General features: G+C 49.4%; 4 protein-coding genes across 4 annotated transcripts; 1 reads left to right on the forward strand and 3 right to left on the reverse strand.

The window, feature by feature from the left end:
* Window positions 1-13,265: 13,265 nt before the first annotated feature.
* On the forward strand, window positions 13,266-14,228 carry LOC149914520 (olfactory receptor 14J1-like). Its single transcript, XM_090126632.1, has one exon. It carries the CDS (start codon window positions 13,266-13,268, stop codon window positions 14,226-14,228), a length of 963 nt encoding a protein of 320 aa, XP_089982758.1.
* A 5,710-nt stretch (window positions 14,229-19,938) lies between these two features.
* LOC149914521 (olfactory receptor 14J1-like) lies at window positions 19,939-20,895 on the reverse strand. Its single transcript, XM_090126640.1, has one exon. The coding sequence runs from the start codon at window positions 20,893-20,895 to the stop codon at window positions 19,939-19,941; it is 957 nt and encodes a 318-aa protein (XP_089982766.1).
* A 28,573-nt stretch (window positions 20,896-49,468) lies between these two features.
* Window positions 49,469-50,401, reverse strand: LOC149914522 (olfactory receptor 14C36-like). Its single transcript, XM_090126656.1, has one exon. The coding sequence runs from the start codon at window positions 50,399-50,401 to the stop codon at window positions 49,469-49,471; it is 933 nt and encodes a 310-aa protein (XP_089982782.1).
* A 13,533-nt stretch (window positions 50,402-63,934) lies between these two features.
* Window positions 63,935-64,867, reverse strand: LOC149914523 (olfactory receptor 14J1-like). The gene has a single exon (XM_090126402.1). It carries the CDS (start codon window positions 64,865-64,867, stop codon window positions 63,935-63,937), a length of 933 nt encoding a protein of 310 aa, XP_089982528.1.
* Between the last annotated feature and the right edge of the window lie 6,150 nt (window positions 64,868-71,017).

The raw sequence follows: 71,017 nt of genomic DNA on the forward strand, positions 1-71,017 counted from the left end.
TTACCTTCTGTGGACTTGCTCCAGGCCTCAATGTCCTCCTTGCAGTGAGGAGCCTAAAAGTGAATGCAGCACTGAAGTTACAGCCTCACCAGTGCAGAGTACAGAGGAACAGTGACTTCCCTACTCCTGCTAGCAATGCTTTTTCTGATGCAAGCCAAGATACCATTGACCTTCTTGGCCACCTGGGCACACTGCTGGCTCATGTTCCTACGAGCATCGACCAGTACCCCCAGGTCCACTTACTCTATGCAGTCTTCCAGCCACTCTGCCCCACACCTGTAGGGTTGCCTGGGGTTGCTGTGGTCAAAGAACAGGACCTGGCATTTGGCCTTATTCTATTTCATCCCATTGGCTTCAGCCTGTCAGATCCCTCTGTAGGGCCATGCAATCCCCAGGCAGATCAACACTTCCTGCCACCTTGGTGTCATCTGCAAGTCATGCAAGCGGAAGTGTTAATGCTCCAATTCCAGGTACCTATCCCTATACATCACAGAAGTCATGGGATCTGACCTTTCTGGGTGGGGCGGGCTCTTACTGCCTGGCAGTGGGTGCTGGAGGGTGCTTTCCTAGCTGTTCCAAGCTTTCCAGCTTTGATTCGGTCTCAGGAACTCTCTCTCTCCTATCTTATTTATTAGTCTCAGCTTCAATTAGATTGTATTATATTGTTATCTTGCATTCCAATATCACAGTTAGTAAGGTAAATTTTCCTCCATAGATCATTGGCACTGCTTTTTTCCTTCCTTGAGCCCAGCTCCCATCTCCCTGTCCCTTTTCCCTTTCCCTTCCAATTTTGTGGGGCTGGGGGAGGACCAAGGGCCTACTACCCCCTGTCTCAGGCATAGATTGAGCTATTTAACTCTGTGAGAGTGAAATATTTTGGCTGTGTACACTCCCTCTTCCGGGCCTACCCACACTTTACTCTGGGTGTTTCTCTCACTTTACTTTGAGTTTACTCACCCTTTGCATGGGGCTTGCACACTCTGTACTCTGAGATTACTCTGTCTCTACTCCGGTTGGACTCACACCTTACTCTGGGTTTTACTCACACTTTACTGCACTGGGCTTACCTCAAATTTTACTCCAAGTTTACTCGCACTTTACTCTGGGCTTACTCACAGTTCTTTCTTGAGTGTGTTGGAGTCACACTTTACTCAAGTTTTACTCACACTTTTAGTCAACTTTCCTCACACTAAAGTGTTCCGAGTTTTCTCACACTCTCGGTGTACTCACATTTTTCTATCTGTTTTACTCACACTTTGCACCAAGCTTGCACATTCTTTACTCTGGGATTACTCTTACTCTTCTCCGGGTGGACTCACACCTTACCCAGGGTTGTATTCACACATTACTCCATGTTTATCATCACTTTACTTCAGGTCTTCTCACTCTTTACTTGAACTTACCTCACATTTTACTCCAAGTTTACTTGCACTTGACTCCAGGTTTACTCACACTTCCTTTTTTAGTGTGTTTGACTCACACTTTACTCAAAGTTTACTCCAACTAGTCTTCAACTTCATTCACTCTTTACTCTGGGTTACTCACACTGTCCTCCGGGTTTTACTGACACCCTACTCCGGGTGTGTACGCTCTCTCTTCTGGGCCTACCTACACTTTACTCTGGGTGTCACTCACACTTGACTCCGAGTATGCTCACACTTTTCTACCTGTTTTATTCACACTTTGCGCCAGACCTCCACACTCTTTACTCTGGGTTTACTCTGATTCTACTCCCAATGGACTCACACCTTCCTCTCTGTCTTACCCACACTTTACTCCACGTTTACTGACTCTTTAATCTGGGTTTTCGTACACTTTACTTGGGGTTACCTCACACTTCTTTGTTCAGAGTGTTTGACTCACACCTGACTCTGGTAGACTAGAATAAGAGTGAAGCCAGAGAAAAGAGTGTGCAAGCCTTGTGCAAAGTTTAAGTAAAACCATTAGAAAACGGTGAGTAAACCAGGAGTAAAGTGTGAGTAAACACAGAGTAAAGTGTGAGCGACTCCTGGAGAAAAATGTGGGTAGGCTCAGAAGAGAGAGTGTACACACCCAGAGTAGGGTGTCAGTAAAACCCAAAGTGTGAGTAAAGCCGGAGTAAAGAGTGAGTAAAGATGAAGAAAAGTTGGAGTAAACCTTGAGAAAAGTGTGAGTCAAAAACACACTAAAAAGGAACTGTGAGTAAACCCGGAGTAAAGTGTGAGAAAGCTTGGAGTAAAGTGTGAGCTTACCCCAAATCAAGTGTAAGAAAACCCTGAATAATGTGTTAGCAAACATGGGACAAAGTGTGAGTAAATGCCAGAGAAAGGTGTGAGTCCACCCGGAGTAGAATAACAGTAAAACCAGAATAAAGACTGTGCAAACCTGGTGCAAAGTGTGAGTACAACAGGTAGAAAACTGTGAGTAAGCCATAAGTCAAGTGTGAGAAATACCCAGAGTAAAGTGTGGATAGGCCCGGAAGAGAGAGCGTACACACCTGGAGTAGGGTGTCAGTGAAACCCACTGAAAAGTGTGAGTAAACCCAGAGTAAAGTGTGAGTAAAGTTGAAGAAAAGTTTGAGTAAACCTTGAGTAAAGTGTGAGTCAAACACTCAGCATAGAAGAGTGAGTAAACCCAGAGTAAAGTGTGAGTAAAGTTGGAGTAAAGTGTGAGGTAAGCCCAAGATCAGTGAGAGAAAACAAGGAGTAAAGTGTTAGTAAATGGGAAGTAAAATGTGAGTAAAACCCAGAGTAAGGTGTGAGTCCACCCAGAGAAGAGTAAGAGTAAACAGAGTGTGCAAACCTGGTGCAATGTGTGAGTAAATCCCAGAGTTAGAATGAGTTAAAGACACTCAAAAAAGAAGTGTGAGTAAACCTGGAGTAAAGTGCGAGTAAACCCGGAGTAAAGTGCAAGGTAGCCCCAAGTGAAGTGTGAGAAAATACTTAGTACAGTGTTAGTAAACATGGAGTAAACGGTGAGTAAAACCCAAAGTAAGGTTTGAGTACACCTGGAGTAATGTAAGAGCAAATGCAGAGTAAACAGTCTGCAAACCTTGTGCAAAGAGTGAGTGATTCCTTGAAAAATCTGTGAGTTAGCCAGGAGTGAAGTGTGAATAAACCACAAGAAATGTGTGAGACAAACACGGAGTGAAGTGTGAGTAGAACGGCTGGGGTGGGGCAGAATTCTGCGCCACGAGAATGACAACAGTGTGACACCAACCAGCCTCTGCACAGGGATACAAGGAAGCAGTGAGGCCCCATTACCATAACCATAGCAAATCTCCTCACAAACCATAGCCAAGGGAACAAAGACGTTATTGCTGTTGGAGCCCTCCATCCTCACCAGCACCCACTGCCTTCTCCTCTGCAGGATTTCCAATGCTGTTCCAGCCCAGCCCCTATTTCCCTGTGATCTGCAGACGCCCACCTCTCCTCCCTACCCCGCTCTGGGTGGAGAGATCATTTCACTGCATTGCGATCATTTCACTGATGTATCTCAAGCCTCTCGGAACTTCCTTTGAAACACAAAGCCATGCTGAGTGGTCCCTCAGCATGGCCCCACATCATCACCCTTCCAGTGACATTTCTTCTTCCCCATGCCCAGTCTTGAGCTTTCAAGCTGCACTTTGAGGGAGTTTCCCCCCCCCACCCCCCTTCCACATTTCTACTACCAAGGTCAACTCCATCATGTTGGAAATCACTTCCTCATGGATATGCCACAAATCAGCTTTCTTGTGGCCTGTCAGCCATTGAGAAGAAGGAACCTCACCATCATCTTCCAAGGCACGTGCCAGCTTCTCAAGTAGACACGACCAAGTCACGTCCCTCCTGCTATTGAGGTGTGTACACACGCAGAAGAGCCATCACAATCTCTTACACAAACCTCCTTCGTCCTCTATAGGCGCTACCAGGTGCTTCGGCAAAGAGGATCCCACAGTCAGCAGGCACTGACAGATGTGATCCTGGAAGCACAGACCCCAGCCAGGCACCAAGGGATGGCCCGTCAGCTATTGCAGGCTGCAGTCACTGCACAGTTGGATTAACAGCCGAATGCTTCATGCTGGATTATGGGGTGCTGAGAACAGCTGACCCCAGCAACTCCAGAAATGTCTCACAGGAAGAAAGACAGACAAAGTCATTGCATTCCCTTTGCTCTGATAAGACTCACAGAGAGCCTGGTTCCTCTTGTACAGTGTGTCTGGGTTACACTGCATAGGTACAAGCCGGATAGAAATGGATAGGTGTAATGAAGTTTCAGTGAAAAAGTTTGGAATACATAAAACACAGAATAAAACATTCAATAAATAACACTTAAGAAATGAATGCTCAAACCAAAAGAGAACAGCGTGATTATGTTAAAATCTGAATTACAAGTCACGTATAGAAGAAGGTGGGCAGTTCATTGCTTTCAAAACACATTTGTCCATTAGTTTCCACAGAGCATCCTTGAGCTCCGTGTTCCTCATGCTGTAGATGAGGGGGTTCAAAACTGGAGGCAACACCGAGTACAGAAATGACACCAACAGATCCAGAGGGGAGGAAGAAATGGAATGGGGTTTCAGGTAGGCAGCCATGGCAGTGCTGAGAAACAGGGAGACCACAGCCAGGTGAGGGAGGCACGTGGAGAAGGCTTTATGCCGTCCATGCTCAGAGGGCATCCTCAGCACGGCCCTGAAGATCTGCACATAGGAGAACAGAATGAAAGCAAAACAGCCAAAACAAAGAACACTACTAGCCACAAGAAACCTAATTTCCCTAACGAGACCCAGTTTTGAACAGGAGAGCTTGAGGATCTGAGGGATTTCACAGAAGAACTGATCCACAGCATTGCCATGACAAAGAGGCAGTGAAAATGTGTTGGCAGTGTGCAGCAGAGCATTGAGAACCCCAGTGCCCCAGGCAGCTGCTGCCATGGTGGCACAAGCTCTGCTGTCCATCAAGGTCCCGTAGTGCAGGGGCTTGCAGATGGCAACGTAGCGGTCATAGGACATGATGGTGAGAATGCAATACTCTGCTGAAAAGAAAAAGAAAAAGAAAAAGACCTGTGCAGCACATCCTGCATTTGAGATGTGCCTGGTGTCGCAGAGGGCATTGGCCATGGCTTTAGGGAGAGTGGTGGAGATGCAGCCCAGGTCGAGGAGGGCGAGGTTGAGGAGGAAGAAGTACATGGGGGTGTGCAGGCGGTGGTGGCAGGCTACGGCTGTGCTGATGAGGCCGTTGCCCAGGAGGGCAGCCAGGTAGATGCCCAGCAAGAGCCAGAAGTGCAGGAGCTGCAGCTGCCGCGTGTCTGCCAACGCCAGCAGGAGGAACTCGCTGATGGAGCTGCTGTTGGGCATCTGGTACTTCTGGGCACCAGGACCTATTCAAGGAGGAAAAAAGTCAAGGACAAGTCTTTCTATGTGGGCTGTGTTCATTCAGCTCCCTGATGTGATCTACATTTCGTGAGTTTGTGTTTGCCATGAGGGTCTCTGCACTTTTAATCTCAATGAAGCAGACTTGTCCCTGTACATAGGAACGTGGTGATCGTGTGTGGGAAGATTTTTGTTTCAGTATGTATCAGATAAAATCACTAATAATGCAAAAGTGCTGGTCTGCATCTGAACCTTAATGCCAAAAATATGTAGGTCAAAAATAGAAGTTCTAGGGATCGCTTTTTCCTACAAATTCTCATCCTGCTCACCATGCCCAAGGAGTGTTTGCTGAAGTCTGAACAGTTGTAAGACCTAAGAGGCAAAGGGATTCACTGCTGCTTAGCGCAGGGGAAGGGGAGCTGACTGGGTTTCTTTCCAATTGCTCTGAGCATGACTACTTAGCAGACGCAAGACGATTGCATTCCCATAAAGTTCTGAAGTCAGACCCAGCTCAGAAAACAGGAGTCCTCTGCCCATCACTGTGTATTCACCCTCTCTCAATGTACTTCAGCAGTGCCTCATCACCACACATCTTGCAAATGACCCCTAACACTGATTTCACCAACCCCACAGCATTTGCATATTGCATCTCTCTGCTTCTTCCCTGCACTTTGATCGCCTGACTAGGGGAAATATTTGCATCCTGAAGGTCAGCTCACAGCTCTGAAGGACAACTCAGGGAGATGTGTCCTACTGATGGCATCTCATTAAGGGAAAGCCAGCTCCTTCCCAGCCTCACAGACTGCATTGCCCACAGCCCCAGGCAGTGGCTCTCAGCCCCTGTGCACTGCAGAGGGTGATGGACACGTGCCTGGGGAGATGCTGCTCTGCTCTGCTGGAGCTCTGCCTGCACAGGAGGTGGTTCACGCATCGGACCCCATAGCCATGTGGGCAGAGACTTTTCTAGGTGGGAGCTTGCCCAGAAGAAGGTCCCTGCACTGAAGGGGGTAATTCCCTGATCATATCTCTGTGGTCTGCAGATTTTCATCCTGAGGGCTGTTTTCCTGCCATTTCCCTGACTGAGCATACAGACACCAGCCCAAATCTCTGCATTCCTATTTGCTGTCCAGAACCCACTCCGTCTTCAGATTCATTTTTTCAAGTGAAAAAGGGAACCTAAGAGAGCTCCCATGGCTTTACTGAAAGAATATATACGTTAAAGGAAAGCAGAGAGGTAAAATGCACTTAAGGGTTCTCTCTTGATGTGCCCTCAGGGCGGAGCTCTGATGCTGCAGCAGGGAAGCCCTCAGCTGGAACAGCTCTTGTTCCATGATAAAGAAACACAGAGTGTATGCAGCCTGATCTGCACTGGGATGTGCCAGATTTGGTGATACCTGTTGGAAAAGTGTTTGCATTACCTATAGTGAGAGACTTACCTTGTCAGTGGCTGAAAGCAATGCTCCTGCAGTGAGGTCGCAGCCTGCTCACACCCCACACATCCTGTAATCCCTCTCTCCTTTCTCTTCCATCTTCATGTCACCTGCAGAAAGTGCCCCTAGTACTGATGCACAGTACACGGGAGCTGCTCTTAGTCAGAGCTGTGTCTCTGCAGCACTGCCCACTTGTAGGAGCTCCCTGTGTCCCAGGGGCCCAGCCCAGCTCAGCAGCAGAGGATTTCATTTCTATCCTCCCAATCATCTCCCATGCGATGTCCCTGGGTCTCCGTGGCCAACAGCTCCTGAAAGAAAACAGTGTCATGATTGTACTCTGAAATATGCTGAATTAACCACCAAATGTCCAGTGGACAGTGACTAATTCCAGACATATGGTTAGTCCTACCAGAAAGTGTTGCTGTACAAAAAAGAGCACACAGGCAAGGACAGGGAGGGGTAGACTTGCCCTGGGCAGGGCAGTGATCCTGCTGAGGCGGTGCTGGCATCTCATCCCTGGATGGAAACCCTATGGCAGAAATGGGTTTGGGATTCCTCTGGTTCAGTTCAGATGTGCACAAGGAGTTGCCTGCATGTGAGCTCCTGCTCTGAGTCCTTGGTCCTCCAGAGGAGAGTCAGTTGCTCACACACAGAGCCTGGGTGATGACCAAGGTGCCTGGGGTGCTCCTGGATGTGTTCTAGTGCTTGTGAAGTGCTTGGGAAATCCCTGAGACAGACACCTCCTTCCTGAGCATCAGCTGAGGGCAAGAGAGGGGTTAGAGCTATTCTTGGCCATCCCAAATGACAACAGACCACTGCATTTAGGGCACTGGAGTATGTCTTTTTTACTCATCTCCAAGGAGCATGTAGAGTTATTCAGCTGACTGTATAGATGAGCTCTCAAAAGAAGAGGCACATCTTCCTCTGTTCTCCATCTGCTGCCTATTCTGGAGCTCAAGGCACTACAGAGCTGACACACATCTGTGTTCTTCACCTGAAGAAGCCTCAGTTTTCTATGTGCTCTCATGTGAATGACATCAGAAGCAGCCTAGTGTCATACCAGTTCCCTGGGCTGTCCAGCACACTCACATGCAGCTGCAAATGCAGCACAGGGCCTTCAGGAAAGCCATGCCCAGGAGTGTCCACGCTGCTTGGACAAATTGGCGCCCCACAGTGGGTCCCATGATTATGTGCCACCTTCATAGATACCATGGATGCACTGAATCCTATAATGCCTCCTGAACAGGACGATTTCTTATGTGGTTTTACACGAATGAGAACACCAATATGTGCTGGGCTAGAAAGCTTTGTACACTTGCAGGTCTGAGTTCTTGCTTGGATCACAGGGACGTGGTTTAATGGCTTCCACAACTGGACTGTAGCACAAGTCTTTATGATAGATGGATGAGGAGACAAGGAAGGGCAACTGCTCTCTGTGGGAGTGCACTGAGCTCTTCCTGGGGATGGCAGAGCAGCCAGGTCAGAGTGAATGGCAATGGCAAACAGAGGAGACCAGCAGTGTCTGCTCCTGGCTTCCTGATCAGGAAGAGCAAGTGGAAGGTGCCCTCTGCAGACAGATGGGAGCCTGATGTTGTCAGGCCCTTGTCCCCTTTGGGGGCCTTTTTCACTCCAGTATCTGCTGCAGGGACGGCACAGCAGGGCATACAAGATCCAGGATATCCTTGGACAGCGCAGCTGACAGTTTCTTCGCCAAACCTCAGAGGAACCAAAGAGGAGAGGTGCTCTGCTGCATCTCATACTCACCGGCAAGGAAGGGCTGCTGGAGAAGTTGAAGGTCAAAGTGAACCTGGTCTGCAGTGGCCATGGGATGGTGGAGCTGAGGAGTCTGAAGGGAGGGCAAAAGTCAGCCTCACACCTTTGGGCTTCAGGAGAGCACACCTTGGCTTCTTCAAGTGTCTGTGGTGTACGGTACAGAAAGAAAGCAGGTATAGGAATTGGAAACAAGAAGTGGTCAGCTGGGAGCAATGCAGAGTGTTTGTCCTAGTGCACCTGCTGAGATTAGTTTAGAAAGTCTAAAGCTCACACAGAATTGAATCTGCCCAGACATATCAAAGACAGAAGGGCTTTCAGAAATTTATACACAGCAAAAGGAAAGCTAGGGTGAATGTGAGCTCACAGTGAAATGGGGCATGCTACCTGGCATGAAGGGCGTGAAGCGTCCTGTGCTGCATGTGACCTTCTAAAACAAGGTCTGAGAACGTGAGAAGATCTCAGTACCACAGTGTGACCCAGATAGTGGGAACACTGAGAGCTGCCATGGACAATTCTCGGCAGGGAAATTCTGGGGAGCGCCAGGCTCTGTTCAAAACACAGATGGATTTTCTTTTATTTTTGAAGCTGTAAGTCTGAAAGATGTTCATGTCAATAAAACTGAAGCAATTGAACTGAATTGAATGGATTGAAGACCAAGACAGAAATCAGTGAAAATGAGTTAACACACCTCTCAAGTTCTGAAATACTCATGAGATCTGTTTTTTTTTAAGTTGAAAATTCAAGACTTTCAGGGGATTTTGTGTCCTTTCTATCTTATTCCAAAAAGAACAACATTTTGCAGAACTGTGTTAGCAGGAAACACAAGCCTTCAGGTACAGGGACACAGACTATGTTTCATTGTTCATCATGAAGGAATTCTGTTTGTTGGAAAAAAGAGAAATCTTTCATTGCCCATGTGCAGCTGGTTCTCTGAGGAATTGGTGCCAGTGCCAATGCCCTGTGACCGATGCCCAGCATCCACCACTGCTCTACCCTGCTGTGTATTTGATGTCCCTCATCCTCCAGGTGTCTCCAGCTCTCCGAAATCAATGACCATGGTTCAGGGCAAGTTTTCTGCAGGCCATCTGGACACATGCTCTTCCCACTGCTCTACAAATTTTTCCTTCCCTTGCTCTTTGTTCACTCAGATACCTCCCAGTTATCTGGCTGATCTGTGAACTTCAGGGAGATTATAGGAACTTGCTCCACCTCTGCAAAGTCTGATGGACTCTTTGATCAACTCCTTAACTGTCTATCTATGTCTTCCTATCTCTGCCTAACATATTTCTTGTACAGATATTCCCAGTAAAAGACAAACCTCATTAGGTGTGGTTTGGACAAGGCATGCAGTTCATTACATTGTTCTACTGTTCATTCAATTGCATGATGTTTACAGCTGATGGCAAAAAAAAAAAAAAAAAAAAAAAAAAAAATCTTTCATTTCCCCTGTGCAGCTGGTTCACTGAGGAAAGCCAGTGGGAGTTGGTGCAAATGAGGTTTAACACCGAGTGGAGGAATGCAGAGAAGTGTGATGTGAGAAAAACTGATGCAAGTCCCATGGGGCCAATGGGAGTAGAAATGGGGTGGAGTAGCTGGGGAGGACATTTGTCCACACAGTGATGGGGCAAAGCTCATTAGGGGACATCCTGGGTCAATATAATTTACAAAGTGCTGCTGCAACTTCTTGTTTAAACCCAACTATAAATAAATAAATAAATAGTCTTCATAAATGCCCATCATTGTCTTCCTCTTTAAGCACTTTCGAGATACCTCTCCAATTTGCAGTACAAGTTCTGAACAGCTGAAGAAGATGACAGGAAGGCACAAGGCACAGGAGGGCTCTTCAGGTTGTAATGGGCCCCACGGGACTTTTGCTGCTGAGTCCATCAACCTCCAGTGCTGAGAGAAGATTGCAAGAAGTGCTCAAGAAGCCAAAATCAGAAGGAACAGTGAAGTTTCCTGGAGTATTAATGGGCCCCACTGAGGGCCATGGACAAGCAAGCTTCCCCAGGGACTTGTTAGAGCAGATAATTGGAAGCCATGATTGCAGGCAGACCAAGGCACTGGGATGGTGGCTGTGATGCTGAGCAAAGCCTCCTTTGTCTTCTGAAGCAGAAAGGCCAGGGCCTGATCCCCAGAGCCTTGGCAGGGAGATCGTGTCCCTCCCTCCTGCTGGCTCAGGGCCCTTCCTGGGGCAGTGGGATGGAGGTTTGTCTGATGTCAAATGGAAGACCAGGGCACAGCAGCTGCCAGACTCTGCATGGGGTGCAAGGATGCCATGAGGCCCAAGTCCCATGTGGGCAGTGTGTCTCATGCCAGGATATAGGATGTGAGAGGGGCCCAGTCTGGACAAATTATTCAACTGCAATGGAACCTCGAACTTGAGATCTCTCAGGCCCAAGGTGGAGGCACCATTTCCTCACTGGTAGCATTTGGTTCTGGGGATGCCGTGTTTGATGCTCACCCACATGCAGAGCTCCTGTCTGACTGCAACACCACTGTGCTCATATCAGCTGTGACGACACAGTGGAGCTGAAATCACTGAGCTTGTCTCCCCTTTACAGCACAGTGACTCTGACATCTATGCAATACTGACCACTGCCACAACCCAGTAATTCTGACATCACTGCTCTCCACACTACCGAGACAACACCGTGATTGTGCTGCCACTGAACTCCTACCCACTGTGACAGCACAGTGATCCAACATCACCGTGCTTGTACCCACTGTCACAGAATCCTAGGACAACCCACAATGGGAAGGACCCATAGTGATCATCAGGTCCAACGTTTGGCTCCACACACCCGTCCTAAAAGCAGAGCATATGACTGAGTGTGTTGTCTTGTTACGGAGTTATCTGGATCAATGTGTGTCCGTGACAGAGGGCTGAAGGCTTGGCAGTCCCACTGGCCAAAAAATAAAATAAAATAAAATAAAATAAAATAAAATAAAATAAAATAAAATAAAATAAAATAAAATAAAATAAAATATAAAAAAAAATATATAGTAATAAATAAAGAAATAAAATAATAATAAAAATAATAAAGAAGAGCATCAATGATTGAAGAAGGAAACTTATTTTTACTAAACATGATACTGGAATGTAAGATAACACAATGTTATAAAATAAAATTGGAATTTAGGGTAATAACTCAAATATAATGAGAGAGCAAGTGTCTGAAACCAAAAGCCTTACTTTGAACTGAAGGCGCACGGCTGGGGCGCGCAGCCACACACTGCCAGGCAGCGAGCAAGTGAGAGATCCCAGGTCTTCCTCCCACGGCTTATCTTCCCCTCTGAACTCAGAGTCCCCTGGGATATGCGGTTCTTCTTCTCTTCTGAGAACCAGGTATCCAGAAAGTTGTCCGTCCACAGAACTGGAGTATTAACTCTTTCATTCCCGGTGCTTTACATGATGTTATGATGTGGAATACTGATAACAAGAATCATAAAACCATGACACCAGATGGGGCATTGGCAGCTTCGCTCGGCACACACAATCTGTTAGGACAAACAATGCTTCTGAAATCAGCTTGGCTACTGGTGATTAATTCATCTGACTTCAAAGTACGTTTTGCAGAGATGACCCTGTTGTCTATCGGGAGCTGCCAGCCCTGCAGCCCCCAAGTCATCTCCAGGGAGAGCAGTGAGGAAGAGAAAATGACATCCTCTGCTGGGCTGGGCTGGGCTGGGCTCCTGGGACTCAGGGAGCTCCTACAAGTGGGCAGCGCTGCAGAGAGACAGCTGTGCCCAGGAGCAGCTCTTCTGCACAGCACAGCCTGCAGGTGACAGGAGGAGAGGAGAGAAAGGGCAGAGAGCTTATAGGATGTGTATGGTTTGAGCAGGTGTTGAGTTCACTGCAGGAGCACTGCTCACAGCCTTTGACAAGGTAAGTCTCACTGCAGGCTTTGACTCTGCCGCCTGCCAGGCTCAGCACTCAGCACTCAGCACTCAGCACTCAGCACTCAGCACTCAGCACTCAGCACTCAGCACTCAGCCTGCCCGGGGAGCTGCCCAGGGCGCTGCGGGGAGATGTGTGGGGGGAAGGAGTCCCACGGCAGGGCAGGGCAGAGGTCTTCAGCTGCTACAGCTGCTGCCTGGGGCAGGGGGATAACAGCTACACTCACCACTGGGTGTTTTTTTTCCAAGGGTGCTTTGCTCTCAAGGAGAGACAAGGCAGGGATTTTCCAACACCTGTTCTTAGGGAAGGAGAATGAGTTGGAGGCAGAATTCTGAAAGGAGATGTGAAATATGAACACATCTCTGAGAATCCTGAATTGTACCATTCACAATTTGCCCTTATATGAACATTCTCCTAAAGTGCTTTCAGCTGAAATTGCTATCGTTTTCTGCTGACATGAATAATGCTCTTATCCTGAAAACAGACAGCTTTCTCTAACAGAAATTTAAGTGCCGAAAAGAGGTAGGGATGGGCACTGTGAGTGCAGACAGCATAAAGATATGAGGGATAGAAATTGATTGTAAGAGGAAATTATCTAGGAGGCTGAGATATGATTAGGAAATGAGAGGAAAGTAAGAGCTCTTTCAGCTTCTACTTCTTAAGGTACACTAAAGCTCATGCAAGGAAATTGAAGTTATGGAGTTAAATGAACATTTTTCAAAGAGAAAGAAACATTTCTATAGTATAGCAGGAGGAGAGTGTCTGCAAGTTATCTTGACTTCTGTCATTATTTTCTGCACTCTGCACAGGACTCCATGCCCAGGAACTGCAGATGCCCAACAGCAGCTCCATCAGCGAGTTCCTCCTGCTGGCGTTGGCAGACACGCGGCAGCTGCAGCTCCTGCACTTCTGGCTCTTGCTGGGCATCTACCTGGCTGCCCTCCTGGGCAACGGCCTCATCAGCACAGCCGTAGCCTGCCACCACCGCCTGCACACCCCCATGTACTTCTTCCTCCTCAACCTCGCCCTCCTCGACCTGGGCTGCATCTCCACCACTCTGCCCAAAGCCATGGCCAATGCCCTCTGGGACACCAGGATCATCTCCTACGCAGGATGTGCTGCACAGGTCTTTTTCTTTTTGTTTTTGTTTTCCGCAGAGTATTGCATTCTCACCATCATGTCCTATGACCGCTACGTTGCCATCTGCAAGCCCCTGCACTACAGGACCTTGATGGACAGCAGAGCTTGTGCCACCATGGCAGCAGCTGCCTGGGGCACTGGGGTTCTCTATTCCCTGCTGCACACTGCCAATACATTTTCAATGCCACTCTGCCAAGGCAATGCCATCAATCAGTTCTTCTGTGAAATCCCCCAGATTCTCAAGCTCTCCTGCTCAGAATTAGACTACCTCAGGGAAATCGGTTTTATTATGTTTAGTGTTCTTGCCGTATTTGTGTGTTTTGTTTTCATTGTTATGTCCTATATTCAGATCATCAGGGCCGTGCTGACGATGACCTCTGAGCAGGGACGGCACAAAGCTTTCTCCACGTGCCTCCCTCACCTGGCCGTGGTCTCCCTCTTTGTCAGCACTGACTTTTTGGCCTACCTGAAGCCCCCCTCCATATCCTCCCCATCCCTGGACCTGGTGGTGTCATTTTTGTACTCGGTGGTGCCTCCCACACTGAACCCCCTCATCTACAGCATGAGGAACCAGGAGCTCAAGGATGCAGTGTGGAAAATGATATCATGGACAAATTTCAGCAGGGATTGTCTTCTCATCTGTCTCAACAAATGACTCACAGCCTTTTCCGCAAGATGCCTATGTTATCACAGAGTCATTGAATGGCCTGTATTGAAAAGGATCACAATGATCATCTGGTTTCAACCCCCCTGCCACAGGCAGGGTTGCCAACCAGCAGACCAGGCTGCTCAGAGTCACGTCCAGAGTGGCCTTGAATGCCTCCAAGATGGGGCATCCTCAACCTCCTTGGTCAACGTGTCCCAGTGCCTCACCACCCTCTGAGTGATAAACTTCCTTTTAATATCTAACTTAAGCCTCCCCAGACTCCGTTTAAAACCATTGCCCCTTGTCCTATCAGCATTCACCCTCGTACACAGTCGTTCTCCCTCCTGTTTATCCACTCCCTTCAAGTATTGGAAGGCCACAATAAGGTCTCCCTGCAGCCTTCTCTTCTCCAGGCTAAACAAGCCCAGTTCCCTCAACCTTTCATCATAGGAGAGGTTCTCCAGCCTTCTTAGCACCTTAGTGGCCCTCCTCAGGACCCGCCCCAAGAGCTCCACGTCCTTCCTGTACTGGGGGCCCCAGGCCTGGATGCAGCACTGCAGATGGGGCCTCACAAGAGCTGAGTAGAGGGGGACAATCACCTCCCTCTCCCTGCTGGCCACCCCTTTTTTAATGCAGCTCAGAACACAGTTGGACTTCTGGGCTGCAAGCGCACACTGCTGGCTCGTGTCCACCTTCTCATCCACCAGGACCCCCAAGTCCTTCTCCGCAGGGCTGCTCTCAAGTGTTTCTTTGCCCAGTCTGTATAAACACCTTGCATTGCTCCAGCCAAAGTGCAGCACCTTGCGCTTAGTCTTCTTGAACCTCTTTAGGTTCACATGGTCCCACTTCTCCAGCCTGTCCAGGTCCCTCTGCTTAGCTTCCCTTCCCTCCAATGGATCAACTGCACTGCTCAGCTTGGCGTCATTTTCAAACTTGCTGAGGGTGCACTCGATGCCATCATCTGTGTCACTGATGAAGATGCTGAAGAGCATCCATGTCAAGACTGACCCTTGAGGGACACCACCTTCTTTCTTCCTCATGTTGTCATAAACCAGTGTCCTTCACTCTGACAGTGTTTGTATCAGCTCATGGATTAAATGAATTAGACCTCCTTTAGTTCTTTGAGTCACAATTCAATGCCTTTTGCTCTCCGCCTCTGTAGCAGATAAATTTTTACTCATCTGAGGACTGACCTGGTGGGTCTTTTCACACTGTTCCTTTTTCATGTCCATAGTTGGGTGGGGACGTTTTTCCAATGTGATGGGTTTTACCACAGTGACTGTGACCCATACTTGAGACTTTTGGGCAGAGCTTGACACCAATGACCCATAGTGGTTCACGGATGTTTGTGTTTATTGAGAATAAATCAGAGTTTCTTGGCTTCCCAGTGGCCATTTCAGCGCTGAGTCACCCCCAGGACTCCACTGACTTGTCTGGGGGGCATTGAGTGCGCTGGGTTGGGCTGCAGCTACAGGGACAAAGACAACAGTTGGCAGTTACTTCCCGGAGACCCTCTTCCCAAGTTCCATCTGCAGCTTCCAGGGGCTCTGGTCTCCTGTAGGTCCTCTTGGAAAGCTGCCTGTCCCTGGGGCCTCCGGAGATGGCATGGGATGCTTGTGATCACATAGTGGAGCTTTGCTCCCCACTCATTTATCCTTCAATTAATCATAATCCTCACTCATTTATCCTTCAATTAATATGTGTTTCCTATTAATATTTATCGTTTCCTATCTACCTATGTAAAGCACTTATCCTTTTGGTTAGGCGAACCACGCTGGTGGGATATGGCTGAGGAGTATGCTCTGTTTTTAGGGAAGTTGTATTGTATTTTACTGTTGCTTGTTTCAAAGTAGGAAGCAACATCCTGTGCTTGTTGCAAACAGTTCTCTAAGAAAAGCAGGTGAAGGAATGGTGTAAAGGAACTGTAACATCCAGACTTCAGTGGAGAATTCTGCTGTCAGGAAAAGTGATGCAAGTGCCAGCTGGCATACAGCAGACACGTCAGGCCTGGGGAGGTGAGCAGTCAGGTTGTCCGTACTGTGTCAGACCTCAAGCAATTGCTTTTCCTGCCTATGCAGATCTCCTTAGGAGACTCTCTGGATCAACATCAATTGGAGAATCACAGAATCACAAAATGGCCTGGGTTTGAAGGGGCCTCAAGGATCGTGGATCTCCAACCCTCCTGCCACATGCAGGGCCACCAACCTCCACATTTAATACCATCCCAGGATGCCCAGGGCCCCATCCAACCTGGTCTTGAACACCTCCAAGGATGAATGGGGCATCCACAGCCTCTCTGGGCAGCTGCTCCAGCACCTCACCACTCTCTCTGTAAAGAACTTCCCCCTGACAGCCAACCTAAATCTTCCCTCCCTCAACTTCAAACCATTTTCCTTTGTCCTGCTGTTACCTACCCCTTCAAAGAGTTGATTCCCCTCCTGCTTGTAGGCTCCCTTTAGGTACTGAAAGGCTGCAATGAGGTCACCCTGCAGCCTTCTTTTCTCCAGGCTGAACAAGCCCAGCTCCCTCAGCCTGTCTTAGTAGAGGAGGTGTTCCAACACCCTGATCATTTCCATGGCTCTCCTCTGGATCCTCTCCAAAAGAATGATGCTCCAAAAGCAACAAGATGCACTACTTTAAAACACAAAACATTTTTATTGGGTGCCTTTTGAAGTCTTTTTTCTTTACTACATTATGAAACCTCTCCAACTATCTATATAAATCTTGACTTCAAACACATTATGGAACAGACATGGCTCATTGCAACTTGCTGTACTTCAGAGAGACCCGTGGTACATTTGATGTCAGGTCTAAGAACCTCAGGTATTGAGTGGATAATGTTGTAAGCACTTGAGAAAGTAAAGTTGGAAGAAAAAGAGGAGGGATCTTGGCGTAGTAATGGGGCCCACTGAGGGATATTACCAACACAGCCTCCCTTGGACTTGTTAGAGCAGGGAATTGTAGGCAATGATTATAGTTAGGTAAAGCATTGTGCTGAGAAATCTTCTGGTTTGTTTGATGAAGAAAGACAAGGCCTGACATCCAGACCCTGGAGGGGAGATCCATCGTATGTGAGGGAATGAGCTCAGGGCTCATCCTGGGGTTGGTGTGGTGGGGCAGATTGTACTCCATGTGAAGGACAGCAGTGTGGCACCTCCCAGCCTCTGCACAGGGATGCAAGGAGGCATTGAGGACCCATTACCATAACCATAATAAATCTCCTCACAAACCATGGCCAAGGGGACAAAGATTTCACTGCTTTTGGGGCCTTCCATCCTCACAAGCACCCATTGCCTTCTCTGCAGGATTTCCAATGCTGCTCCAGCCCAGCCCCTATTTCCCTGTGGTCTGCAGACACCCACCTCTCCTCTCTGCCCCGCTCTGACCCTGGCACTGCAGTCATGTCACTGATGTCTCTCAAGCCCCTCTGAAAGCCCCTTGAAACACAAAGCCATGGAGTGATTCCTCATCATGGCCCCACATCATAACCCTTCCAGTGACATTTCTTCCTCCTCATGCCCAGTCTCGAGCTTTCAAGCTGCACTGTGAGGGAGTTTTTTCCCCCCTTTGCTCATTTCCACTACCAAGGTCAACTCCATCATGTTGGAAATCACTTCCTCATGGAAACGCCACCCATCAGCTTTCTTGTGGCCTGTCAGCCATTGAGAAGAAGGAACCTCACCATCATCTTCCAAGGCACATGCCAGCTTCATGGACAGACACAACCAAGTCACATCCCTCCTGCTATGGAGTTGTGTCCTCACACAGAAGAGCCATCACAATCCCTTACACAAACCTCCTTCTTCCTCCATGGGCCCTGCCAGGTGCTCAGGCAGACAGGATCCCACAGGCAACACGGCAACCTGGCACTTTCTGTCGGCCTCTCAGGGACACTGCAGATGTGATCCTGTGTGCACAGATCCCAGCCAGAAGTCAAGGGCTGACCACCAGCTGCTTCAGGCAGAAGGCAGCACACCATTCCTTTCTGGGACACGCTCCTGGGGCTGGCCTGTCAACTGCACACACAGAAGTGACCTCACAGCCACCTTCACAGCCTCGTGCCACCTGCAGGCCCATGAGGGCCTGAGGTAGAGCTGAGCTCATGGCAGCATTCCTACCCACCTCCTCCTTATGGCCTCAAGCTGATCAGTCACACGTCACCTCCTGTACAGACATCGCCTCACATTCATCACTGCATTACATGGATTTGCTCTAAGGCTCCACCATTCCTGCTCTGCCCTGAAGAGCCAAGTACCCAAAGTTTAGGGTTAGGGGAGGGGTTGATGTTCAAGAGGGCAGAGCGCAGGAGCAGGGTCTGTGGGTGTTGGGTGTTCAGGATAGGGATTAAGGGTTAGACGTCACCTTTTGGGGCAGCAAGTAAGCAAAGGTTTGGTGAGAGGGCTTGGTGTTCTGCTTAGGTTTTCAGGACAGTGTTAGGGTACAGGTAAGCAATACGGATTAGCGTTCTGTTTTGGGCTGCAGTGAGGGTATTTAACAATTGTTAAATACAGTACTATAATGCTAGCAATTAAAGCTTGGTTTTAGCATGAGTGGGAGAGTAAGTGTGGGAATCTGTGCAGTCCATTCCTTGGGAATGTTCTTGGCAGCAACAATTATAGAAGCCCTGAGCCTACAGGCACTGCCATGAGGAGATCTCCATTAACAATGGACTTGCTGTGGTGGAAACTGTGTGACAGAAGTGCCCACTGCGTGTTCTTGCTTGTGTTTGCAGCCACAGAGCAGCACTGTCACCAAGCCACAGGAGCTGCAAGGCTAAGGGGCTATGGGGCTGAGTTTCAGCTCAACACACCGCCAACACATCACTGAATTCTGTCTCTTAGTGCAACCCTGAGCCTTTTCTTGAAAAGTTTCTGTCTCACCTCTGTTGGCTGTTCCATTCCTGAGATGGAAGTGGCACCTGACTCAGGAAGGAGAAGGACACAGAGCTCTGCAGGAGGACCTGCACCACCTGCCCAGCAGCTCTGAGCTACCCCACAGTTGCACTTCCTACCTACAAATTCATGCTCCAGAATGTCTCCTGAGAGTCCTGGGGAACCTTTCCTGGCTCTCATGTGTGCTTCAGCTACCATAGGCTTTCCTGGACGCAGTGCCCACCTCTGTGTGGCAAATGGAAAGAAGACTGAAGGGAGACTTCAGGGAAAAGTCTAAGCCTCTGAGATGAAAACCCATATCCAAGACATTTTCATACACAAGGTCTCACAGGGACTGAGGAAGAGGGGATCTGACAACCAACGTGCAAACCAGGTGCTGCTGCTGGCCTGTCAGAGGCACTGACAGATGTGAGCCTGAAAGCACAGACCCCAGCCAGGCGCCAAGGGATGGCCTGTCAGCTATTGCAGGCTGCAGTCACTGCACAGTTTGATTAACAGCTGTATGCTTCGTGCTGGATTATGGGGTGCTGAGAACAGCTGACCCCGAAAGCTCCATAAATGTCCCACAGTAAGGAAGACAGACAAAGTCATTGCATTCCCGTTGTTTGGATAAGCTTCACGGAGATCCTGTTTTATAATGTACTGTGTGACTGGGCAACACTGCAAAGGTACAAACTGAGTAGTAATTGATGTGGATAATGACATTTAAATGAAAAACATTAGAACACATAAAACACGGAATAAAACATTCAATAAATTACACTTAGAAAAGTAATACGTAAACCAAGTAAGACAGTTTGATTCTGTCAAAAACTGTATTACAACTCTTAGATAGAAAAAGGTGGGCAGTTCACTGCTTTCGAAACGCATTTGGTCATCAGTTTCCAAAGAGCATCTTTGAGCTCCTGGTTCCTCATGCTGTAGATGAGGGGGTTCACAGCTGGAGGCACCACTGAGTACAGAAATGACACCACCAGGTCCAGGGATGGGGAGGAAAGTGATGGGGGTTTCAGGTGGGTAAACATCACGGTGCTGAGAAATAGGGAGAGCACGGCCAGGTGAGGGAGGCACGTGGAGAAGGCTTTGTGCCGTCCCTGCTCAGAGGGCATCCTCAGCACGGCCCTGAAGATCTGCACATAGGACACAACAATGAATACAAAGCACCCAAAGAAGGCAAGAATACTAACAACAATAAGCCCAACTTCCCTGAGATAGGATTTTGAGCAGGAGAGCTTGAGAATCTGGGGGATTTCACAGAAGAACTGATCCACAGCATTCCCTTTGCAGAGAGGCAGGGAAAATGTATTGGCAGTGTGCAGCAGGGAATAGAGAACCCCAGTGCCCCAGGCAGCTGCTGCCTTGGTGGCACAAGCTCTGCTGTCCATCAAGGTCCCGTAGTGCAGGGGCTTGCAGATGGCAACGTAGCGGTCATAGGACATGATGGTGAGAATGCAATACTCTGCTGAGATGAAGAAGAGAAAGAAAAAGACCTGTGCAGCACATCCTGCGTAGGAGATGTGCCTGGTGTCCCAGAGGGCATTGGCCATGGCTTTGGGGAGAGTGGTGGAGATGCAGCCCAGGTCGAGGAGGGCGAGGTTGAGGAGGAAGAAGTACATGGGGGTGTGCAGGCGGTGGTGGCAGGCTACGGCTGTGCTGATGAGGCCGTTGCCCAGGAGGGCAGCCAGGTAGATGCCCAGCAAGAGCCAGAAGTGCAGGAGCTGCAGCTGCCGCGTGTCTGCCAACGCCAGCAGGAGGAACTCGCTGATGGAGCTGCTGTTGGGCATCTGCAGTTCCTGGGCAGGGAGTCCTGTTCAGAGAGCAGAAGATAATGATGAGTCAAGACCTTTTTCAGAAACACTCCTCCTGCTAAACTTCAAATTTTTTTGCTCCATAACTTGAATTTATTTTCATGAAGTTTAGCACTCCATAAGCAGAAGACCATTATGGAGCTTTTACATTTCTCTCATTTCCTAATCTTATCCCATCTCCCTGGGTACTTTCATCTGTTTCCCTGTCTCATATCTTTAACACAACTGCTCTAAAAGCACCCAGCACCAACTGCTGTGCCCTTAAAATTCTATTAGAGTAAGTTGACTGATTGCAGGGTAAGTACATGTATGTACTTCATGTCTGCAGAAAACGATGGTATAGTAATTTTGTTCTATTGCTCAAGAGAGGAGAGGCTGAAAGCACATTCTGTGTGACTGTTCATAGAACAATTGATTGAGAAAAGTGTGATTCAGGAGTCTCAGAGGTGTGTTCAAAGTTGACAGCCCCTTTTAAATTTCTGCCTTGAATCATTTTCTTTACACTGAGAAAAGGAAAATCCCTGCCTTGTCTCTCCTCTTGCACAGTGCCCTTCGAAACACTCTGGCATGCACTGTATCTATGATGCCCCTGCCTGAGGCAGCAGCTGTGGCAGCTGTCGTGCCGGGGGCCTCCTTCCCCCCACACATCTCCTGCAGCGCCCTGGGCAGCTCCCCAGGCAGGCTGAGTGCTGAGCCTGGCAGGCGGCAGAGTCCCTGCCCCGGCACACAGCCCCTGGGGCACAGCAGGGACCTGCTCTGCAGGACAGCCCTGGGCACCCGGCTGCAGCCCCGGCTGCACAGCCTGCAGCCGTCCTGGGACACGCAGCCCTCAGGGCTGTGCTCTGATGCAGCAGCAGGGAAGCCTTCAGCTGGAGCAGGTCTTTTTCCATGATCAAGAAACTGAGCGTGTGCAGCCTGTTTTGCAAAGGGATGTCCCTGATTTAGATATCCATATCCCTGCAGTAAAGCCCACTCTGCTGCCCACAGCCAGAGACTTACTGGGTCAAGGGCTGTGAGCAATGCCCTTCCAGTGAGCTCACATCCTGCTAGCATACCACTCTGCCTGTACGCTCTTTTCCTTCTTCTCTCTGTCACTTGCAGATCATGCCCCCAGCCCTGCAGTGTGTTGCACAGGAGCTGCTCCTGGGCACAGCTGTCTACCTGCTGTGCTGCCCACTTGTATGAGCTCTCTGTGTCCCAAGAGCCCAGAGCAGCTCAGCAGCAGAGAATGTCATTTCTATCCTCCCAAAGACCTCCCTTGAGATGTCCCTGGGTCTCCAGGGCCAACAGCTCCTGTAAGACAACTGCATCATGACTGTACTCTGAAATCTGCTGAATTAACCACCAAATGCCCACTGGACAGTGGCCAACTCCAGACATATGGTTAGTCCAACCCGAGAGTGTCTGCTGTAACAAAAAGGGCACACAGACCTGGACAGGGAGGGGTGGACTTCCCCTGGGCAGGGCAATGATCCAGCTGAAGCAGTGCAGGCATCTCATCCCTAGATGGAAACCCTATGACTGAAATGGGATTCAGCTCCCCACGGAACCCCAGGAGCTGAGATTCCTCTGGTTCATTTCAGATGTGCACAAGGAGTTGCCTGCATGTGAGCTCTTCTCCGAGTCCTTGGTCCTTCAGCAGCAGGGAGTCAGTTGCTCACACACAGACCCTGGGTGATGACCAAGGTGCCTGGGGTGCTCCTGGATGTGTGCTAGTGCTTGGGAAGTGTGTGGGAAATCCCTGAGACAGACACCTCCTTCCTGAGCATCAGCTGAGGGCAAGAGAGGGGATAGTGGTATTCTTGTTCATCCTAAATGGCAACAGACTCCTGCGTTTAGGGCACCCAAGTGTGCCTTTTCCACCCATCTCCATGGAACATGGAGAGTTATGCAGCTGACTAAATGGATCTTTCTCTGTTCTCTATCTACTGCATATTCTGAAGCTCAAGGCACCACAAAGCTAATACACGTCTTTATTCTTCAACTGATGAAACCTCAGTTTTCTATAGGCTCTCATGTGAATGGCATCAGAAGCAGCCTAGTGTCATGCCAGTTCCCTGGGCTGTCCAGCACACTCACATGCAGCTGCAAATTCAGCACTGGGCCTTCAGGAAAGCCATGTCCTTGCTTTGTCTGTGCTGCTTGGGCAACTTGGCGCCCCACAATGTGTTCAATGCCTTTGTGACACCTTTATAAATGCCACTGATTTATGAGGGCCAATGGCATCCTGGCCTGCATTAGAAATAGTGTGGCCAGCAGGAGCAGGGAGGGAATCATCCCACTGTACTCAGCACTGGTGAGGCCGCACCTTGACTATTGTGTCCAGTTTCGGGCCCCTGACTACAAGAAAGACATTGAGGCCCTGGAGCGTGTCCAGAGAAGGGCAATGAAACTGGTGAGGGGTCTGGAGCACAAGGGGGTCTTAAGAGGAGCGGCTGAGGGAGCTGGGATTGTTTAGAGCTGGTAGTAGCAATGGTAATGGGAGGATAGTTGGGCTAGATGATCTTACAGGTCATTTCCAACCTTGTGATTCTATGATTCTATGATTCTATGATTCTATGGATGCACTGAATCCAATAATGCCTCCTGAACAGGATGTATTTTTATGTGTTTTTACACTAATGAGAACACCAGCATATGCTGGGCTAGAAAGCTTTGTACACTTGCAGGTCTGAGCTCTTGTTTGGACCACAGGGATATGCTTATATGGCTTCCACAACTGGACGGTAGCACAAGTCTTTACAATGGATGAGCAAGAAGACAAGGCAGGGCCACTGCCCTCTGTGAGAATGCACTGAGCTCTTTCTGGGGATGGCAGAGCAGCCAGGTCAGAGTGAATGGCAATGGCAAACTGAGGAGACCAACACTGTCTGTTCCTGGCTTCCTGATCAGGAAGAGCAAGTGGAAGGTGCCCTCTGCAGACAGGTGGGAGCCTCATGTTGTCAGGCCCTTGTCCCCTTTGGGGGCCTTTTCTACTGCAGGGACAGCAGAGCAGGGCATACACCATCCAGAAGATCCCTGCAGAGCACAGATGGCAGCTTCTTGAACAAGCCATACAGGAATCAGAGATGAGGGGTGCTCTGCCAGATCTCATACTCACTGGCAAGGAAGGGCTGGTGGGGAAAGGAAATGTCAAAGGGAACTTGGTCTGCAGTGGCCATGGGATGTTGGAGCTGAGGAGTCTGAAGGGAGGGCAAAAGACACGTTCACACATCTGAGCTTCAGGAGAGCACACCTTGGCTTCTTCAAGTATCTGTGGGGTACAGAACAGCAGGGAAAGGCTCTGAGGGAATAGAGTAAAAAAATGTGGTAACTATCTGAGGATCTTGGCTTCCAGGCAGAATACGTCCATTCCAAGGAAGAGGAAGACAAACAAAAATGTCAGAATTCCTGCATGGTTGGGAATGGATTGATCTCACCCAAACACTGAAAGGAAGCAAATAGGTAGTGGAAACAAGAAGAGGTCACCTGGCAGCAATGCAGAGACTTTGTCCAGAGTACCTGTTGAGATGAATATAGGTAAGTCAGAGTTCAACTGCAATTGAATGTGCCCAGGCATATTGTAGAAATACAATGTAGTTTATGAAAGGAAGGCTAGAGAGAATGTGGGCCCAGTGTAGAATGGGGCAGGGAACCTGGTGAGACAGGACATGGAAAAGCCTCTGATACTCATTTTCTTCCTGACCTCACGGTTTATTAGTTGGTCTGGGCTTCTTGGAATCCTAGGTGCCAGAGACAGGTGGGAACTGTTAGTGTAAGGCAGATGTACTGTTGGTGAAGAAAGAGGTGGAATACCTAAGCAAACAGGATCCCCAGTTGGAAGAGGCCGACAGGAATGGTAGGATTTTGGAATGGTTTGGGTTGGAAGGACCTTAAAGACCATCCAGTTCCATCTGCCTTGCTGTGGGCAGGGCTGTCACACAGTAGATCAGGATGCCTGGAGCCCTTGACATCTCGAACATCTCCAGGGATGGGGCAGTCCCATCTTCTCTGGGCAGCCTGTTCCCTACCAGTTCCATGCCTCACATCATGATCTATGGAATGTTAGAAATTCCTTCCAAATGTCCAATGTAAATCTCTCTTTCAGTTTATTATCTTGTCATCCTAGCCCTACAATTCAGAAGTAATGTAAGAAGTCTGTCTCCACCTTTTTGTGTTTGAGCAAGACCATGGCTAAAAGATGGAAGGAAGGTATAATGCAGAGTAGTGCCTCCACATTTCAGATCCCCAACACAAGGAAGATGTCTGCAAGTGGGAGATGGTATAAATGTGTTCACACTTCTCAACTTCAAATATTCTCATGTGTCATTTCTCACTTTTTAAGCTGTAGACACTCATATTTGAGGGATATTGTGTCTTTTATTTTATTTATTTATTTAGATACTTTTCCTAAAAGGACAATGTTTTCCAGAACTGTGTTAGCAGGACACAGATGCCTTCAGGCACAGGGACACAGACAGTGGTGCCAGTGCCAATGCCCTATGACTAATGCCCAGCATCCACTGCTGCTCTACCCTGCTGCGTATTTGATGTCCCTCATCCTCCAGGTGTCTCCAGCTCTCCTAAATCAGTGACCATGGTTCAGGGCGTGTTTTCAGCCTTGAAAACCTCCCAGCTATCTGGCTGATCTGTGACCTTCACAGAGATTACTGGAACTTGCTCCATCTCTCCAAAATGTGATGGACTCTTTTCTCAGTTCCTTAGCTGTGACTGTATCTATCCCTTCCTATCCCCGTCTAACTCATTTCTTGTACAAATATTCCGAGTGAAAGACAAACATTATTAGGTGCATCTTGGACAAGGCATGCAGTTATCACTGTGTTTTACCATTCATTCAATTGCATCATGTTTACAAAAGTTTGTTGGCAAAAAAAAAAAAAAAAAAAAAGAGAGAGAGAGAGAAATCTTTCCTTGCCCATGTGCAGCTGGTTCTCTAAGGAAAGCCAGTGGGAGTTGGTGCAAAAGACGTTTAACTCTGAGTGGGTAACTGCAGAGGAGAAGTGTGATGTGATGTGATGAAAAGAGGTGCAAGTCCCATAGGGAAAAATGAGTAGAAGTGGGGTGGAAAAGTTGAGGAGGACATTTGTCCACACAGTGACAGAACAAAGTCCGTTAGGGGACATCTTGGATCAATATCAGTTGCCAAGTGCTGCTTTAAATTCTTGTTTAAACCCAACTGTAAATAAATAATCAATAAATGTCTGTTGGATTCATCATCCTTAAGCAGTCTCCAGATGCCTGTCCAGTTTGCTGCACAAGTTCTGAACACCTGAAGAAGATGACAGGAAGGCACAAGGCACAGGAGGGCTCTTCAGGTTGTAATGGGCCCCAGGGGGCATTTGCTGCTGAGTCCATCAACCTCCAGTGCTGAGAGAAGATTGCACGAAGTGCTCAAGAGTACAAAGTCAGAAGGAACAGTGAAGTTTCCTGGAGTAGTAATGGGCCCCACTGAGGGCCATGGACAAGCAAGCTTCCCCAGGGACTTGTTAGAGCAGATAATTGGAAGCCATGATTGCAGGCAGACCAAGGCACTGGGATGGTGGCTGTGATGCTGAGCAAAGCCTCCTTTGTCTTGTGAAGCAGAAAGGCCAAGGCCTGATCCCCAGAGCCTTGGCAGGGAGATCGTGTCCCTCCTGCTGGCTCAGGGCCCTTCCTGGGGCAGTGGGATGGAGGTTTGTCTGATGTCAAATGAAAGACCAGGGCACAGCAGCTGCCAGACTCTGCATGGGGTGCAAGGATGCCGTGAGGCCCAAGTCCCATGTGGGCAGTGTGTCTCATGCCAGGATGTGGGATGTGAGAGGGGCTCAGTCTGAACAAGCAGTCAATCCCAACAGAACTTTGAACTCCCAGGCCCAAGGTGGAGGCACCATTTCCTCACTGGTAGCATTTGGTTCTGGGGATGCCGTGTTTGATGCTCACCCACATGCAGAGCTCCTGTCTGACTGCAACACCACTGTGCTCATATCAGCTGTGACAACACAGTGGAGCTGAAATCACTGAGCTTGTCTCCCCTTTCCAGCACAGTGACTCTGACATCACTGTAATAATGATCACTGCCATAACTCAGTAATTCTGACATCACTGCTCTCCACACTTTTGAGAGAACATCGTGACTGTGTTACTGAACTCCTACCCACAGTGACACCATAGTCATTCCAACCCACCGTGCTTGTATCCAGCTTATCATGGAATCCTAGGACAACCCACAATGGGAAGGACCAATAGTGATCATCAGGTCCAACGTTTGGCTCCACACACCCGTCCTAAAAGCAGAGCATATGACTGAGTGTGTTGTCTTGTTACGGAGTTATCCGGATCAATGTGTGTCCGTGACAGAGGGCTGAAGGCTTGGCAGTCCCACTGGCCAAAAAATAAAATAAAATAAAAATGAATAAATAAATAAATAAATAAATTTATAATAATAAAAATAATAAAAAACAGCATCAATGATTGAAGAAGGAAACTTGTTTTTACTAAACATGATAGTGGAATGTAAGATAACACAATGTTATAAAATAAAATTGGAATTTAGGGTAATAACTCAAATATAATGAGAGAGCAAGTGTCTGAAACCAAAAGCCTTACTTTGAACTGAAGGCGCATGGCTGGGGCGCGCAGCCACACACTGCCAGGCAGCGAGCAAGTGAGAGATCCCAGGTCTTCCTCCCACGGCTTATCTTCCCCTCTGAACTCAGAGTCCCCTGGGATATGCGGTTCTTCTTCTCTTCTGAGAACCAGGTATCCAGAAAGTTGTCCGTCCACAGAACTGGAGTATTAACTCTTTCATTCCCGGTGCTTTACATGATGTTATGATGTGGAATACTGATAACAAGAATCATAAAACCATGACACCAGATGGGGCATTGGCAGCTTTGCTCGGCACACACAATCTGTTAGAACAAACAATGCTTCCGAAATCAGCTTGGCTACTGGTGATTAATTCATCTGACTTCAAAGTATGTTTTGCAGAGATGACCCTGTTGTCTATCGGGAGCTGCCAGCCCTGCAGCCCCGAGGGCATCTCCAGGGAGAGCAGTGAGGAAGAGAAAATGACATCCTCTGCTGGGCTGGGCTGGGCTCCTGGGACTCAGGGAGCTCCTACAAGTGGGCAGCGCTGCAGAGAGACAGCTGTGCCCAGGAGCAGCTCTTCTGCACAGCACAGCCTGCAGGTGACAGGAGGAGAGGAGAGAAAGGGCAGAGAGCTTATAGGATGTGTATGGTTTGAGCAGGTGTTGAGTTCACTGCAGGAGCACTGCTCACAGCCTTTGACAAGGTAAGTCTCACTGCAGGCTTTGACTCTGCCGCCTGCCAGGCTCAGCACTCAGCACTCAGCACTCAGCACTCAGCACTCAGCACTCAGCACTCAGCACTCAGCACTCAGCAATCCGCACTCAGCACTCAGCACTCAGTACTCAGCCTGCCCGGGGAGCTGCCCAGGGCGCTGCGGGGAGATGTGTGGGGGGAAGGAGTCCCACGGCAGGGCAGGGCAGAGGTCTTCTGCTGCTACAGCTGCTGCCTGGGGCAGGGGGATAACAGCTACACTGCACCACTGGGTGTTTTTTTTCCAAGGGTGCTTTGCAGGAGGAGAGACAAGGCAGGGATTTTCCAACACCTGTTCTTAGGGAAGGAGAATGAGTTGGAGGCAGAATTCTGAAAGGAGATGTGAAATATGAACAGATCTCTGAGAATCCTGAATTGTACCATTCACAATTTGCCCTTATATGAACATTCTCCTAAAGTGCTTTCAGCTGAAATTGCTATCGTTTTCTGCTGACATGAATAATGCTCTTATCCTGAAAACAGACAGCTTTCTCTAACAGAAATTTAAGGGCAGAAAAGAGGTAGGGATGGGCACTGTGAGTGCAGACAGCATAAAGATATGAGGGATGGAAATTGATTGTAAGAGGAAATTATCTAGGAAGCTGAGATATGATTAGGAAATGAGAGGAAAGTAAGAGCTCTTTCAGCTTCTACTTCTTAAGGTACACTAAAGCTCATGCAAGGAAATTGAAGTTATGGAGTTAAATGAACATTTTTCAAAGAGAAAGAAACATTTCTATAGTATAGCAGGAGGAGAGTGTCTGCAAGTTATCTTGACTTCTGTCATTATTTTCTGCACTCTGCACAGGACTCCCTGCCCAGGAACTGCAGATGCCCAACAGCAGCTCCATCAGCGAGTTCCTCCTGCTGGCGTTGGCAGACACGCGGCAGCTGCAGCTCCTGCACTTCTGGCTCTTGCTGGGCATCTACCTGGCTGCCCTCCTGGGCAACGGCCTCATCAGCACAGCCGTAGCCTGCCACCACCGCCTGCACACCCCCATGTACTTCTTCCTCCTCAACCTCGCCCTCCTCGACCTGGGCTGCATCTCCACCACTCTCCCCAAAACCATGGCCAATGCCCTCTGTGACACCAGGCACATCTCCTACGCTGGATGTGCTGCACAAGTCTTTTTCTTTTTGTTTTTGTTTTCCGCAGGGTATTGCATTCTCACCATCATGTCCTATGACCGCTACGTTGCCATCTGCAAGCCCCTGCACTACGGGACCTTGATGGACAGCAGAGCTTGTGCCACCATGGCAGCAGCTGCCTGGGGCACTGGTGTTCTCTATTCCCTGCTGCACACTGCCAATACATTTTCCCTGCCACTCTGCCAAGGCAATGCCATCAATCAGTTCTTCTGTGAAATCCCCCAGATTCTCAAGCTCTCCTGCTCAGAATTAGACTACCTCAGGGAAATTGGTTTTATTATGTTTAGTGTTCTTGCCGTATTTGTGTGTTTTGTTTTCATTGTTACGTCCTATGTGCAGATCATCAGGGCCGTGCTGAGGATGACCTCTGAGCAGGGACGGCACAAAGCTTTCTCCACGTGCCTCCCTCACATGGCCGTGGTCTCCCTCTTTGTCAGCACTGACTTTTTGGCCTACCTGAAGCCCCCCTCCATCTCCTCCCCATCCCTGGACCTGGTGGTGTCATTTTTGTACTCGGTGGTGCCTCCCACACTGAACCCCCTCATCTACAGCATGAGGAACCAGGAGCTCAAGGATGCAGTGTGGAAAATGATATCATGGACAAATTTCAGCAGGGATTGTCTTCTCATCTGTCTCAACAAATGACTCACAGCCTTTTCCGTAACATGCCTATGTTATCACAGAGTCATTGAATGGCCTGTATTGAAAAGGATCACAATGATCATCTGGTTTCAACCCCCCTGCCACAGGCAGGGTTGCCAACCAGCAGACCAGGCTGCTCAGAGTCACATCCAGAGTGGCCTTGAATGCCTCCAAGATGGGGCATCCTCAACCTCCTTGGGCAAGCTGTCCCAGTGCCTCACCACCCTCTGAGTGAAAAACTTCCTTTTAATATCTAACTTAAGCCTCCCCAGACTCCGTTTAAAACCATTGCCCCTTGTCCTATCAGCATTCACCCTCGTACACAGTCGTTCTCCCTCCTGTTTATCCGCTCCCTTCAAGTATTGGAAGGCCACAATAAGGTCTCCTTGCAGCCTTCTCTTCTCCAGGCTAAACAAGCCCAGTTCCCTCAACCTTTCATCATAGGAGAGGTTCTCCAGCCTTCTTAGCACCTTAGTGGCCCTCCTCAGGACCCGCCCCAAGAGCTCCATGTCCTTCCTGTACTGGGGGCCCCAGGCCTGGACGCAGCACTGCAGATGGGGCCTCACAAGAGCTGAGTAGAGGGGGACAATCACCTCCCGACAATCACCTCCCTCTCCCTGCTGGCCACCCCTTTTTTAATGCAGCTCAGAACACAGTTGGACTTCTGGGCTGCAAGCGCACACTGCTGGCTCGTGTCCACCTTCTCATCCACCAGGACCCCCAAGTCCTTCTCCGCAGGGCTGCTCTCAAGTGTTTCTTTGCCCAGTCTGTATAAACACCTTGCATTGCTCCAGCCAAAGTGCAGCACCTTGCACTTAGCCTTCTTGAACCTCTTTAGGTTCACATGGTCGCACTTCTCCAGCCTGTCCAGGTCCCTCTGGATAGCTTCCCTTCCCTCCAGTGGATCAACTGCACTGCTCAGCTTGGTGTCATTTTCAAACTTGCTGAGGGTGCACTCGATGCCATCATCTGTGTCACTGATGAAGATGCTGAAGAGCATCCATGTCAAGACTGACCCTTGAGGGACACCACCTTCTTTCTTCCTCACGTTATGTTTATGACATACCAGTGTCCTTCACCAGTGACACAAACCAGTGTCCTTCACTCTGACAGTGTTTGTATCAGCTCATGGATTAAATGAATTAGACCTCCTTTAGTTCTTTGAGTCACAATTCAATGCCTTTTGCTCTCCGCCTCTGTAGCAGATAAATTTTTACTCATCTGAGGACTGACCTGGTGGGTCTTTTCACACTGTTCCTTTTTCATGTCCATAGTTGGGTGGGGACGTTTTTCCAATGTGATGGGTTTCACCACAGTGACTGTGACCCATACTTGAGACTTTTGGGCAGAGCTTGACACCAATGACCCACAGTGGTTCACGGATGTTTGTGTTTATTGAGAATATATCAGAGTGTCTTGGCTTCCCAGTGGCCATTTCAGCGCTGAGTCACCCCCAGGGCTCCACTGACTTGTCTGGGGGGCATTGAGTGCGCTGGGTTGGGCTGCAGCTACAGGGACAAAGACTACAGTTGGCAGTTACTTCCCGGAGACCCTCTTCCCAAGTTCCATCTGCAGCTTCCAGGGGCTCTGGTCTCCTGTAGGTCCTCTTGGAAAGCTGCCTGTCCCTGGGGCCTCCGGAGATGGCATGGGATGCTTGTGATCACATAGTGGAGCTTTGCTCCCCACTCATTTATCCTTCAATTAATCATAATCCTCACTCATTTATCCTTCAATTAATATGTGTTTCCTATTAATATTTATCATTTCCTATCTACCTATGTAAAGTACTTCTCCTTTTGGTTAGGCGAACCACACATGTGGGATATGGCTGAGGAGTATGCTCTGTTTTTAGGGAAGTTGTATTGTATTTTACTGTTGCTTGTTTCAAAGTAGGAAGCAACATCCTGTGCTTGTTGCAAACAGTTCTCTAAGAAAAGCAGGTGAAGGAATGGTGTAAAGGAACTGTAACATCCAGACTTCAGTGGAGAATTCTGCTGTCGGGAAAAGTGATGCAAGTGCCAGGTGGCATACAGCAGACACATCAGGCCTGGGGAGGTGAGCAGTCAGGTTGTCCGTACTGAGTGAGACCTCAAGCAATTGCTTTTCCTGCCTATGCAGCTCTCCTTAGGAGACTCTCTGGATCAACATCAGTTAGTGAATGATGCTCCAAAAGCAACAAGATGCACTACTTTAAATCAGAAAAAAAAAAATTATTGGGTGCCCTTTGAAATCTTCTTCCTTTACTACATTATGAAACCTCTCCACCTAGCTGTATAAATCTTGACTTCAAACACATTATGGAACAGACATGGCTCATTGCAACTTGCTGTACTTCAGAGAGACCCGTGGTACATTTGATGTCAGGTCTAAGAACCTCAGGTATTGAGTGGATAATGTTGTAAGCACTTGAGAATGTAAAGTTGGAAGAAAAAGATGAGGGATCTTGGCGTAGTAATGGGGCCCACTGAGGGATATTACCAACACAGCCTCCCTTGGACTTGTTAGAGCAGGGAATTGGAGGCAATGATTATAGTTAGGTAAAGCATTGTGCTGAGAAATCTTCTGGTTTGTTTGATGAAGAAAGACAAGGCCTGACATCCAGACCCTGGAGGGGAGATCCATCGTATGTGAGGGAATGAGCTCAGGGCTCATCCTGGGGTTGGTGTGGTGGGGCAGATTGTACTCCATGTGAAGGACAGCAGTGTGACACCTCCCAGCCTCTGCACAGGGATGCAAGGAGGCATTGAGGCCCCATTACCATAACCATAATAAATCTCCTCACAAACCATGGCCAAGGGGACAAAGATTTCACTGCTTTTGGGCCTTCCATCCTCACCAGCACCCACTGCTTCTCTGCAGGATTTCCAATGCTGCTCCAGCCCAGCCCCTATTTCCCTGCGGTCTGCAGACACCCACCTCTCCTCTCTGCCCCGCTCTGACCCTGGCACTGCAGTCATGTCACTGATGTCTCTCAAGCCCCTCTGAAAGCCCCTTGAAACACAAAGCCATGGAGTGATCCCTCATCATGGCCCCACATCATAACCCTTCCAGTGACATTTCCTCCTCATGCCCAGTCTCGAGCTTTCAAGCTGCACTGTGAGGGAGTTTTTTCCCCCCTTTGCTCATTTCCACTACCAAGGTCAACTCCATCATGTTGGAAATCACTTCCTCATGGAAACGCCACCCATCAGCTTTCTTGTGGCCTGTCAGCCGTTGAGAAGAAGGAACCTCACCATCATCTTCCAAGGCACGTGCCAGCTTCATGGACAGACACAACCAAGTCACGTCCCTCCTGCTATGGAGTTGTGTCCTCACACAGAAGAGCCATCACAATCCCTTACACAAACCTCCTTCTTCCTCCATGGGCCCTGCCAGGTGCTCAGGCAGACAGGATCCCACTGGCAACACGGCAACCTGGCACTTTCTGTCGGCCTCTCAGGGACACTGCAGATGTGATCCTGTGTGCACAGATCCCAGCCAGAAGTCAAGGGCTGACCACCAGCTGCTTCAGGCAGAAGGCAGCACACCATTCCTTTCTGGGACACGCTCCTGGGGCTGGCCTGTCAACTGCACACACAGAAGTGACCTCACAGCCACCATGAGGTCCAGAGGTAGAGCTGAGCTCATGGCAGCATTCCTACCCACCTCCTCCTTATGGCCTCAAGCTGATCAGTCACACGTCACCTCCTGTACAGACATCGCCTCACATTCATCACTGCATTACATGGATTTGCTCTAAGACTCCACCAGTCCTGCTCTGCCCTGAAGGGCCAAGTACCCAAAGTTTAGGGTTAGGGGAGGGGTTGATGTTCAAGAGGGCAGAGCACAGGAGCAGGGTCTGTGGGTGTTGGGTGTTCAGGATAGGGATTAAGGGTTAGACGTCACCTTTTGGGGCAGCAAGTAAGCAAAGGTTTAGTGAAAGGGCTTGGTGTTTTGCTAAGGTTTTCAGGACAGTGTTAGGGTACAAATAAGCATTACGGATTAGCGTTCTGTTTTGGGCTGCAGTGAGGGTATTTAACAATTGTTAAATTCAATATTTTAATGCTAGCAATTAAAGCTTGGTTTTAGCATGAGTGGGAGAGTAAGTGTGGGAATCTGTGGCGTCCATTCCTTGGGAATGTTCTTGGCAGCAACTTTTAAAGAAGCCCTGAGCCTTCAGGCACTGCCATGAGGAGATCTCCATTAGCAATAGACTTGCTGTGGTGGAAACTGTGTGACAGAAGTGCTCACTGCGTGTCCTTGCTTGTGTTTGCAGCCACACAGCAGCACTGTCACCAAGCCACAGGAGCTGCAAGGCTAAGGGTCAATGGGGTTGAGTTTCAGCTCAACACACCGCCAACACATCACTGAATTCTGTCTCTTAGTGCAACACTGAGCCTTTTCTTGAAAAGTTTCTGTCTCACCTCTGTTGGCTGTTCCATTCCTGAGATGGAAGTGGCACCTGACTCAGGAAGGAGAAAGACACAGAGCTCTGCAGGAGGACCTGCACCACCTGCCCAGCAGCTCTGTGCTACCCCACAGTTGCACTTCCTACCTACAAATTCATGCTCCAGAATGTCTCCTGAGAGTCCTGGGCAACCCTTCTTGGGCTCTCATGTGTGCTTCAGCTACCCTAGGGCATCGTGGAGGCAGTGCCCACCTCTGTGTGGTAAATGGAAAGAAGACTGAAGGGAGACTTTAGGGAAAAGTCTAAGCCTCTGAGATGAAAACCCATATCCAAGATATTTTACTATGCATGGTCTCCAAGGAACTGATGAAGATGGGATCTGACAACCAGCGTGCAAACCAGGTGCTGCTGCTGGCCTGTCAGAGGCACTGACAGATGTGAGCCTGAAAGCACAGACCCCAGCCAGGCGCCAAGGGATGGCCCGTCAGCTATTGCAGGCTGCAGTCACCGCACAGTTTGATTAACAGCTGTATGCTTCGTGCTGGATTATGGGGTGCTGAGAACAGCTGACCCTGGCAGCTCTGTAAATGTTCCATAAGAAAGAAGACAGACAAAGTCATTGCATGCCTTTTGTTTTGATAAGATTCACAGAGATCCTGGTTCCTTCTGTACCCTGTGACTGGGCAACACTGCACAGGTACAAACAGAGTAGTAATTGATGTGGATAATGACATTTAAGTGAAAAACATTACAATAAATAAAACGCAGAATACAACATTGAATAAATTACACTTAGAAAACTAATATATAAACCAAGTAAGACAGTTTGATTCCGTTAAAATCTGTATTACAACTCTTAGATAGGAAAAGGTGGGCAGTTCACTGCTTTCGAAACGCATTTGGTCATCAGTTTCCGAAGAGCATGCTTGAGCTCCTGGTTCCTCATGCTGTAGATGAGGGGGTTCACTGCTGGAGGCACCACCGAGTTCAGAAATGACACCACCAGGTCCAGGGATGGGGAGGAGATGGAGGGGGGCTTCAGGTAGGCAACCATGCCAGTGCTGAGAAACAGGCAGACCACGGCCAGGTGAGGGAGGCACGTGGAGAAGGCTTTGTGCCATCCCTGCTCAGAGGGCATCCTCAGCACGGCCCTGAAGATCTGCACATAGGACAGCACAACGAAAACAAAACAAGCAAGAAAGATTAAGGCACTAAATATGATAAGCCCAACTTCTCTGAGGTAAGAACCAGAGCAGGAGAGCTTGAGGATCTGGGGGATTTCACAGAAGAACTGATTGATGGCATTGCCTTGGCAGAGAGGCAGGGAAAATGTATTGGCAGTGTGCAGCAGGGAATAGAGAACCCCAGTGCCCCAGGCAGCTGCTGCCATGCTGGCACAAGCTCTGCTGTCCATCAAGGTCCCGTAGTGCAGGGGCTTGCAGATGGCAACGTAGCGGTCATAGGACATGATGGTGAGAATGCAATACTCTGCGGAAAACAAAAAGAAAAAGAAAAAGACCTGTGCAGCACATCCTGAGTAGGAGATGTGCCTGGTGTCCCAGAGGGCATTGGCCATGGCTTTGGGCAGAGTGGTGGAGATGCAGCCCAGGTCGAGGAGGGCGAGGTTGAGGAGGAAGAAGTCCATGGGGGTGTGCAGGCGGTGGTGGCAGGCTACGGCTGTGCTGATGAGGCCGTTGCCCAGGAGGGCAGCCAGGTAGATGCCCAGCAAGAGCCAGAAGTGCAGGAGCTGCAGCTGCCGCGTGTCTGCCAACGCCAGCAGGAGGAACTCGCTGATGGAGCTGCTGTTGGGCATCTGCAGTTCCTGGGCATGGAGTCCTGTGCGGAGTGCAGAAAATAATGACAGAAGTCAAGATAACTTGCAGACACTCTCCTCCTCCTGCTATACTATAGAACTGTTTCTTTCTCTTTGAAAAATGTTCATTTAACTCCATAACTTCAATTTACTTGCATGAGCTTTAGTGTACCATAAGAAGTAGAAGCTGAAAGAGCACTTACTTTCCTCTCATTTCCTAATCATATCTCAGCTTCCTAGATAATTTCCTCTTACAATCAATTTCCATCCCTCATATCTTTAGCCAGAAGTGCAGGAGCTGCAGCTGCCGCGTGTCTGCCAACGCCAGCAGGAGGAACTCGCTGATGGAGCTGCTGTTGGGCATCTGCATTTCCTGGGCATGGAGACCTGTCTGAGGAGGGAAAAACAGTAAAATTTTACTTCAGACCTCTCCAAAAAAAGCCGTCTCCATGTCTTCTGATAACTTCCAGATTGCCTCCGTCCTTTCTACAAGATCTTTGAACTTGGAGAGCTGCAGGCTGTGGATGAGTCAGCTCTGTTCTACAGCAATAAAACAATTGAAAAATAGAGTAATCTCAGATTAAAAACCTGAGGTATCAAGGAGCTTTCCACAAATTTCTCAAAACTGGACAGCAGAGCTCTGTCAATATATTTTCTTCAGTTGCCCCAGCATTCATGAAAAGTGTTTTTAAGGTAGAAATCCTTGATCACTGTGAGACACTTCAGGTGTCAGTGTCACTTTTGATGTCAGAGAGGCAAAGAGCATACCCTGCACTTCCAAATGATTGGTCCACCTGATCTGCTCTGTGTTTGCACCACTGGAGGATGGTCACACTCTAGGAGTTAACCTGACAAGACTCTGGTTGCCAGTAAGAGCAAAGGTTAGTTGTGCAGAACTCCAAGTCTCTCGTCTTCCTTACTGTACCAGAGGAAGATCTCAGCTCTCCCTTTCTCTCCTGGGACACTGCCGTCCAGCAGCATTTCCATGGCCTTAGCACTGAGGCATCTTCTCCATGGTGCTGCTGGAGAACACAGAGCTGCCGTGGCAGAGCTGCAATATTTTGCAGGGCTGACTTCAGCCCAGGAGGAACCACAGGAGCAGAGTCAAAAGCCCAGAACGTGGGGTGTCCTAAGAGAGTCAGCTCATTCCTCGCCCTAAAGTCAGCATTTATCAGAGAGTTGAGCCCTTAATGCAACTCTTAATCAAGTTCTCATGCACTAGGAATGGATGCACAGGCTGATTGTGAAAACAGGCTGTAGGGAAGGTATGTGCACTGCAGGGATGGCAGTGAGGTGCCCATTTTCCTCTCCCAGCCCTTGCAGTCAGCACTCTTCTCTCCCTCCCTGTCCATGTCTCTGCTGCCTGCAGCTGTCCCTGCCTGCAGCTGCTTCTCTGTCCCCACGTACCCTACCTGGGGCTCACAGGTACATTACAGACGCTGTGTGCACAGCTCTGCCCTGCCAACCCCTCTTGGCCCACGGGAATCTCAGTGTTTGCAGGTGCCAAGGGTCAGGTCACACACATCCTGGTGACACTGGACACAGGGCAATGGTGATTTGTATGGATGCAGGGGCAATAAAGAAATTTGCTGCGAGGCCTGGTAACTCTCACTGTGATAGTATTGGAGTCTCAGTCTCTTCTCTGAAATCACAAACTCCATTCCCACAAAGCCAAGTGAAGAGAAAACAGAAAACAGGCTCAGGAAAGCCCACCCTGAAGCATAACAACTGCCTTATTCTCCCTCTTGCAAAGTGCCCTCAGAAGTGCCCTGGAGTTCTAAGCCCCTGCAACAGGGAGCAGCTGTGGCAGCAGAAGGCCCCTGCCCTGCCCTGCCCTGCTTCCCCCCACACGTCTCCCTGCAGCGTCCTGGGCAGCTCCCCGGGCAGGCTGAGTGCTGAGTGCTGAGTGCTGAGTGCTGAGTGCTGAGTGCTGAGTGCTGAGTGCTGAGCCTGGCAGGCAGCAGAGTCCCTGCCCTGGCACACAGCCCCTGGGGCACAGCAGGGACCTGCTCTGCAGGACAGCCCTGGGCACCCGGCTGCAGCCCCGGCTGCACAGCCTGCAGCCGTCCTGGGACACGCAGCCCTCAGGGCTGTGCTCTGATGCTGCAGCACGGAAGCCCTCAGTTGGAGCAGGTCTTTTTCCATGATAAAGAAACAGAGTTTGCAGCCTGATCTGCAATGGGATGTCACCAGCATAGTGATCCCCGCAGAAAAAGCCACAACATTGCCTGCAATGAGAAATTACCTTGTCAAGGGCTGTGAGAAATGCTCCTCCAGTGGACTCTCAGCCTGTTCAGATGCCATGCAGGCTGCAAGCTCTCCCCCTCCTTCTCTCTGTCACCTGCAGATCATGCTCCCAGTCCTGCTGTGTGCTGCACAGGAGCTGCTCCTGGGCACAGCTGTTTCACTGCAGCACTGACGACTTGTAGGAGCTCCCTCTGTCCCAGGAGCCCAGCACAGCTCAGCAGCAGATGATGCCATTTCTATCCAACCCACTGATCTCCCCTGAGATGTCCCTGGGTCTCCATGGCCAACAGCTCCTGAAAGACAACAGCACCATGACTGTACTTTGAAATCTTTGTACTGTACTTTAAATTAACCACCAAACGTCCAGTGGACAGTGACTAACTCCAGACATACTTAGTCCTACCAGAGTGTGATTGCTAAAACAAAAAGGGCACACAGAGCAGGACAGGGAGGGGTGGACTAAACCTGGGCAGGGCACTGATACAGCTGAGGCAGTGCAAGCACCTCATCCCTACATGGAAACCCAGCAATGGAAATGGGATTCTGCTCCCCACGGACCAACAGGAGCTGGGACTCCTCTGGTTGAGTTCAGGCATGCACAAGGAGTTGCCTGCATGTGAGCTCCTGCTCTGAGTCCTTGGTCCTTCAGCAGGGAGTCAGTTGCTCACACACAGACCCTGGGTGATGACCAAGGTGCCTGGGGTGCTCCTGTATGTGTGCTAGTGCTTGGGAAGTGTGTGGGAAATCCCTGAGACAGACACCTCCTTCCTGAGCATCAGCTGAGGGGCAGAGAGGGGATGGAGATATACTTGGCCATCTTGTACGACAACAGACCCCTTTGTTTAGGGCACCTCAGTGTGCCTTTTTTACTTGTCTCCGTGGAGCATGCAGTTATGCAGCTGGCGAAAGGGATGAGCTCTCAAAAGAAGAGGCAGATCATTTCTGTTCTCCATCTGCTGCCTGTTCTGGAGCTCAAGGCACTACAGAGCTGACACACATCTTTGTTCTTCATCTGATGAAGCCTCAGTTTTCTATGGGCTCTCATGTGACTGGCCTCAGAAGTCATGGCAGTGTCCTGGGCTGTCCTGCACACTCACATGCAGCTGCAAATGCAGCACAGAGCCCTTCGGAAAGCCATGCCCTCAGAGTGTGTGTGCTGCTTGGACAACTCCAACCCTCACAATGGGTCCGATGCCTGTGTGCCACCTTCTGAACACAAATACCATAGATGCGCTCCTCAGCCATGCTAAATCTACTGATGTTTCCCAATTGGCATGTGTTTTGCACTGTTGAAAACACCAAAATATGATGAGCTGGAAATTTTTGTGCAGTTTCAGGCTTGAGCTCTTGTTTGGACCACAGAGACACAATTATATGGCTTCCACAACTGGACTGCAGCACAAGGGGGATACAGAGTCTTTACAGTGGATGGGTGAGGAGACAAGGAAGGACGACTGCCCTCTGTGAGAGTGCACTGAGCTCTTCCTGGGGATGGCAGAGCAGGTCAGAGCAAATGGAAATGGCAAAGAGAGGAACCACAGAATCACAGAATTACCAAGGTCAGATAAGACCTTCAAGATCATCCAGTCCAACCATCATCTATCACCAACAGTTCTCACTAAACCGTGTCCCTCAACACAACATCCAAACGTTCCTTGAACACCTCCAGGGTTGGTGACTCCACCACCTCCCTGGGCAGCCCATTCCAGTGCCTGACCACTATTTCAGAATAGTACTATTTCCTAACGTCAGGCCTAAATCTCCCCTGGCACTGCTTGAAGCCATTCCCTCTAGTCCTATCACCAGTTACACGAGAGAAGAGGCCTTAGCCCAGCTCACTACAACTTCCCTTCAGGTAGTTATAGAGAGCAATAATGTCTCCCCTGAGCCTCCTCTTCTCCAGACTGAACAATCCCAGCTCCTTCAGCCTCTCCTCATCAGGCCTGTGCTCCAGACCCCTCACCAGCTTTGTCACCCTTCTTTGAACCTGCTCCAGAGCCTCAATGTCTTTCTTGCAGCGAGGGGCCCAAAACTGGACCCAGTACTCAAGGTGCAGCCTCACCAGAGCCCTCCATGAACCCATGCTGACTAACTATGGTTATCTATGGAGACTCGATCTTGCTGTGGTGAGCCTTAAACAATGGGTAAAATTAGATTAGAGCTTATTTTTCCTGTTGTGGTTTGCAAAAGGCTTTAGTGAGCCTTAGGCAGCGGGTAAAATTTAACCCCCTTCCATCAGTGTGTCGTCGTGAGAGCCCATCCTGCAACCCTAGAAAACCAGAATCCTGGAATACTAGAGAAACCTTAGAAAATTACAGTTCTAGAGACCTGAAAGCCTTGAACCTAGAATCCTGTAATCCTATAAATCCTAGAAACCTAGAATTCTATAAACTGAAGAAATCTAGAATCCTCGCATCATGGAATCTTAGAAACCTACCTAGCATTCAAAAAACCTAAATCCTGGAAACATAGAACCCTATAATTCTTTAATCCTGGAATCCTGGAATCCTACTTCATAGCAATCTAGAAATCTAAGAAAGCTATAATCCTACCATCCTGCAAACCTAAGAAAAGTAGAAATTTAGAATCCTACAGACAAGAATCCTACGTGCTTAAATTCCTACACTCCTACAACTCTAGAATTCCAGAAGCGCCGAATCCTAGAAACATAGAATCCTGTAAAAGTGGAAACCTAGAATCCTAGCCTGCTAGAATGTGAATGTCCTAGACTCTCAGAATCATCCAGGTTGGAGACGACCTCTGAGATCATCGAGCCCAACCCAGGACGTGCCGTGCCATGGAAGTCCCTCACCTGCTCCCCAGCAGCACAGGCTCAGGGCCCAGCAGGGTGACACAGCACAGATCTGGTGACAGGTCACAGCTATGGGTTTAGCGGTGGACTTGATGGTGCTGAGTTAACAGTTGGATGACCTGAGTGGTCATTTCTAACCTCAATGATGCCATGATGCCATGATGGGGAGATCACTGCAGGGGGAGATCACAGCCGGAGAACTCAGACCTCATACATTTTACTTGTTCAGTGTTGTGCTGTTACAAAAGCCTGAGTATTTCTTTGTAGATGTCCTCAAACCAGCCAAGGGGTTTTCCTGAGGAGAACCTTTCACGTGAAATTGCGATCAAGTGTCATCCACCTGCTTTGTGTTTATCACAAAAACAGCCCGTTCCTCACCTCGGTCAATATTCCTCAGTGATGGCAGCACGGGCAGTTCATTGGTTCTTTCCAAAAGAACTCCAGAGCAGGAATAATGCCACGCTGTATCTAAATATAGTGAATAAGGCAGCACTGCTAAACTCTGACAAAGATTGCGCAGAGCAGAATCTGCCCAAAGGAAGCTCTTCCAGCTGGCTGCTCTCTGGGCAATTTCCAAAGCAAACACTGAACTGCTGTTTTCAGAGAGGACACACAAACAGCTCTCTTATTTATGGGAAATGCCCCGTGAAGCTGTGACCAGCTGGCTGTTCTGTCAGATGGAGCACTTCACATTGGCTTATCATCTTTCCTTGAAGAATCCTTGAGTTGTTTGCAGTTCTAAGCCATTTATCAGTGCTCTATTATTTCCTTCCTTTCATCTGGATAAAACAAGCTTCACTTACAGCCCTGACAGGAGGCTGTATCATGATGACACAAAGCCCATAGGACACCTTTGTTCTGCTCAAGCTCAGGCACACAGCCCGGTGACTTCAGAACCTAATGCCAATTTTCACCCCCAGCCTTGGATTCCCTGCCTGTGTGTCCTCATGACAATCTGTCCTCATGGACAGAGGCAGCACTACTGCCATGTCAGACATGCGGCACAGATTTCAGGATGAAACGTGGGGACTTCTGAGGCTGGCTATTTAAGAGAGCAGAAAATACATGACACATCTCCTGACGTGACCTTAGGGGTCTCGGCCCTCCTAAATGATTCCATGATTCGATAATTCTATGGTACTGTGATTCTGTGGTTCTGTGCCTCCATGACTCATTGATTCTATGAGTCTGTGACTTCTGTGGTTCAGGTATTCCGTGATTCTCAGATTCCATGATTCTAAAAGTCATGGTCTTTAGGTTTGGTAAGGAGGAAACGTGTCTGCCATAGCCCAGGCCTGTTATTCACTCCTGACCTCCTGCATGACCACAAAGGCACTGAGTGGACACTGCCAGCCTCCCTGTGCTTATGTGTCCCCATCACCCACCTGTCCCCACAGACTTCCAGGTCCCTGTCACCAACCAGCTCCCATTTGGCTGCATGTACCCATATCTTCATGATTTCCCCATATTGTCATGATATTCTTATGTTCCCATGATGCCCCCATATCTCCATGATGCTCCCATATCTTTGTGTCCCCATATCCCTATGTCTCCTTGCTTTCCAAATATCTCCCTAATTTCCTCACTGCCCACATCCCAGTTGCCCTCTCACCTCCCCCAAATGCTATATCCCCAGTTCCCCAAACTATCAGCCCAACAACTTGCATCACAGGACTCAAGAGAAGTCAGGGATGAATCCTTGGATAAAGCCTTGATATGGGGATGGTGGTCCTGGGGACAGAAAGGCTGGGGTGTGCTAGGTGCTGGTATCTGGGAGCTTTGGGCTCAATGACATGGGGATCCCAGCACTCAATGTTCTTCCTCTGATCCCTGGTTGCCTCCTGTGCCCTGGGGCTGGGAAAGGGGATGGCTGCATGCCAGGTCAGTCTGTGCCAACGGAGCCTGCCAAACCCAGGGGCACTTGGGGGTTGTGGGAGGGACAGTGGGAGGATAAATGCAGCCCTTGCCTCCTGCAGCCTCACCCAGCTCCCAGAGCACAGAGGAAGATGAAGGCAGCTGCGCTCAGCCTCGTGATGCTCCTCGCTGCCCTGTGCTGCACAGTGGAAGCTCAGGTGAAGCATCCATGGGGGATGTGGGCTGGGGCTGGAGGGGATTGGCCATGGGGGTCCCTGATGCCAAGGTCTCTCTCACTCCCTCTCCTACTCCTCTCCCCACAGCCACTTGTGCAAGTACCGGAAGTTGTTTTGGTGAGTGCCCGGGCAGCCACACAGATTGTGTCCAAGGGTTGCCCTGCAGGGAGCTCCGCAGGGACAGGTGGAGTCTGCCCCTGCCTGGCAGAGGCCACCCCTCAACTTGGAACATCCAAATTCCTTCCATTTGCACTCTAGTCCCCTTTTCATTGGGTCCCCAAATGCCTTCTCTTTGGAGCTCCAAATGCCCTCTCTTTGGGTCCCCATATCCCATCCTTTTGGCACCAACAAATCTCCTTCCTTTGGCATCCCAATTCTCATCTGTTTAGGTCCCCAGTCCCCTCTCTTTCATTTTCCCCCATTCACCTCTCTTTGAGATCCTCGTTCCTCTTCATTTGGTACTCCCAAGTCTCATCTCTTTGTCATCCCTATTCCCCTTGCTTGAACCCCCCAAGCTCCTGTCCTGTCCCTATGTCCTACCCCAACCCTGTGTTTCTCCATGGGCAGAAGTGCACACAGAACTTGGCAGCCAGAAGCGTGGGGGCAGCCCTAGGGCCAAACTGGGGGCTTGGGTGGGGACACCCAATCTCACAGTTCCCTCATGGCTGCCCCTTGGCTCTTCTTCCCCAGGAACCACCACCTGTCCTCGTTGACATTCCTGGACCTGTAAGTTGAGAGGTGACCCTAGGATAAGAACGGGGGTGCGATGTGTTGCTGTCCTCTCTCTTTTCCTGGGTCTTGGAGACACCCCTGGGCCCCAAGGCCTCTGTTTGGCTCCCTCCCGCGGTGGGCAATCAATGGGCAGGGGAAGGAGGCAATGGAGGGCAGTTGGGGCTGAGCAGACTACAGGACCTTGCTTTGGACAAGGTGTTCTAGTGCCCACAATGGATCCCTGCGCCTTCAGGGCCTCTCAGTGTGTCCCTTTTTCCTTGGTGTTCCCAGTGTATTCCAGCGTTTCCCATTGTCCCTCAGTGTGTCCCTATACCTCCTTTCTCCCCAGGTCGTGCTCAGCAGAGCAGAGGAGAATCCCCCACGTGAGAAACGCGCGGTCCTGGATCTGCGTGTCTAGGTGAGCAGCACGGGGACACCTGCAACCCCACAGGGCACTTGGGGACCTTGGGTGTCCCGTAGCCCTAAGGACCAGGGATCAGGGGCTGGGGATGGATGGTATGGAGGGGACTGTCCCTGGCCTGCTCCAGGGGGACCTGGGCACTGTCACCTCCATACCTTCCCTTGCACTCTATGGGGCAGTGCAGAGGAGGGGATTTGGAAGGGGCAAGCTCAGGCTGCCCTATGGATAGCCAAGGGTCAGCGTGCAGGTGGGACAGGAGCTGTGGCTGCTGTCCCAAGGGGACCCACATCCTGCCCTGGGCCTGTTGGCTGCTGCCAGCCCTTCTTCTCCTGCCCTAAGACCTTGGGAACAAACCCTGCAGGGACAAGGATTCTCCTCACCTCTGATGGCCTTTGACATTCTCTGATGACCAGCGCTGACCTCTGATGACCAAGGTTGCCCTCTGATGACCAATGAAGACCCTGATGATTAATGACACCCTCTGATGATCAATAAATCCCTCAGCAAAGCTACACTCTGTGTCTGTGTCCTTGTTCTCATGCTCAGCAGGGACTGCTTGGACCTGGTCCTGCCCGGCAGTGGCCACCCTGAAGTGCTGGGAGGGGTCCCCAGCTCCATGCCATGCACACAGTGACCTACACCCCTGTGGGCTTCCCCACTCTCTCATCATCTGCTCCAAAGTCCTGAAGGTTGGAGCTCCTCATGCTGCCATGCAGCCTCAATACCCTGCCTCTGTTTTCTCCCAGATCCTCCTCCAAACTCTTCACCCTTTGCTCTACCTCTGTATGGCCACAGTGCGATCACATCACTCTCCTTTAGCCCCCTCGTTTATTGCAGCTACCTGTCCCTCCTCTGGGTCTGCTTTATTCATCTTCCTTCAGTCCCCCTATCCCCTACCCTGCCACATAAAACAAGGTCTGCATATCCCCACCCATGGACTCCTCAAATATCCTCATGATCAGTGAAGCCCTCTGATGACCAGTGACACCCGCTCTTGATTAATGAGGCCTTCTGATGGTTTATGAACACCTCTGACAATCAATGGAACACTCTGACAACCAACAAAGCCTTCAGATGACCACAGACACCTTCTGATGGCAAAATAAGCCCTCTGACGATCAGCAGATTGCTGCTTCACGCGCAGGGAAGGGAACAGTGGGAAAGAAAGATTCTGACATCATACTGGGAGATAGCATGGTTTGCTCATCATAGCGTAATGGTTTGCTTCTGATTTAATCAGAGAATCTGGAGAGGAGAGTGGGGCTGCATCTGACTTCCCTGAGAGACACGACTGTAGTTGAAGAGATGAGGCAGGTGATAATCTGCAGACAAAGCAGTACTGCCTGATGTTGGTCAGGGTGAGCCCCCTCGACCAGTTTGATGACCAGGGGTCTGGAGATCATAGAATCCTAGAATCACCAAGGTTGGAAAAGACCTTTGAGATCATCCAGTCCAACCATCCACCCATCACCAACAGTTCTCACTCATCCATGTCCCTCAACACCATGTTTTCACATTCCTTACACACCTCCAAGGTCGGTGACTCCACCATCTCCCTGGGCTGCCCATTCTAGGGCCTGACCAGCCTTTTGGTAATGTAGTATTTCCTAAAGTCCAGCCTGAATCTCCCTTGGAGCAACTTGAGGCCATTCCCTCTTGTCCTATTACTGTCACGTGAGAGAAGAGGCTGACCCCCAGCTCACTGCAACCTCCCTTCAGGTAGTTACAGTGAGCAATAAGGTCTTCTCTGAGCCTCCTCTTCTCCATACAAACAATCCCAGCTCCCTCAGCTGCTCCTCTTAACACTTGTGCTCCAGACCCCTTACCAGCCTTGTTACCTTCTGTGGACTTGCTCCAGGCCTCAATGTCCTCCTTGCAGTGAGGAGCCTAAAAGTGAATGCAGCACTGAAGTTACAGCCTCACCAGTGCAGAGTACAGAGGGACCATGACTTCCCTACTCCTGCTAGCAATGCTTTTTCTGATGCAAGCCAAGATGCCATTGACCTTCTTGGCCACCTGGGCACACTGCTGGCTCGTGTTCCTACGAGCATCGACCAGTACCCCCAGGTCCACTTACTCTATGCAGTCTTCCAGCCCCTTTGCCCCACACCTGTAGGGTTGCCTGGGGTTGCTGTGGTCAAAGCCCAGGACCTGGCATTTGGCCTTATTCTATTTCATCCCATTGGCTTCAGCCTGTCAGATCCCTCTGTAGGGCCATGCAACCCCCAGGCAGATCAACACTTCCTGCCACCTTGGTGTCATCTGCAAGTCATGGATGATGGCAAATGCCTTATGGGGGTGATTACAGCAGTGGGAACAAAATAACTGGCAGTGGAGGGGTAAACCTATTTGGACTGCTGAACTGTGCAAAGATATTGCTGCTCAAATAAAGAATATGGTTGCAAAGGTGCACCATGTGGATGCACATGTGCCCAAGAGTCGGGCACATGAACAGCAAAAAAACCATCTGGTAGACCGAGCTGCCAGAACTGAGGTGGCTCAGATAGACCTGGACTGGCAGAAAACAAGGGTGAATTATTTCTAGCTCGGTGGGCCCATGAGACCATGGGCCATTAAGGGAGAGAGATGCAACACATAAGTGGGCTAGAGACCGAGGGGTGGACTTAACTATGGATGCTATTGCACAGGTTATCCATGACTGTGATACATGTGCCACAATTAAACAAGCCAAGAGGATGAAACCTCTCTGGGGGGAAGGGCGATGGCAAAAGTATAAATATGGGGAGGCATGGCAGGTTGATTCTATCACCTTGCCACGATCACCAGTGGTAAGTGATATGTGCTCACCATGGTGGAGGCAACCACTGGGTGGCTTGAAACATATGCAGTACCCCATGCTACCGCCCAAAACACCTTATTGGTCTTGAGAAACAAGTCCTGTGGCAACAGTGCACCCCAGAAAGAATTGAGTCAGATAAAGGGACTCATTTCAAAAATTCTCTTGGAAATACTTGGGCCAAAGATCATGGCATTGAGTGGATTTATCATATTCCCTACCATGCACCAGCCTCTGGTTAAACTGAACAATACAATGGGTTGTTAAAAACTGTGCTGAAAGTAATGAGTGTCAGAACAATTAAGCAGTGGGAGAAGCATTTGGCAGAAGACACCTGGGTGGTCAATACCAGAGGATCTATCAATCGTGATGGTCCTACCCAATCCAGATTCCTACATGCTGTAGAGGGAGATAAAGTCCCTGTAGTACATGTAAAGAGCATGTTGGGAAAAGAGTTTGGGTCCTTCCAGCCTCTGGAAAGGGCAAACCTCTCCTCTGTGGAACTGATTTTGCACAGAGACCAGGGTCCACCTGGTGGGTGATGGAGAAAGATGGGGATGTTCAATGTGTACCAGAAGGGAATTTGATGTTGGGGAATGCAGTCAGTAATTCCATGTGTATATAAGTATATAGACATGTGTGTGTAATGCATTTTAATTATTCTTTTTGTATATATGTAGATATATTAAGCATGATGTAGTGATGTAGAGTAAGGGGTGGAATGTCATGATTTTATTACTCATGTTATCAGTATTCCACATCATAACATCATGTAAAGCACAGGTAATTAAAGAGTTAATGCTCCAGTTCCGTGGACTGACAACTTTCTGGATATCAAGTTCTCAGAAGAGAAGAAGAACTGCATTTCCCAGGGGACTGTGCATTCAGAGAGGAAGAGAAGTCATGGGAGGAAGTCACGGGATCTCTCCCTCTCCTTTCTGCCTGGCAGTGTTGTGGTGCTCCCCAGCCATGCGCCTTCAGTTCAAAATGGAATGTTCAATTTCAGAGACTCTCTTATTTTATTTGATTTATTCCCCTCAATTTCAATTAGATTGTATTATTTTGTGTTATCTTGCATTCTGATACCATATTGAGTAAAATTAAGTTTTCCTCCATAGATTGTTGCAGCTGTTCTGTTTTTGGAGCCCAGCTCCCATATCCCTACCCTTCTTCTTTTTCCTTCCCATTTTGGGTCCAGGGGACCTACGCACCTGATGCCCCCTCTCACGGGCACAAATTGATTGAAATAGCTCTGTGACACCCTGCAAGCAAAAAGGTCAGACGTTCATGCCTCTCAGGTTACCGTGGGACTGTGAAACTGTCCCCTCAGTCCCAATGGAGAATCCCATCAAAGCAATGGGTCTTTACAGAGAGCAGCCCTGTGAGTGAATTGCTGAGTCCAGCTTTGGGAGAGGCATCCATCCTTCTGCCCCTGCCTTGAGGATTGTCATAAGGGAACATGTCACACCCCACACACGAAGGCAGGGAGAGGTGCCCAGATTCACAGCTCCTGGTTAGATAACAGTGAAACACACTCAGTGTCCAGATACAGTCATCAGCTTTAATGCTAATATGTGCACTACAATTATCTGCAGGCACACCGCAGGCAAAGTGTTTTTTGTTGGTCTGCAGGACCAGAGGGCTGACACAAGTGCAAGGAGAAAGGAGAACAGCGTGCAAAGGTGGTGCAAAGAGAGCAGCACTGAAAAGAGCACGTCCTGCTGCTGCCCATGGCCGTGGCTCCAGGGAAGCAGCAGCACAACTCCAAGGCAGCAGAGAGGGAGCGCCCAGCGGGCGGTGAGGGGCAGCCCCACAGACACCAGGGCTGCTGCAACGTGTGGCATTGGGCTCTTGGTTCCTGCAGCCCTCCTGTGTGCAGGGCTGCTCTCTGAGATACAGATGATAATCTAAATTTTATTTTTATTATTATTTTTTTTAATCTACTCAAACAGCCAAGTGCTTGAAGAATAGTAAAGATTTCAGGAGTAAGAAAAAAAAAATGTACATGGGAAATACCAATTAATAATATTATTTAAGTGGAGTAAAAACTATTGCAAGAATTAACAAAATAAACAAGGAAAAAAAATTGAAATATTACATGATGCCATTCCCAGCTTTTCTTGAGTTTGTGGTAATCATGTGATGATGATGAAGATATAATTAATGCTGAAAAAACATACATAGAAATAGTTTCTTGAGCACATCCTTGAGCTCCCGGTTCCTCATGCTGTAGATGAGGGGGTTCACTACAGGAGGTACCACTGTGTATAACAGTGCCAGCACCAGCTCCAGAAATGTGGAGGAAAGTGATGGGGGTTTCAGGTAGGCGAATGTGGCAGTGCTGACAAACAGGGAGACCACGGCCAGGTGAGGGAGGCACGTGGAGAAGGCTTTGTGCCGTCCCTGCTCAGAGGGCATCCTCAGCACGGCCCTGAAGATCTGCACATAGGAGAAAAGAATGAAAGCAAAGCACCCAGATGCTAAAGATACACTAAGAAGCAGAAGTGAATTTTCTTTGAGGTAGGACCGTGAACAGGAGAGCTTGAGGATGTGGGGGATTTCACAGAAGAACTGATTGATGGCATTGCCTTGGCAGAGAGGCAGGGAAAATGTATTGGCAGTGTGCAGCAGGGAATAGAGAACCCCAGTGCCCCAGGCAGCTGCTGCCATGGTGGCACAAGCTCTGCTGTCCATCAAGGTCCCGTAGTGCAGGGGCTTGCAGATGGCAACGTAGCGGTCATAGGACATGATGGTGAGAATGAAATACTCTGCTGAGATGAAGAAGAGAAAGAAAAAGACCTGTGCAGCACATCCTGCGTAGGAGATGTGCCTGGTGTCGCAGAGGGCATTGGCCATGGCTTTGGGCAGAGTGGTGGAGATGCAGCCCAGGTCGAGGAGGGCGAGGTTGAGGAGGAAGAAGTACATGGGGGTGTGCAGGCGGTGGTGGCAGGCTACGGCTGTGCTGATGAGGCCGTTGCCCAGGAGGGCAGCCAGGTAGATGCCCAGCAAGAGCCAGAAGTGCAGGAGCTGCAGCTGCCGCGTGTCTGCCAACGCCAGCAGGAGGAACTCGCTGATGGAGCTGCTGTTGGGCATCTGCTGCCTCAAGGCATAGTCGCCTGTTTGAGGAGGGAAAAAAGGGAAAATGTTACTCCAGATTTCTCCAAGCAAACCGTACTCAGTGACTTCTGAAACCTCCTACACTGCCTCCGTCCTTTCTGCAAGACCTCTCAACTCTGGCTGCTGCTGGCTGACGGTGCCACAGAGTGCAAGGAACTCTGCTGCAGGCTGTGGATGAGTCAGCTCTGTTCTACAGCAATAAAACAATTTAAAAACAGAGTAATCTCAGATTAAAAACCTGAGGTATCAAGGAGCTTTCCACAAATTTCTCAAAACTGGACAGCAGAGCTCTGTCAATATATTTTCTTCAGTTGCCCCAGCATTCATGAAAAGTGTTTTTAAGGTAGAAATCCTTGATCACTGTGAGACACTTCAGGTGTCAGTGTCACTTTTGATGTCAGAGAGGCAAAGAGCATACCCTGCACTTCCAAATGATTGGTCCACCTGATCTGCTCTGTGTTTGCACCACTGGAGGATGGTCACACTCTAGGAGTTAACCTGACAAGACTCTGGTTGCCAGTAAGAGCAAAGGTTAGTTGTGCAGAACTCCAAGTCTCTCGTCTTCCTTACTGTACCAGAGGAAGATCTCAGCTCTCCCTTTCTCTCCTGGGACACTGCCGTCCAGCAGCATTTCCATGGCCTTAGCACTGAGGCTTCTTCTCCATGGTGCTGCTGGAGAACACAGAGCTGCCGTGGCAGAGCTGCAATATTTTGCAGGGCTGACTTCAGCCCAGGAGGAACCACAGGAGCAGAGTCAAAAGCCCAGAACGTGGGGTGTCCTAGAAAGAGAGTCAGCTCATTCCTCGCCCTAAAGTCAGCATTTATCAGAGAGGTGAGCCCTTAATGCAACTCTTAATCAAGCACTGGGAATGGATGCACAGGCTGACTGTGAAAACAGGCCAGGGGGTTGCTGTAGGGAAGCTATGTGCACTGCAGGGATGGCAGTGAGGTGCCCATTTTCCTCTCCCAGCCCTTGCAGTCAGCACTCTTCTCTCCCTCCCTGTCCATGTCTCTGCTGCCTGCAGCTGTCCCTGCCTGCAGCTGCTTCTCTGTCCCCACGTACCCTACCTGGGGCTCACAGGTACATTACAGACGCTGTGTGCACAGCTCTGCCCTGCCAACCCCTCTTGGCCCACAGGAATCTCAGTGTTTGCAGGTGCCAAGGGTCAGGTCACACACATCCTGGTGACACTGGACACAGGGCAATGGTGATTTGTATGGATGCAGGGGCAAAAAAGAAATTTGCTGCGAGGCCTGGTAACTCTCAGTGTGATAGTATTGGAGTCTCAGTCTCTTCTCTGAAATCACAAACTCCATTCCCACAAAGCCAAGTGAAGAGAAAACAGAAAGCACAGGCTCAGGAAAGCCCACCCTGAAGCATAACAACTGCCTTATTCTCCCTCTTGCAAAGTGCCCTCAGAAGTGCCCTGGAGTTCTAAGCCCCTGCAACAGGGAGCAGCTGTGGCAGCAGAAGGCACATGCCCTGCCCTGCCCTGCTTCCCCCCACACGTCTCCCTGCAGCGTCCTGGGCAGCTCCCCGGGCAGGCTGAGTGCTGAGTGCTGAGTGCTGAGTGCTGAGCGCTGAGTGCTGAGCGCTGAGTGCTGAGTGCTGAGTGCTGAGTGCTGAGTGCTGAGTGCTGAGCCTGGCAGGCGGCAGAGTCCCTGCCCCGGCACACAGCCCCTGGGGCACAGCAGGGACCTGCTCTGCAGGACAGCCCTGGGCACCCGGCTGCAGCCCCGGCTGCACAGCCTGCAGCCGTCCTGGGACACGCAGCCCTCAGGGCTGTGCTCTGATGCTGCAGTACGGAAGCCCTCAACTAGAGTGGGTCCTTTTCACTGATAAAGAAACAGTGTCAGCTGCCTCATCTGCAATGGAATGTCCCAAATTTAGTGATCCTTGCAATAAAAGCCACTGCACTGCCTGCAATGAGAGACTTACCTTGTCAAGGGCTGTGAGAAATGCTCCTCCAGTGGACTCTCAGCCTGTTCAGATGCCATGCAGGCTGCAAGCTCTCCCCCTCCTTCTCTCTGTCACCTGCAGATCATGCTCCCAGTCCTGCTGTGTGCTGCACAGGAGCTGCTCCTGGGCACAGCTGTTTCACTGCAGCACTGACGACTTGTAAAAGCTCCCTCTGTCCCAGGAGCCCAGCACAGCTCAGCAGCAGAGGATGCCATTTCTATCCAACCCACTGATCTCCCCTGAGATGTCCCTGGGTCTCCATGGCCAACAGCTCCTGAAAGACAACAGCACCATGACTGTACTTTGAAATCTTTGTACTGTACTCTAAATTAACCACCAAACGTCCAGTGGACAGTGACTAACTCCAGACATACTTAGTCCTACCAGAGTGTGATTGCTAAAACAAAAAGGGCACACAGAGCAGGACAGGGAGGGGTGGACTAACCCTGGGCAGGGCACTGATACAGCTGAGGCAGTGCAAGCACCTCATCCCTACATGGAAACCCAGCAATGGAAATGGGATTCTGCTCCCCACGGACCAACAGGAGCTGAGATTCCTCTGGTTGAGTCCTTGGTCCTTCAGCAGGGAGTCAGTTGCTCACACACAGAGCCTGGGTGATGACCAAGGTGCCTGGGGTGCTCCTGGATGTGTGCTAGTGCTTGGGAAGTGTGTGGGAAATCCCTGAGACAGACACCTCCTTCCTGAGCATCAGCTGAGAGCCAGAGAGGGGATGGAGATATACTTGGCCATCCTGTACGACAACAGACCCCTTTGTTTAGGGCACCTGAGTGTGCCTTTTTACTTGTCTCCATGGAGCATGCAGTTATGCAGCTGGCAAAAGGGATGAGCTCTCAAAAGAAGAGGCAGATCATCTCTGTTCTCCATCTGCTGCCTGTTCTGGAGCTCAAGGCACTACAGAGCTGACACACATCTTTGTTCTTCATCTGATGAAACCTCAGTTTTCTATGGGCCCTCATGTGACTGGCCTCAGAAGTCATGGCAGTGTCCTGGGCTGTCCTGCACACTCACATGCAGCTGCAAATGCAGCACAGAGCCTTTAGGAAAGCCATGCCCTCAGAGTGTCTGTGCTGCTTGGACAACTCCAAGCCTCACAATGGGTCCGATGCCTGTGTGCCACCTTCTGAACACAAATACCATAGATGCGATCCTCAGCCATGCTAAATCTAATGATGTTTCCCAATTGGCATGTGTTTTGCACTGTTGAAAACACCCAAATATGATGAGCCGGAAATTTTTGTGCAGTTTCAGGCTTGAGCTCTTGTTTGGACCACAGAGACACAATTATATGGCTTCCACAACTGGACTGCAGCACAAGGGGGATACAGAGTCTTTACAGTGGATGGGTGAGGAGACAAGGAAGGACGACTGCCCTCTGTGAGAGTGCACTGAGCTCTTCCTGGGGATGGCAGAGCAGGTCAGAGCGAATGGAAATGGCAAAGAGAGGAACCACAGAATCACAGAATTACCAAGGTTGGATAAGACCTTCTAGATCATCCAGTCCAACCATCATCTATCACCAACAGTTCTCACCAAACCGTGTCTCTCAACACAACATCCAAACGTTCCTTGAACACCTCCAGGGTTGGTGACTCCACCACTTCCCCGGGCAGCCCATTCCAGTGCCTGACCACTATTCCAGAATAGTACTATTTCCTAACGTCAGGCCTAAATCTCCCCTGGCACTGCTTGAAGCCATTCCCTCTAGTCCTATCACCAGTTACACGAGAGAAGAGGCCTTAGCCCAGCTCACTACAACCTCCCTTCAGGTAGTTATAGAGAGCAATAAGGTCTCCCCTGAGCCTCCTCTTCTCCAGACTAAACAATCCCAGCTCCTTCAGCCTCTTCCATCAGTGTGTCGTCGTGAGAGCCCATCCTGCAACCCTACAAACCCAGAATGCTGGAATACTAGAGAAACCTTAGAAACTTACAGTTCTAGAGACCTGAAAGCCTTGAACCTAGAATCCTGTAATCCTATAAATCCTAGAAACCTAGAATTCTATAAACTGAAGAAATCTAGAATCCTCGCATCATGGAATCTTAGAAACCTACCTAGCATTCAAAAAACCTAAATCCTGGAAACATAGAACCCTATAATTCTTTAATCCTGGAAACCTGGAATCCTGCTATCATAGAAATCTAGAAATCTAAGAAAGCTATAATCCTACCATCCTGCAAACCTAAGAAAAGTAGAAATTTAGAATCCTACAGACAAGAATCCTACGTGCTTAAATTCCTACACTCCTACAACTCTAGAATTCCAGAAGCGTCGAATCCTAGAAACACAGAATGCTATAAATGTAGAAACCTAGAATCCTAGCATGCTAGAATGTGAATGTCCTAGACTCTCAGAATCATCGAGGTTGGAGAAGACCTCTGAGATCATTGAGCCCAACCCAGGACGTGCCGTGCCATGGAAGTCCCTCACCTGCTCCCCAGCAGCACAGGCTCAGGGCCCAGCAGGGTGACACAGCACAGATCTGGTGACAGGTCACTGCTATGGGTTTAGCGGTGGACTTGATGGTGCTGAGTTAACAGTTGGATGACCTGAGAGGTCATTTCTAACCTCAATGATGCCATGATGCCATGATGGGGAGATCACTGCAGGGGGAGATCACAGCCTGAGAACTCAGACCTCATCACTTTTTACTTGTTCAGTGTAGTGCTGTTACAAAAGCCTGAGTATTTCTTTGTAGATGTCCTCAAACCAGCCAAGGGGTTTTCCTGAGGAGAACCTTTCACGTGAAAATGCTTTCAAGTGTCATCCACCTGCTTTGTGTTTATCTCAAAAACAGCCCGTTCCTCACCTCAGTCAATATTCCTCAGTGATGGCAGCATGGGCAGTTCATTGGTTCTTTCCAAAAGAACTCCAGAGCAGGAATAATGCCACGCTGTATTTAAATATAGGGAATAAGGCAGCACTGCTAAGCTCTGACAAAGATTGTGCAGAGCAGAATCAGCCCAAAGGAAGCTCTTCCAGCTGGCTGCTCTCTGGGCAATTTCCAAAGCAAACACTGAACTGCTGTTTTCAGAGAGGACCCACAACAGCTCTTATTTATGGGAAATGCCCCATGAAGCTGTGACCAGCTGGCTATTCTGTCGGATGGAGCACTTCGCATTGGCTTATCATGTTTCCTTGAAGAATCCTTGAGCTGTTTGCAGTTCTAAGCCATTTATCAGTGCTCTATTATTTCCTTCCTTTCATCTGGATAAAACAAGCTTCACTTACAGCCATGACAGGAGGCTGTATCATGATGACACAAAGCCCATAGGACACCTTTGTTCTGCTGAAGCTGAGGCACACAGCCCAGTGACTTCAGAACTTAATGCCAATTTTCACCCCCAGCCTTGGATTCCCTGCCTGTGTGTCCTCAGGACAATCTGTCCTCATGGACAGAGGCAGCACTACTGCCATGTCAGACACGTGGCACAGATTTCTGGATGAAACGTGGGGACTTCTGAGGCTGGCTATTTAAGAGAGCAGAAAATACATGACACATCTCCTGACGTGACCTTAGGGGTCTCGGCCCTACTAAATGATTCCATGATTCAATAATTCTATGGTACTGTGATTCTGTGGTTCTGTGCTTCCATGACTCATTGATTCTATGAGTCTGTGACTTCTGTGGTTCAGGTATTCCGTGATTCTGAGATTCCATGATTCTAAAAGTCATGGTCTTCAGGTTTGGTAAGGAGGAAACGTGTCTGCCATAGCCCAGGCCTGTTATTCACTCCTGACCTCCTGCATGACCACAAAGACACTGAGTGGACACTGCCAGCCTCCCTGTGCTTATGTGTCCCCATCACCCACCTGTCCACACAGACTTCCAGGTCTCTGTCACCAACCAGCTCCCATTTGGCTGCATGTCCCCATATCCCCATATCTTCATGATTTCCCCATATTGTCATGATATTCTTATGTTCCCATGATGCCCCCATATCTCCATGATGCTCCCATATCTTCGTGTCCCCATATCCCTATGTCTCCTTGCTTTCCAAATATCTCCCTAATTTCCTCACTGCCCACATCCCAGTTGCCCTCTCACCTCCCCCAAATGCTATATCCCCAGTTCCCCAAACTATCAGCCCAACAACTTGCATCACAGGACTCAAGAGAAGCCAGGGATGAATCCTTGGATAAAGCCTTGATATGGGGATGGTGGTCCTGGGGACAGAAAGGCTGGGGTGTGCTAGGTGCTGGTATCTGGGAGCTTTGGGCTCAATGCCATGGGGATCCCAGCACTCAATGTTCTTCCTCTGATCCCTGGTTGCCTCCTGTGCCCCGGGGCTGGGGCAGGGGATGGCTGCATGCCAGGTCAGTCTGTGCCAACGGAGCCTGCCAAACCTAGGGGCACTTGGGGGTTGTGGGAGGGACAGTGGGAGGATAAATGCAGCCCTTGCCTCCTGCAGCCTCACCCAGCTCCCAGAGCACAGAGGAAGATGAAGGCAGCTGCGCTCAGCCTCGTGATGCTCCTCGCTGCCCTGTGCTGCACAGTGGAAGCTCAGGTGAAGCATCCATGGGGGATGTGGGCTGGGGCTGGAGGGGATTGGCCATGGGGGTCCCTGATGCCAAGGTCTCTCTCACTCCCTCTCCTACTCCTCTCCCCACAGCCACTTGTGCAAGCACCGGAAGTTGTTGTGGTGAGTGCCCGGGCAGCCACACAGATTGTGTCCAAGGGTTGCCCTGCAGGGAGCTCCGCAGGGACAGGTGGAGTCTGCCCCTGCCTGGCAGAGGCCACCCCTCAACTTGGAACATCCAAATTCCTTCCATTTGCACTCTAGTCCCCTTTTCATTGGGTCCCCACATGCCTTCTCTTTGGAGCTCCAAATGCCCTCACTTTGGGTCCCCATATCCCGTGCTTTTGGCACCAACAAATCTCCTTCCTTTGGCATCCCAATTCTCATCTGTTTAGGTCCCCAGTCCCCTCTCTTTCATTTTCCCCCATTCACCTCTCTTTGAGATCCTCATTCCTCTTCATTTGGTACTCCCAAGTCTCATCTCTTTGTCATCCCTATTCCCCTTGCTTTGGGCCCCCCAAGCTCCTGTCCTGTCCCTATGTCCTACCCCAACCCTGGGTTTCTCCATGGGCAGAAGTGCAGACAGAACTTGGCAGCCATGGGGTTGGGGGCAGCCCTAGGTCCAAACAGGGGGCTTGGGTGGGGACACCCAATCTCACAGTTCCCTCATGGCTGCCCCTTGGCTCTTCTTCCCCAGGAACCACCACCTGTCGTCGTTGAAATTCCTGGTCCTGTAAGTTGAGGGGTGACCCTGGGATAAGAACAGGGGTGCGATGTGTTGCTGTCTTCTCTGTTTTCCTGGGACTTGGAGACACCCCTGGGCCCCAAGGCCTCTGTTTGGCTCCCTCCCGCGGTGGGCGATCAATGGGCAGGGGAAGGAGGCAATGGAGGGCAGTTGGGGCTGAGCAGACTACAGGACCTTGCTTTGGACACGGTGTTCTAGAACCCACAATGGGTCCCTGCGCCTTCAGGGCCTCTCAGTGTGTCCCTTTTCCCTTGGTGTTCCCAGTGTGGTCCAGCATTTCCCATTGTCCCTCGGTGTGTCCCTACACCTCCTTTCTCCCCAGGTCGTGCTCAGCAGAGCAGAGGAGAATCCCCCACGTGAGAAACGCGCGGTCCTGGATCTGCGTGTCTAGGTGAGCAGCACGGGGACACCTGCAACCCCACAGGGCACTTGGGGACCTTGGGTGTCCCGTAGCCCTGAGGACCAGGGATCAGGGGCTAGGGATGGATGGTATGGAGGGGACTGTCCCTGGCCTGCTCCAGGGGGACCTGGGCACTGTCACCTCCATACCTTCCCTTGCACTCTATGGGGCAGTGCAGAGGAGGGGATTTGGAAGGGGCAAGCTCAGGCTGCCCTATGGATAGCCAAGGGTCACCGTGCAGGTGGGACAGGAGCTGTGGCTGCTGTCCCAAGGGGACCAACATCCTGCCCTGGGCCTGTTGGCTGCTGCCAGCCCTTCTTCTCCTGCCCTAAGTCCTTGGGGACAAACCCTGCAGGGACAAGGATTCTCCTCACCTCTGATGGCCTCTGACATCCTCTGATGACCAGCGCTGCCCTCTGATGACCAAGGTTGCCCTCTGATGACCAATGAAGACCCTGATGATTAATGACACCCTCTGATGATCAATAAATCCCTCAGCAAAGCTACACTCTGTGTGTCTGTGTCCTTGTTCTCATGCTCAGCAGGACCACTCGGATCTGTCCCTGCCTGGCAGTGGCCACCCTGAAGTGCTGGGAGGGGTCCCCAGCTCCATGCCATGCACACCACGTCCTACACCCCTGTGGGCTTCCCCACTCTCTCATCATCTGCTCCAAAGTCCTGAAGGATGGAGCTCCTCATGCTGCCATGCAGCCTCAGTACCCTTCCTCTGTTCTCTCCCAGATCCTCCTTCCAGTTTCTCCAAATCCTTCACCCTTTGCTCTACCTCTGCATGGCCACATCACCCTCCTTTAGCCCCCCCGTTTATTGTAGCTACCTGTCCCTCCTTGGGGTCTGCTTCATTCCTCTTCCCTCAGTCCCCCTATCCCCTACCCTGTCACCCAAAACAAGGTCTGCATATCCCCACCCATGGACTCCTCAAATATCCTGATGATCAGTGAAGCCCTCTGATGACCAGTGTCACCCTCTTTTGATTAATGAGGCCTTTGATGGTTAATGAACACCTCTGACAATCAGTGGGACACTGACATCCAAAAAAAGCCTTCAGATGACCACAGACACCTTCTGATGGCAAAATAAGTCCTCTGACAATCAGCAGATTGCTGCTTCATGTGCAGGGAAGGGAATGGTGGGAAAGAAAGATTCTGACATCATAGTGGGAGATAGCATGGTTTGCTCATCATAGCATAATGGTTTGCTTCTGATTTAATCAGAGAATCTGGAGAGGAGTGTGGGGCTGCATCTGACTTCCCTGAGAGACACGACTGTAGTTGAAGAGATGAGGCAGGTGATAATCTGCAGACAAAGCAGTACTGCCTGATGTTGGTCAGGGTGAGCTCCTTCGACCAGTTTGATGACCAGGGGTCTGGAGATCATAGAATCCTAGAATCACCAAGGTTGGAAAAGACCTTTGAGATCATCCAGTCCAACTGTCCACCCATCACCAACAGTTCTCACTCAACCATGTCCCTCAACACCACGTTTTCACATTCCTTACCCACCTCCAGGTTCGGTAACTCCACCACCTCCCTGGGCAGCCCATTCCAGTGCCTGACCACTATTTCAGAGAAGTAGTATTTCCTGAAGTCCAGCCTGAATTTCACCTGCCTCAGCTTGAAGCCATTCCCTCTACTCCTATCACCAGTTACACGAGAGAAGAGGCTGACCCCCAGCTCACTACAACCTCCCTTCAGGTAGTTACAGTGAGCAATAAGGTCTTCTCTGAGTCTCCTCGTCTCCATGCCAACAATCCCAGCTCCCTCAGCTGCTCCTCATAAGACTTGTGCTCCAGACCCCTTACCAGCCTTGTTACCTTCTGTGGACTTGCTCCAGGCCTCAATGTCCTCCTTGTAGTGAGAAGCCTAAAAGTGAATGCAGCACTGAAGTTACAGCCTCACCAATGCTGAGTACAGAGGAACAGTGACTTCCCTACTCCTGCTAGCAATGCTTTTTCTGATGCAAGCCAAGATGCCATTGACCTTCTTGGCCATCTGGTCACACTGCTGGCTCGTTCCTATGAGCATCAATGAATACCCCCAGGTCCTATGAGCATCAATGAATACCCCCAGGTCCATTTCCTCTACAGTCTTCCAGCCCCTCTGCCCCACACCTGAAGCATTGCCTGGCGTTGCTGTGGCCAAAGCCCAGGATCCAGCATTTGGTCTTGTTGAACCTCATCCCATTGGCTTCAGCCTGTCAGATCCCTCTGTAGGGCCATGCAACCACCAGGCAGATCGACGCTTCCTGCCAACTTGGTGTCATCTGCAAGCCATGGATGTTCAAGGAACGTTTGGATTTTGTGTTGAGGGAAATGGTCTAGTGAGAACTATTGGTGATGGGTGGATTCTTGGACTGGATGATCTTGCAGGTCTTTTCCAACCTCGGTGATTCTGTGATTCTGTGATGATGACAAATGCCTTGTGGGGGTGGTTACTGCGATGGGAACAAAATAACTGCTGGAAATACACGAATAATTTATCAGGACAGTATCTCTGATAAAGCAGAGATCTCTATCCTGCCCCATAGATCTTCTGCAACCATGAGAGCACACAGAAAACAGCGTTACATCTTTTATGCCTTATATTACTTGACGCTTACCTCTTTCTCCCCTGGTTGCAAATTGGCTGAGTACTTTGGCTTCACAATCTTCCCAATGCTCAACTAAGCATACGGATACTGGCTAAACATCAATTGTTGCCAACTAAGCATATATTGCTAATTAATTAACTTCTCACATTTGCTCATTCAACACTCGGTCATTGTTTCTGGACATCTGCTCGTCCTTGCATAGAGATAAGCTTGGAAAGAGGATAAGGGGGAGTATCTCGATGCCTGCTGTTGCATCTCAACCTACCCACAGAGCAAGGCAATCCAGCCTTGCATGGAGGCCCTGGCTTTTTTGATGTTTGTTAAGTCTGTTTTTCTTTTGCTGAGGGTCTCTTATCCAAACAGAACAGCCCTACTATATGCTTTCTAGTCCATAATACTGTACCTACTCTATTTGGAACATTTAAAAACTATGGCAGTTTTGCAAGCAAGAATTAATCACACAATTCAGCAACTATATTTCTAAATACATAGATGGTATTTCTACTTTTTCACATCAGCTATTTCTAAGGACAAGTTACAAAATACAAATACACTGTGCTCTACTTCTTCAGATTGATTTCCCCTTTTAAATATCTAATGCAGAAACAACATTCCATTCCTACGTAACTGGCAACAGAGGGCTAAACCTACTTGGGCTGCTGAAGTGTACAAAGACATTGCTTGGGCAAGGACATATTGCCCAAATAAAGGATGTGGTCGTGAAGGTGCACCATGTAGATGCTCATGTGCCCAAGAGTTGGGCTACTAGAAGAACAACAAAAAAACCATCAGGTAGATTGAGCTGCCAAAATTGAGATGGCTCAAAAAGACCTGGACTGGCAGAAAACAAGGGTGAATTATTTCTAGCTCGGAAAGCCCGTGAGACCTCGGGCCACCAAGGAAGAGATCCAACATATGAGAGGGCTGGAGTCCGAGGGGTGGACTTAACTATGGATGCTATTGCACAGGTTATTCATGACTGTGAAACATGTGCCACAATTAAACAAGCCAAGAGGATAAAAACTCTCTGGGAGGAAGAGCAATGGCAAAAGTATAAATATGGGGAGCTGTGGCAAGGTTGATTCGCAATGGTAAGTGATATGTGCTTACCATGGTGGAGGCGACCACTGGGTGGCTTGAAACATATGCAGTACCCCATGCTACCACCCAAAACACCATATTGGTCTTGAGAAACAAGTCCTGTGGCGACATGGCCCCCCAGAAAGTATTGAGTCAGATAATGGGACTCATTCCAAAAATTCTCTTGTAAACACTTGGGCCAAAGATCATGGCATGGAGTGGATTTACCATATTCCCTACCATGCACCAGCCTCTCGTAAAATTGAACACTACAATGGGTTGTAAAAAACTATGCTGAAAGCAATGGGTGGCGGAACAATTAAGCACTGGGAGAAGCATTTGGCAGAAGCCCCCTGGTTAGTCAATACCAGAGGATCTATCAATCGTGATGGTCCTACCCAATCCAGCTCCCTACACACCATAGAGGGAGATAAGGTCCCTGTTGTACCAGTAAAGAGCATGTTGGGAAAAGCAGTTTGGGTTCTTCCAGCTTCTGGAAAGGGCAAACCTCTCCGCGGTACTGGGTCCACTTGGTGGGTAATGCAGGAAAATGGGGATGTTCAATGTGTACCAGAAGGGAATTTGATGTTGGGGAATGCAGTCAGTAATTCCATGTGTATATAAGTATATAGACATGTGTGTGTGTAATGCATTTTAATTATTCTTTTTGTATATATGTGGATATATTAAGCATGATGTAGTGATGTAGAGTAAGGGGTGGAATGTCATGCTTTTATGATTCATGTTATCAGTATTCTACATCATAACATCATGTAAAGCACAGGTAATTAAAGAGTTAATGCTCCAGTTCCGTGGACGGACAACTTTCTGGATACCTGGTTCTCAGAAGAGAAGAAGAACTGCATTTCCCAGGGGACTGTGCATTCAGAGAGGAAGATAAGTCATGGGAGGAAGTCACGGGATCTCTCCCTCTCCCGCTGCCTGGCAGTGTTGTGGTGCTCCCCAGCCATGCGCCTTCAGTTCAAAGTGGAATGTTCAATTTCAGAGACTCTCTTATTTTATTGGATTTATTCCCCTCAATTTCAATTAGATTGTATTATATTGTGTTATCTTGCATTCTGATACCATATTGAGTAAAATTAAGTTTTCCTCCATAGATTGTTGCAGCTGTTCTGTTTTTGGAGCCCAGCTCCCATATCCCTACCCTTCTTCTTTTTCCTTCCCATTTTGGGTCCAGGGCCTACGCACCTGATGCCCCCTCTCACGGGCACAAATTGATTGAAATAGCTCTGTGACACCCTGAAGCAAAAAGGTCAGACGTTCATGCCTCTCAGGTTACCGTGGGACTGTGAAACTGTCCCCTCAGTCCCAATGGAGAATCCCATCAAAGCAATGGGTCTTTACAGAGAGCAGCCCTGTGAGTGAATTGCTGAGTCCAGCTTTGGGAGAGGCATCCATCCTTCTGCCCCTGCCTTGAGGATTGTCATTAGGGAACATGTCACACCCCACACACGAAGGGAGGGAGGGGTGCCCAGATTCACAGCTCCTGGTTAGATAACAGTGAAACACACTCAGTGTCCAGGTACAGTCATCAGCTTTAATGCTAATATGTGCACTACAATTATCTGCAGGCACACCACAGGCAAAGTGTCCTTTTTTTGTTGGTCTGCAGGACCAGAGGGCTGACACAAGTGCAAGGAGAAAGGAGAACAGTGTGCAAAGGTGGTGCAAAGAGAGCAGCACTGAAAAGAGCACGTCCTGCTGCTGCCCATGGCCGTGGCTCCAGGGAAGCAGCAGCACAACTCCAAGGCAGCAGAGAGGGAGCGCCCAGCGGGCGGTGAGGGGCAGCCCCACAGACACCAGGGCTGCTGCAACGTGTGGCATTGGGCTCTTGGTTCCTGCAGCCCTCCTGTGTGCAGGGCTGCTCTCTGAGATACAGATGATAGTCTAATTTTTATTTATTTATTTATTTATTTATTTTTAAATCTACTCAAACAGCCTAGTGCTTGAAGAATAGTAAAGATTTCAGGAGTAAGAAAAAAAAAATGTACATTGGAAATATCAATTAATAATATTATTTAAGTGGAGTAAAAACTATTGCAATAATTAAAAAAAATTAACAGCGAAAACAAAAAAAAAAAAAAAAAGAAATATTACATGATGCCATTCCCAGCTTTTCTTGAGTTTGTGGTAATCATGTGAAGATGATGAAGATATAATTAATGCTGAAAAAACATACATAGAAATAGTTTCTTGAGGGCATCGTTGAGCTCCCGGTTCCTCATGCTGTAGATGAGGGGGTTCACTACAGGAGGTACCACTGTGTATAACAGTGCCAGCACCAGGTCCAGAAATGGGGAAGAAAGTGATGGGGACTTCAGATTGGCAGATATACCAGAGCTGAGAAACAGGGAGACCACGGCCAGGTGAGGGAGGCACGTGGAGAAGGCTTTGTGCCGTCCCTGCTCAGAGGGCATCCTCAGCACGGCCCTGAAGATCTGCACATAGGACAGCACAACGAAAACAAAACAAGCAAGAAAGATTAAGGCACTAAATATGATAAGCCCAACTTCTCTGAGGTAAGAACCAGGGCAGGAGAGCTTGAGGATCTGGGCGATTTCACAGAAGAACTGATTGATGGCATTGCCTTGGCAGAGAGGCAGGGAAAATGTATTGGCAGTGTGCAGCAGGGAATAGAGAACCCCAGTGCCCCAGGCAGCTGCTGCCATGGTGGCACAAGCTCTGCTGTCCATCAAGGTCCCGTAGTGCAGGGGCTTGCAGATGGCAACGTAGCGGTCATAGGACATGATGGTGAGAATGCAATACTCTGCAGATATCAGAAAGACAAACAGGAAGGTCTGGGCAACACATCCTGAGTAGGAGATGTGCCTGGTGTCCCAGAGCGCATTGGCCATGGCTTTGGGGAGAGTGGTGGAGATGCAGCCCAGGTCGAGGAGGGCGAGGTTGAGGAGGAAGAAGTACATGGGGGTGTGCAGGCGGTGGTGGCAGGCTACGGCTGTGCTGATGAGGCCGTTGCCCAGGAGGGCAGCCAGGTAGATGCCCAGCAAGAGCCAGAAGTGCAGGAGCTGCAGCTGCCGCGTGTCTGCCAACGCCAGCAGGAGGAACTCGCTGATGGAGCTGCTGTTGGGCATCTGCAGTTCCTGGGCATGGAGTCCTGTGCACAGTGCAGAAGATAATGACGAGTCAAGACCATTCGCACAAACACTCTTCCCACTGCTATACAGAAGTTTTTCTATGTGTATGGATAATGTTCATTTAACTCCATTACGGGAATTTAATTTAATGAGCTTCACCGTACCTTAATAAGTAGAAGCTTATGGGGCTCTTATTTCCTCTCATTCTCTGATCATATCTCAGCTGCCTGGATATTTTACAAGCCATTTCCATGTCTCATGTCTTTACCTGTCTGCACGCAGAGTGCCCATCTCAAGTTCTCTGCATTCAAAGTTCTCTTAGAGCAAGCTGCCTGTTTGCAGACAAAGTGCATTGTTCCCGTCTGCAGAGAATTACGATAATTTCAGCTGGTGCTGTCCTTTGGGAGAGGAGAAACTGAAAGCACTTGAGGACATGATTCATATAACAGCAGAATGAGAAATGTACAATTCAGGATTCTCAGTGCTCATATTCCACAGCTCCTTTCAGATTTCTGTCTAAAACACTTCCCCTTTCCTATGTACAGAAAATGGAAAATCCCTGCCTTCTCACTCCTCTTGCAAAGTGCCTTTGGAAACAGCCTACAGTGCAGTGTAGCTGTGATCCCCCTGCCCAGGCAGCAGCTGTGGCAGCAGAAGGCCCCTGCCTTGCCCTGCCCTGCCGGGGGGCTCCTTCCCCCCACACATCTCCCCACAGCGCCGTGGGCAGCTCCCCAGGCAGGCTGAGTGCTGAGTGCTGAGTGCTGAGTGCTGAGTGCTGAGAGCTGAGTGCTGAGTGCTGAGTGCTGAGTGCTGAGTGCTGAGCCTGGCAGGCGGCAGAGTCCCTGCCCCGGCACACAGCCCCTGGGGCACAGCAGGGACCTGCTCTGCAGGACAGCCCTGGGCACCCGGCTGCAGCCCCGGCTGCACAGCCTGCAGCCATCCTGGGACACGCAGCCCTCAGGGCTGTGCTCTGATGCTGCAGCACGGAAGCCCTCAGCTGGGGCAGAAGTTTTTCCTTGATAAAGAAGCATGGAGTGTATGTAGCCTGTTTTGCAATGGGTTGTCCCAGATTTATTCATCCATCCAGTAAAAGCAGATGCACTGTCTGCAGCAACTTACCACGTCAAAGGCCGTCAGCAATGTTAGTCCAGTGAGCTCACAGCCTTCTCACACTGTTCGCATTCTGTAATCGCTCTTCCCTCTCTCCTCCTCCACTCACCTTCAGATCATGCTCCCAGCTCTGCTGTGTGCTGCACAAGAGCTTCTCCTGGGCACAGCTGTCTCTCTGCTGTGCTGCCCACTACTATAAGCTCCCTGTGTCCCAGGAGCCCAACCCAGCTCAGCAGCAGAGAATGTGATTTCCTTCTCTCCCTGGAGGTATCCATGGCCCTCCTGAACTGAGAGCTCCTGCAACGCAGTAGGGTCATAGCTACAGAATGTACTTCAAAGTCAGCTCAATTAATCAACACATCCACTGGATTCCGAAAGCACAGTTGTTCCTACAAGAAGAAATTTTATCATGAGAGAAACTAATGGCAAATCTGGAAATGCTCCATTCATGACTTGTAAATGCAGTCGTAACATTACAGAACCATAGAAAAGTTTTGGCTGGAGGGGACTTTGAAGATCACCCAGTTCTGGTCCCTAGCCATGGCCAGAGTTGCCAAACACCAGATCAGGCTGCCCAGAATCTCATCCATTCTGACCTTGAATGCCTCCAAAGATGGGTCATCCACAGCTTCTTTTGGCAACATTTTCCAGTGCCCGTGTGTAAAAAAATGTCTTCTTAACATCTAACCTCGGTCCCCTTTTAAATTTAAAGCTATTTCCCCTTGTCCTGTTTCTATCAGGCCATCTCACCCTAACACTAAGTTTAGGCATTTCATCTTCAGATGCAAACCCTGGAGCTGAAATGGGATTCTGTTCCTCACAGGATCATGGGAGCCAGAAGTCCTCTTAGCTGAGTTCAGATGTGCACAGTGAGGTGTCTGTGTGTGAGCCCCTCATCTGAATCCGTGCTCTGTATTCAACAGGGACTGCTCTGCTCACACACACACACTCAGGGATGACCAACGTGCCTGGGGTGATCCTAGCTGTGTGCTCGTGCTTGTAAACTGTGGTGGAAAATCTGTGAGACAGACAGCTCCTTCCTGAGCATCAGCTGAGGTTCAGAAGGGAGGTATTCTTGGCCATCCTAAATGCCACCACAGCCCTGTGCTTGGGGCACCCACTGTGCCTTTTGCACCTGTCCCCATGGAGCATGTCGTGTCATTCTGCTGCCCAAATGGATGAGCTCAGAACACAAGAGCCAAATCTTCCTCTCTGTTCCATCTGTGGCAAATTCTGGAGTTCCCAGCTGACAGGAAACTGGCAAACGTTCCAGTTTTAAACAAGAGCAAGAAAGAGGACACAGGCAATTACAGAGCTGTCAGTCTCACTTCTGTTCCTGGTATTATTATGGAAAAAAAGATGCTGGGAGTTACTGAGAAACACCTGAAGGACAATTCTGTCATTGGTCACAGCCAACACAAATTCACTAGAGGAAGGTCTTATTAAACTTAATGTCCTTTTATGACAAGATCACACATCTAGTTGACCAAAGGAAGCCAGTTGATGTTACCATTGAAGATTTCACCATAGTTTTTGATACTATTACTTAATTCTTCCAGACAAATTTTCCTGCACAGGGCTAAACAGAAACATAATGTGATGGATGAGCAGTTGGCCGATGGGTCTGGCTCTAAAGGGTTAAATTAAATGAGGTTCCCTCAGGCTGGTGGACGTTCGCTATCAGGGTTCCCCAGGGCTCCATTTGAGGGCCACTTCTCTATAAGGTTTCCTCAATGACTTGCATGCAGGACTAGAAAATGCTTTGGGTACATTTGCTGATGAGACAAAGCTGGGTACAGCTGTTTCCTCTACTGAGGGTAGAGAAGACTTTCAGGGAGATGTGGACAAGTTAGAGAACTGGGTAAACATAAAATGCACATGAATTATAACAAGAACAAGTGCCAGATTCTGCACCTGGGTAGGGGCAACACTGAAGATAGTCACTGACTGGAGAATGGGATACTGGTGAGCAGTCCCAATGAAAGGGGCTGGGTGCCTGGTCAACATCAAATCAAACATGAGTCAGCAGTGTGCCCAGGCAGCCAGGAAGGCCAGCTGTCCCCTGGATGCATTGAGTAGGCAACGCCAGCTGTGTGCAGGAAGGATTGTCCCATTCTGCTCTGCACTGCTGCAGCCTCACCTGGAGCACTGGGAGCACTACTGGGCACCACAGAACACAAAGAAAATAGAGGACATAAAACTATTGGAGACTGTCCAAAGGAGGGCAGAAGAGGTGAGAGATCTGGAGTTCAAGGTTTCATTGTGACTGACTGCTTGTTCAGACTGGGCACTTCTCACATGCCTCATCCTCTGCTGAGACACACTGCCCACATGGGACTTGGGCCTCACGGCATCCTTGCACCCCATGCAGACTCTGGCAGCTGCTGTGCCCTGGTCTTCCATGTGACATCAGACAAACCTCCATCCCACTGCCCCAGGAAGGGCCCTGAGCCAGCAGGAGGGAGGGACACGATCTCCCTGCCAAGGCTCTGGGGATCAGGCCTTGGCCTTTCTGCTTCAGAAGACAAAGGAGGCTTTGCTCAGCATGACAGCCACCATCCCAGTGCCTTGGTCTGCCTGCAATCATGGCTTCCAATTATCTGCTCTAACAAGTCCCTGGGGAAGCTGGCTTGTCCATGGCCCTCAGTGGGGCCCATTAATACTCCAGGAAACTTCACTGTTCCTTCTGATTTTGGCTTCTTGAGCACTTCTTGCAATCTTCTCTGTGCACTGGAGGTGGATGGACTCAGCAGCAAAAGTCCCGTGGGGCCCATTACAACCTGAAGATCCCTCCTGTGCCTTGTGCCTTCCTGTCATCTTCTTCAGGTGTTCAGAACTTGTACAGCAAATTGGAGAGGTATCTCGAAAGTGCTTAAAGAGGAAGACAATGATGGGCATTTATGAAGACTATTTATTTATTTATTTATAGTTGGGTTTAAACAAGAAGTTGCAGCAGCACTTTGTAAATTATATTGACCCAGGATGTCCCCTAATGAGCTTTGCCCCATCACTGTGTGGACAAATGTCCTCCCCAGCTACTCCACCCCATTTCTACTCCCATTGGCTCCATGGGACTTGCATCAGTTTTTCTCACATCACACTTCTCTGCATTCCTCCACTCGGTGTTAAACCTCATTTGCACCAACTCCCACTGGCTTTCCTCAGTGAACCAGCTGCACATGGGAAATTACAGATTTTTTTTTTTTTTTTTTTTTTTTTGCCATCAGCTGTAAACATCATGCAATTGAATGAACAGTAGAACAATGTAATCAACTGCATGCCTTGTCCAAACCACACCTAATGAGGTTTGTCTTTTACTGGGAATATCTGTACAAGAAATATGTTAGGCAGAGATAGGAAGACATGGATAGACAGTTAAGGAGTTGATCAAAGAGTCCATCAGACTTTGCAGAGATGGAGCAAGTTCCAATAATCTCCCTGAAGTTCACAGATCAGCCAGATAACTGGGAGGTATCTGAGTGAACAAAGAGCAAGGGAAGGAAAAATTTGTAGAGCAGTGGGAAGAGCATGTGTCCAGATGGCCTGCAGAAAACTTGCCCTGAACCATGGTCATTGATTTCGGAGAGCTGGAGACACCTGGAGGATGAGGGACATCAAATACACAGCAGGGTAGAGCAGCGGTGGATGCTGGGCATCGGTCACAGGGCATTGGCACTGGCACCAATTCCTCAGAGAACCAGCTGCACATGGGCAATGAAAGATTTCTCTTTTTTCCAACAAACAGAATTCCTTCATGATGAACAATGAAACACAGTCTGTGTCCCTGTACCTGAAGGCTTGTGTTTCCTGCTAACACAGTTCTGCAAAATGTTGTTCTTTTTGGAATAAGATAGAAAGGACACAAAATCCCCTGAAAGACTTGAATTTTCAACTTAAAAAAAAACAGATCTCATGAGTATTTCAGAATTTGAGAGGTGTGTTAACTCATTTTCACTGATTTCTGTCTTGGTCTTCAATCCATTCAAATCAGTTCAATTGCTTCAGTTTTATTGACATGAACATCTTTCAGACTTACAGCTTCAAAAATAAAAGAAAATCCATCTGTGTTTTGAACAGAGCCTGGCGCTCCCCAGAATTTCCCTGCCGAGAATTGTCCATGGCAGCTCTCAGTGTTCCCACTATCTGGGTCACACTGTGGTACTGAGATCTTCTCACGTTCTCAGACCTTGTTTTAGAAGGTCACATGCAGCACAGGACGCTTCACGCCCTTCATGCCAGGTAGCATGCCCCATTTCACTGTGAGCTCACATTCACCCTAGCTTTCCTTTTGCTGTGTATAAATTTCTGAAAGCCCTTCTGTCTTTGATATGTCTGGGCAGGTTCAATTCTGTGTGAGCTTTAGACTTTCTAAATTAATCTCAGCAGGTGCACTAGGACAAACACTCTGCATTGCTCCCAGCTGACCCCTTCTTGTTTCCAATTCCTATATCTGCTTTCTTTCTGTACCGTACACCACAGACACTTGAAGAAGCCAAGGTGTGCTCTCCTGAAACCCAAAGGTGTGAGGTTGACTTTTGCCCTCCCTTCAGACTCCTCAGCTCCACCATCCCATGGCCACTGCAGACCAGGTTCACTTTGACCTTCAACTTCTCCACCAGCCCTTCCTTGCCGGTGAGTATGAGATGCAGCAGAGCACCTCTCCTCTTTGGTTCCTCTGAGGTTTGGCGAAGAAACTGTCAGCTGCGCTGTCCAAGGATATCCTGGATCTTGTATGCCCTGCTGTGCCGTCCCTGCAGCAGATACTGGAGTGAAAAAGGCCCCCAAAGGGGACAAGGGCCTGACAACATCAGGCTCCCATCTGTCTGCAGAGGGCACCTTCCACTTGCTCTTCCTGATCAGGAAGCCAGGAGCAGACACTGCTGGTCTCCTCTGTTTGCCATTGCCATTCACTCTGACCTGGCTGCTCTGCCATCCCCAGGAAGAGCTCAGTGCACTCCCACAGAGAGCAGTTGCCCTTCCTTGTCTCCTCATCCATCTATCATAAAGACTTGTGCTACAGTCCAGTTGTGGAAGCCA

This window comes from Phasianus colchicus, chromosome 29, assembly GCF_987193195.1.
Source record: "Phasianus colchicus chromosome 29, bPhaCol1.hap1.1, whole genome shotgun sequence".
Lineage (NCBI taxonomy): Eukaryota > Metazoa > Chordata > Aves > Galliformes > Phasianidae > Phasianus > Phasianus colchicus.

Excerpts from the sequence above, each read along its gene's own strand:
- LOC149914522 (XM_090126656.1), bottom strand. The coding sequence starts at position 50,401 with ATGCCCAACAGCAGCTCCATCAGCGAGTTCCTCCTGCTGGCGTTGGCA.
- LOC149914523 (XM_090126402.1), bottom strand. The coding sequence starts at position 64,867 with ATGCCCAACAGCAGCTCCATCAGCGAGTTCCTCCTGCTGGCGTTGGCA.
- LOC149914521 (XM_090126640.1), bottom strand. The coding sequence starts at position 20,895 with ATGCCCAACAGCAGCTCCATCAGCGAGTTCCTCCTGCTGGCGTTGGCA.
- LOC149914520 (XM_090126632.1), top strand. The coding sequence starts at position 13,266 with ATGCCCAACAGCAGCTCCATCAGCGAGTTCCTCCTGCTGGCGTTGGCA.